The 72,089-nt window shown below is 42.3% G+C and overlaps 1 protein-coding gene across 2 annotated transcripts; it reads right to left on the reverse strand.

Annotated features, from left to right (window-relative positions):
• Positions 1-20,266: 20,266 nt before the first annotated feature.
• Positions 20,267-38,883, reverse strand: LOC109907753 (cip1-interacting zinc finger protein). 2 transcript variants are annotated; one of them, XM_020505932.2, is made up of 15 exons: positions 38,190-38,883; positions 29,005-29,111; positions 28,710-28,864; positions 28,400-28,511; positions 26,325-26,403; positions 26,074-26,162; positions 25,602-25,684; positions 25,281-25,490; positions 24,517-24,647; positions 24,264-24,360; positions 24,025-24,138; positions 23,591-23,707; positions 23,420-23,498; positions 23,174-23,295; positions 20,267-23,042 (listed from the first exon to the last, which is right to left on the reverse strand). In XM_020505932.2, exons 1-15 carry the CDS (start codon positions 38,225-38,227, stop codon positions 22,965-22,967), a joined length of 1,611 nt encoding a protein of 536 aa, XP_020361521.1. In that variant the 5' UTR covers positions 38,228-38,883; the 3' UTR covers positions 20,267-22,964. The 2 variants fall into 2 exon arrangements, with proteins under 2 accessions (XP_020361521.1, XP_020361522.1); XM_020505933.2 differs by having other exon boundaries at positions 25,281-25,474; positions 25,598-25,684.
• Positions 38,884-72,089: the final 33,206 nt, after the last annotated feature.

Genomic DNA, 72,089 nt, shown 5'->3' on the forward strand with positions numbered 1-72,089 from the left:
ATCTCTGAATCCACTTGTTTAACAAGCAACACCTCATTTTCTCCTAATTCTCTCATTCTGAATATTAACCACGTACTGTAGAGGGAAAACATTATTTCATAGATAGTAAAGAACTAACACGTTATAACTTGAGGAACGGCAAGGAGTCGTATACCAGTTAATAATATAGCGAATTGGATAGCTCATCTGATGTTGTAACGTTACCTAGCTAACATTAGCTGTCTCACTTTATTAGTCAGCTAATTTTCACACCATAAACTAAATTATTTGATCAGTTAAGTTGGCTAATGTTGCTCAACATTTCTCTGGCTAGCTAACGGAGAATTCGATCCAGCTAGCAAGATACTTAACAATACTAACAACACTTGTTCCACCACACTTTCTCCCTCACCTCAAACTTTCCAAATGCCAGTTGTTTGTCGGTTACAGCTCATGAAGTACGCTCCATCACCTTCTCACCCACATCTCCGTGTTCAGACTTCTCACCTCTTCGTAATAGTTCAGGGGACATGCTGCTGTAACTGGCAAACTGCCTTTCCACTCTCTGCTGTCTTTCCAGAGCGCGTGCTGATGCTGTAACTAGCTAATTAGTTATCTTCTCTCTTCAGTCGTGTGCTGCATTCTGCTATGTGAACAATTGGCTAAGCCTTGGATACAGTGAGCATTGCTCCAAACGTGCATTACTCGTCCGCTTACAGCCAGTAGTGACCCACCGCCCCAATTTTTCTTGTCAGATCTACATGAAGCACGTAGCTCACCTATTTTGGATTCAAAACGGCAAATTTCGCCGAAAGGTGACCAGTTTGCATCCCTGAATCTATTGTTTATCCTGCGTCCATCTCTGGTCATGGGCTTTCCTTTACGGAGCTGAAGCGACATACTTTCCTTGGCCTGATGCACCTCTGTGACAAATTGCAACAAAAAACTGTAATTTGTATCTTTGGCGAAGCGATTGTCAGCAAAGAATAGCCTTGCATTAAAATATCTGCTTGATAATGTCTCCTGACCCCTCCTGTCTCAGCCTCCAGTATTTATGCTGCAGTAGTTTGTGTGTCGGGGGGCTAGGGTCAGTTTGTTATATCTGGAGTACCTCTCCTGTCCTATTCGGTGTCCTGTGTGAATCTAAGTGTGCGTTCTCTAATTCTCTCTTTCTCTCTCTCTCTCTCTCAGAGGACCTGAGCCCTAGGACCATGCCCCAGGACTACCTGACATGATGACTCCTTGCTGTCCCCCACCTGGCCGTGCTGCTGCTCCAGTTTCAACTGTTCTGCCTTATTATTATTCGACCATGCTGGTCATTTATGAACATTTGAACATCTTGGCCATGTTCTGTTATAGTCTCCACCCGGCACAGCCAGAAGAGGACTGGCCACCCCACATATGCTCTCTCTAATTCTCTCTTTCTTTCTCTCTCTCGGAGGACCTGAGCCCTAGGACCATGCCCCAGGACTACCTGACATGATGACTCCTTGCTGTCCGCAATCTACCTGACCGTGCTGCTGCTCCAGTTTCAACTTCCACCTGACCGTGCTGCTGCTCCAGTTTCAACTGTTCTGCCTTATTATTATACGACCATGCTGGTCATTTATGAACATTTGAACATCTTGGCCATGTTCTGTTATAATCTCCACCCGGCACAGCCAGAAGAGGACTGGCCACCCCACATAGCCTGGTTCCTCTCTAGGATTCTTCCTAGGTTTTGGCCTTTCTAGGGAGTTTTTCCTAGCCACCGTGCTTCTACACCTGCATTGCTTGCTGTTTGGGGTTTTAGGCTGGGTTTCTGTACAGCACTTTGAGATATCAGCTGATGTACGAAGGGCTATATAAATAAATTTGATTTGATTTAATAATAGCTTTTTCAGTCTGTGTTGCTCATCTAGTGTGTTTTCTCCAGTGGAAAGCCATGGCCTCAAGTTTTGGGATTCTGTCAAATCTGACTGGGCTGTTTCCTTTGGCAAGGGCAATGCAAAATATCTCGTAAAACCAAACGATAGCATCTCCTGTCCGATGTCTGCTGGTTGTAAGCATGTGAGTAGGGAAATACCAGTAATCTGCTCATTGTTGGCCTGTTCGGAATCCTCAGGTGACTGATCAGCTTCAGTGTCGTTTTCACATCTGTGTTTCACTGTTCTGAGGTCTCATTTTCATCCATGCTCTCCTGTGTCAGTCCTTTCACCAATGTCCATCAGGTCAGTTGCATCGTGTGAGATCGTCAATAGTTAGGTCATGAGTTGAGACCTCATCTCTCAGTGATATTTTTTTAGACTCCGTGTGGACCTCTTTCAGTTTTATGGAGGTAAGTAAATTCAAGATCACCTGTACTCTACACACAGAGAAGCGTACAAAGCTCTCCCTCACCCTCCATTTGGTAAATCCGACCACAATTCTATCCTCCTGACTCCTGCTTACAAGCAAAAATTAAAGCAGGAAGCACCCGTGACTCGGTCTACAAAAAAATGGTCTGATGAAGCAGGTGCTAAACTACAGACTGTTTTGCTATCACAGACTGGAACATGTTCTGGGATTCATCCGATGGCATTGAGGAGTACACCACATCAGTCACTGGCTTTATCAATAAGTGCATCGAGGATGTCGTCCACACAGAGACTGTACGTACATACCCCAACCAGAAGCCATGTTATTACAGGCAACATTCGCACTGAAACAAAGGGTAGAGCTGCCGCAAATTAGTTATCTCGGAAGCTTATACGAAATCCTGCTATGCCCTCCGACGAACCATCAAATAGGCAAGCGTCAATATAGGGCTAAGATTGAATCGTACTATACCGGCTCCGACGCTCGTCTTATGTGGCAGGGCTTACAAACTATTACAGGCTACAAAGGGAAGCACAGCCGGGAACTGCCCAGTGACACGAGCCTACCAGACAAGCTAAATCACTTCTATGCTCGCTTCGAGGCAAGCAACACTGAGGCATGCATGAGAGCATCAGCTCTTCTGGACGACTGTGTGATCAAGCTCTCCGTAGCCGACGTGAGTAAGACCTTAAAAACAGGTCAACATTCACAAGGCTGCGGAGCCAGACGGATAACCAGTACGTGTGCTCCGGGCATTGTGCTGACCAACTGGCAGGTGTCTTCACTGACATTTTCAACATGTCCCTGATTGAGTCTGTAACATGTTTCAAGCAGACCACCATAGTCCCTGTGCCCAAGAACATGAAGGCAACCTGCCTAAACGACTACAGACATGTAGCACTCACATCCATAGCCATGAAGTGCATTGAAAGGCTGGTAATGGCTCACATCAACACCATTATCCCAGAAACCCTAGACCCACTCCAATTTGCCTACCGCCCAAACAGATCCACAGATGATGCCATTCTACACAGATGATGCCACTCTATTGCACTCCACACTGCCCTTTCCCACCTGGACAAAAGGAACACCTATGTGAGAATGCTATTCATTGACTACAGCTCAGCGTTCAACACCATAGTACCTTCAAAGCTCATCACTAATCTAAGGATCCTAGGACTAAACACCTCCCTCTGCAACTGGATCCTGGACTTCCTGACGGGCCGCCCCGAGGTGGTGAGGACAGGTAGCAACAAATCTGCCACTCTGATCCTCAACACTGGAGCCCCTCAGGGGTGCGTGCTCAGTCCTCTCCTGTACTCCCTGTTCACCCACAACTGCATGGCCAGGCACGACTCCATAATTTAGTTTGCAAACGACACAACAGTGGTAGGCCTGATCACCGGCAACGACGAGACAGCCTATAGGGAGGAGGTCAGAGACCTGGCCGAGTGGTGCCAGAGTAACAACCTATCCCTCAACGTAACCAAGACTAAGGAGATGAATGTAGACTACAGGAAAAGGAGGACCGAGCACGCCCCCATTCTCATCGACAGGGCTGTAGTGGAGCAGGTTGAGAGCTTCAAGTACCCTGGTGACCACATCACCAACAAACTATAATGGTCCAAACACACCAGGACAGTTTTGAAGAGGGCACGACATAACCTATTCCCCCTCAGGAGACTAAAAAGATTTTTTTGTTAAGGCTAGGCATAATACTGCCCCCTTTGGATGAATTGCGTGCCCATAGTAAACAAACAAAAACCGGTCCAAAATTGCTAATATATGCATATAATAATAATTATTGGATAGAAAACACTCTAAAGCTTCTAAAACCGTTTGAATTATGTCTGTAAGTATAGCAGAACTCACAGGGCAGGCAATCTCCCAAACTAGTTTTGGAAGCCTGAAACTTGGGGCAACTTTGACGTCATCGCCCCCACCCTTCCCAACCAGCTATGGATCTGGAGACACTTTCTATGTCTTCCACTAGATGTCCTCATTCAGTAGAGCGTTTAAATTGTGCAAATCCCGAAAGCTTTGACCCTTTGGGAGGCGAAAGAGTGGGTGTCATGAGAAAATACATGTGCGTTAGGGTGCGAATTGGTCACAGACCTTCCTCTGTTCCAGCTTGCCTGAGAAGAAGTATGATTGTCCGGTTGAATTGAGAATTGTTTTGTACGTTTATAACATCCTAAAGCTTGATTCTGCACTTAGTTTGACCAGTTTAGTCGACATATAATATGTAATTTTGAAGTTTTGATGCGCAACTGTTCGGGACCAGAAGTCATTTTGGATGCATTTCAGCTGAAGGTGGAAGCAGATGCTACTATAAGGACACACGAACTGAAACAAAACGATGTATTGGGTAAGTATGACTCCTTCCACTACATTCTGATCGAAGACCATCAAAAGGTAAGGGAATATTTATGTTGTAATTTTGTATTTCTGTTAACTCCAACATAGCGGAGAAATATTGCTTACGTCTGAGCGCCGTCTCAGGTTATTGCATAGTCAACTAATTCTGTAACGTTAAAAACAAAATCTGACATAGCGGTTGCATTCAGAACCAGTGTATCTTTCTAACTATATGTAAAACATGTATCTTTAGTCAAAGTTTATGATGAGTATTTCTGTTATCTGGCGTAGCTTTCCAAAATTTCTCCGGACATTTTTGAGAATTTTATGAACATGGCGTCAATGTAAACAGTGATTTATGGATATAAAATGCATATTATTGAACAAAACATAAATGTACTGTGTAACATGTCATATGACTGTCATCTGATGAAGATTTTCAAAAGGTTAGTGAATTATTTATTTTTTGATCCTGCTTTTATAATTTTATATTTTCTGGGACAAAATGGCTTCCTCTTGTCTTTTTTTCGGTGGTGGTTTAATATAAATATGTGCTGTATTTTCGCCGTAAAAGATAAAAAAAATCTGACATGCTGGGTAGATGAACAAGGTGTTTATCTTTAATTTGAGGTATTGGACTTGTTTAATGTGTGGAGGTTAAATATTTCTAAGAATATTTTTGCATTGCCTGCACCACGGTTTCAGCTGAACGGGGGGGGGGGGGGGCAGACCCTGAGAGGGACGCCTCGCTTTAACTGGTTTTAATCATATATGCATAGTCACTTTAACTATACATTCATGTACATACTAGCTCAATTGGCCTGACCAGCCAGTGCCCCCTACACATTGGCTAACCCGGCTATCTACATTGTGTCGCACCACTACCACCCGCAAACCCATCTTTTATGCTACTGATCCTCTGTTAATCATATATGCATAGTCACTTTAACCATATCCACATGTACATACTATCTCAATCAGCCCGACTAACCGGTGCCTGTGTATAGCCTCACTACTGTTATAGCCTCGCTGCTGTATATAGCCTCGCTAGTTATTTTTCACTCTTTTTACTGTTGTATTTATTTATTTTCTTACCTATTGTTCACCTAATACCTTTTTTGGTTAGAGCCTGTAAGTAAGCATTTCACTGTACACCTGTTGTATTCGGCGCACGTGACAAATAAACTTAGATTTGATTTAATAGTTAATATAGCGATTAAACATTTCGGTACATATAAGTGTCTTATATCGGCTGAAAGCTTAAATTCTTGTTAATCTAACTGTACTGTCCAATTTACAGTAGCTATTACAGCGAAAACATGCCATGCGATTGTTTGAGGACGGCGCCCCACATCAAAATATTTTTTCCACCGACACGGGTTTCATACATTCAAATATAAAATGTTCACTTACTTTTTGAAAATCTTCCTCTGATTTGTCATACAAATGGTCCCAGAGATAATATGTAGTGTTGTTTTGTTAGATAAAATCATTTTTTATATCGCAATAAGTCTGTATAGTTGGCGCCATCGACTTGAGTAATCCACTCGTTCAACTTGCAGAGAAAGGAATCCGAAAATCTACCCCTAAACTTGTTTCAACAAGTCAAAATATGTTTGTATTTACTCCTCAGACACCCTAAAATGTAATCAAACTATATTATATATTTCGGAAAGAAGTATGTTCAATAGGAAACCGATTTTAGTAGGTGCACAAAAACTCTTCTTATTCGTTTTTGAAGTTACAAGCCTGAAATGTTTAACTGTGGGACTGCTGGCACTCCAGGGAGCTATTTTACAATATGAGCTTTCTCTTGCATTTCTAAGAGGATGGTTTCTCCCCAAAAAAATCCAGTTGGTTTTTCTCCTACCATATCTATTGTGTTATTTTCTCCTACATTACTTTAACATTTAAACAAACTTCAAAAAAGTGTTCTTTCAAATTGTACCAATAATATGCATATCCTGGCTTCAGGGCCTGAGCTACAGGCAGTTTGCTTTTGGGCATGTTATTCAGGTGGAAATGGAGAAAAAGGGGACTGATCCCTAAAGTTACACAGCTTGGAAAATTCCATTGCTTTAGAAGCTTCTGATAGGCTAATTGACATAATTTGAATCTATTGGAGGTGTACCTGTGGATGTATTTCAAGGCCTACCTTCAAACTCAGTGCCTCTTTGCTTGAAAACATGGGAAAATCAAAAGAAATCAGCCAAGACCTCAGAAAACAATTGTAGACATCCACAAGTCTGGTTCATCCTTGGGAGCAATTTCCAAACGCTTGAAGGTACCATGTTCATCTGTATAAACAATAGCACACAAGTATAAACACCATGGGACCACGCAGCCATCATTCCGCTCAGGAAGGAGACACGTTCTGTCTCCTAGAGATTAACGTAATGTGGTGCGAAAAGTGCAAATCAATCCCAGAACAACAGCAAAGGACCTTGTGAAGATGCTGGAGGAAACAGGTACAAAAGTATCTATATCCACAGTAAAACGAGTCCCTACATAACCTGAAAGGCCGCTCAGCAAGGAAGAAGCCACTGTTCCAAAACAGCCATTAAAAAAGCCAGACTACAGTTTAAAACTCCACATGGTGACAAAGATCGTACTTTTTGGAGAAATGTCATCTGGTCTGATGTAACAGAAATATAACTGTTTGGCCGTAATGACCATCGTTATGTTTGGAGGAAAAAGGTTGACGCTTGCCAGCTGAAGAACACCATCCCAACCGTGAAGCACGGAGGTGGCAGCATCATGTTGTGGGGTGCTTTGCTGCAAGAGTGACTGGTGCACTACACAAAATAGATGGCATCATGAGGCTGGAAAATTAGATGGATATATTGAAGCAAAATCTCAAGACATCAGTCAGGAAGTTCAAGCTTGGTCGCAAATGGGTCTTTCAAATGGACAATGACCCCAAGCATACTTCCAAAGTTGTGGCAAAATGGCTTAAGGACAACAACATCAAGGTATTGGAGTGGCCATCACAAAGCCCTGACCTCAATCCTGTCGAAAATTTGTGGGCAGAACTGAAAAAGAGTGTGTGAGCAAGGAGGCCTACAAACCTGACTCAGTTACACCAGGTCTGTCAAGAGGAATGGGCCAAAATTCACCCAACTTATTGTGGGAAGCTTGTGGAATGTTTGACCCAAGTTAAACAATTTTAAAGGCATAGCTACCAAATACTAATTGAGTGTATGTAAACTTCTGTCCCACTGGGTATGTGATGAAATAAATAAAAGCTGAAATAAATCATTCTCTCTCCTATTATTCTGACATTTCACATTCCTAAATGTCAGAAATTGTGAAAAACTGAGTTTAACCTCTCTATGGTATGTGGGCGTCCCACCATGCCAACATCCAGTGAGTTTGCAGAGTGCCAAATTCAAATACAGAAATACTCATTATAAAAATTCAGAAAAGATAACTATTTTACATAAGTTTAAAGATTCACTTTGTGTTAATCCAACCATTGGTGTCAGATTTAAAAAATGCTTTACGGCGAAAGCATACCTTACAATTATTTGAGAACATAGCCCAGCAGACAAATCATTACAAAAAGTAACCAGCCAAGTAGAAGTCACAAGTCAGATATAGAGATAAAATTAATCACTTACCTTTGATGATCTTCATATGGTTGCACTCAGAAGACATTAATTTATTCAATAAATGTTCCTTTTGTTCGATAGTCTCTCTTTATATCCGAAAACCTCCATTTTGTTTGAGTTTCTCTCGCAAACCTAACCAATAGAACTAACAACCACATTTAGTGGAAGGATGAATTTACTTAAGTCATTTTTTATCTCAATGAAAACATGTCATTTTTACCAGTAAATGTGGGCCTGTTTTCTTTGGCAACTGTGGTATAAGCAAGATAAATGCCTTCGCTCTGTACTTTATCTTGAACTAATAAACTCAGACAGTACCAAGTCATCCATTATTTCCAGATAATGTACAAAGCGTCTCTGTTTATCCCTTACATGTTTGTAGAGTGTGTGTATGTAAATGTATCCGTCTCTCTGGGTCTATCCACCCTTTCCTTGCTGTGTTCGGTCCTTTCCTTTCTGCTTCCTCTGTCTGGTGCACTCTGCTGCAGCTACCTTATGACGTACTTCATCGTTTCTCCATCTGTAGCCTTGGATGTGAAAGTGTTTCTCATGACAGAACATTTGAATAAAATAAAAAAGAGCAAAATAAGTCGTTACAACACCATGTGGTCAATCTGAATGTGCTTACATATGTTGAGTCTTGACAGGGTTTGGAACGTGTACCTAGTTTGGCTACAATACAAATATCTGTGTCTGATTTATGTGCCAGACCACTCTCACAATGTGTATTGGTCAGTTGACAATGAAGTTTACATTTTAAATGGTTAAGGTTAGGGTTATGGTTTAGGGTGGCGACGTCCAAAGGATTCCAAATAGCACTGACCATAAACATATAGGAGCTACGGATGCATGGACTGACCATCCTTTATTTAAAAATTAGAGTTTAAACCATGTTGAGGCTATACAGTGTTTGTTTTCAGTCAAACAGGCCTATGTTTGGTTCTCATGGGGAAGAACTGTTCAACTATACTCAAAAAGCATTTATAACTTATTTTCTTCAAGAATCAAATCAAATGTTTTGTCCTTGAAAGCGGCAGTTCTACCCTTTAGCCCTATTGCCTGTAATCCATGGCTTCTGGTTGGGGTATGTACGTACAGTCACTGTGGGGACGATGTCATCGATGCACTTATTGAGCCAGTGACTGATGTGGGGTACTCCTCAATCCCATCGTAAGAATCCCGGAACCATATTCCAGTCTGTGCTTGCAAAACAGTCCTGTTGCTTAGCATCAGCATTATCTGACCACTTTTTTATTGGCCGAGTCACTGGTGCTTCCTAATTTTAGTTTTTGCTTGTAAGCAGGAAGGAGGATAGGATAGTATTGTGGTCAGATTTGCGAAATGGAGGGCGAGGGAGAGCTTTGTACACGTCTGTGTGTGTGGAGTAAAGGTGTTCTAGAGTTGTTAGTTTTTTTCTCTTCTGGTTGCACATTTAACATGCTGATAGAAATGAGGTAAAATTGATTTAAGTTTCCCTGCATTAAAGTCCCCGGCCACTAGGAGCGCCACCTCTGGATGAGCGTTTTCCTGTTTGCTTATGGCCATATACAGCTCATTGAGTGAGGTCTTAGTGCTAGCATTGGTTTGTGGTCATAAATAGACGAAAACTCTCTTGGTAAATAGTGTGATCTACAGCTTATCATGAGATACTCTGCCTCAGGTGAGCAAAACATCGAGACTTCATTAGATTTCGTGAGAGAGGCTGAGAGACTGCTGGTAGGGAGACAAAACAATAAGAATTGTATTGTAAAGTACATCACTTTTACATGGGGTTCAAGTGAGGAATGGGCTCAATTGGAAACACTCATCATTCAACCTATAGAATGTTGTTTTACATCATATTTTGTAGATTTGTTTCTCAATTAAAGTAGACCGCAGCTGATTGTCCCATTGGATGTATCGGGTCAACCATGAATAGTTTTGCAAAACGATTTATTGTTTTGTGGTCGACAACTAGTTAGATAATTCTGTGTTTAGCTGCCATAAAACACTTGCTAGCTCAATTACCTACTATCACATAGGCTAGACGCTAACTGTTAGCTAGCTGACGTTAACAGAGAAATTTGAAAACATCCTTGACCAGTCAAACGAATTAGCAACTGCAATACACTACTAGAAATACAATAGCTACAATTACCTATTTTAAACTTTTTGGTATCTTCCCCCGGCTGGCTTCGATTGTCAACCAACTGACTGACTCACAACGACTGTTGGAAAGTCAGGAGCAGAGGCTGGCTCGAGCGGCAAGGAAGACGGCTCGAGCAGGCCATCGCTGCTGGATTTTGTGTTTTGGGTTCCTTTAGAGGTAACGCTAGCTCCCTATTAAGGATACCTCAGCAAGCATTGATGTTGGCATTTGAAGATACAAGCTGAAGATACAAGATGAAGATATGAAGATACAAGCTATTTGCTATGTTAAATCACAGATTTGTAAAACAAAAAGACAGGAAATAGTAGCCTATTAGTGAGGTCTCAATCTTGAATTAAACCTTGTCTATGTTCTGGTTCAGCAAAACTGTGGCATGCAACCTTGGGTTATGATAAAGAAACACTATGACACAAGTTACACAGTTGGTGATACAATTCATAACTTACCCAGTTTAGACAGAAGAAAATAAAAGTGTGTCTTCTCAAAATGCTCAGGCAGCCCATTGCTACTGTTTAAAGTTCCATGCAGGAAAATGTTTGTCTCACAAATATGAGGTGTGCAAAAATAAATGTGACATTAAGCAGACGCTTTTATCCAAAGAGTGCATGCATTCATTTTCCATTTGTGGCCATGGGAATCAAACCCACAATCATGACGTTTTGATGAGCGCCGTGTTTTTTTCCCATGGACTGTCATGTCGTTATTTATTTAGCTATTTTAATAAGCTATTAGACATTTGAAACAGTTTTATAGTTTCATGTGCCTTAATAATAAACTTGTATGCCATCTGTAAATATGAATAAAATGTTTCAATTACGGGCCTAGTTGTTTTAGCCAAAGAAAAAGTCTACAACCTTCCCACTTGCCATGATTGGCTGAGATGAGTTTGGTCTGCCATATAGCATGCTTCTGTCTATTTGAGCTGGTCAGTATGTCTAGGTAATCCTGTCTAACGCAGCTCTAAAAAAAAGTATTGTGTATTAAAACTACATAAGTGTTATTCTCCACTTTCTGGAGGACTGAGTTTTGAAATCAGTAGAATTCGAATATGATAGTTTAAATATGTAATCCAGAAGCTAAGGGCAATCATGGCATCCGACAGGGGACATCCAACCATGAATGATGGTAAGATAGTCTGGCTAAGATACCTTTATCAGACATTACACGTTTGCTGTAATGAATGAAAAACTTTGCATCTTATCTTTGGTGTCATAAACAATCCTTGCTTCCTGCCTGTGTCTGGTTAAGAGAGGAGGGGGAGGGCCCCCTCCGGAGGAACATCTGTCAGAATGCCCAGAATATGATCTTTAAGTTAAGCTCGAGATGGAGCCAGTCACATGTGTGAACCGATCCAATGAATCATGTTTATGTAGGTTTAGATAGCAGTATATAAGGCTCTATGTAAGTAACGCCATTTCAAAGCTCACTTCAGACCAGTCCTTAAGCATCTAAGTTTGACTGTGACCACTCCAGCTTGCTGACAATAAAGAGTGATTCATTTAATATTGACATTGAGTGTCCTGTGTAAGTAACAGAGCCATATAAAGTTGAAGTCAGAAGTTTACATACACCCAGAAAATATACAGTTGAAGTCTACATACACCTTATCCAAATACATTTCAACTCAAGTTTTTCACAATTCATGACATTTAATCCTAGTAAAAATTGGGTCAGATAGGATCACCACTTTATTTTAGGAATGTGAAATGTCAGAATAATAGTAGTGATTTATTTCAGCTTTTATTTGTTTCATCACATTCCTATTGGGTCAGAAGTTTACATACACTCAATTAGTATTTGGCAGCAGTGCCTTTAAATGGTTTAACTTGGTTCAAACGTTTCGGGTAGCCTTCCACAAGCTACCCACAATAAGTTGGGTGAATTTTGTCCCATTCCTCCTGACAGAGCTGGTGTAACTGAGTCAGGTTTGTAGGCCTCCTTGATCGCACACGCTTTTTCAGTTCTGCCCGCAAATGTTCTACAGGATTGAGGTCAGGGCTTTGTGATTGCCACTCCAATACCTTGACTTTGTTGTCCTTAAGACATTTTGCTACAACTTTGGAAGTATGCTTGGGGTCATTGTCCATTTGGAAGAACCATTTGCGACCAAGCTTGAACTGATGTCTTGAGATGTTGCTTCAAAAAATCAACAACATTTTCCAGCCTCATGATGCCATCTATTTTGTGAAGTGCACCAGTCCCTCCTGCAGCAAAGCACCCCCACAACATGATGCTGCCACCCCTGTGCTTCATGGTTGGGATGGTGTTCTTCGGCTTGCAAGCGTCCAAAAAGTACGATCTTTGTCCCCATGTGCAGTTGCAAACCGTCTGGCATTTTTATGGCGGTTTTGGTGCAGTGGCTTCTTCCTTGCCGAGCAGCCTTTCAGGTTATGTCGATATAGGACTCGTTTTACTGTGGATATATATACTTTTTTACCTGTTTCCCCAGCATCTTCACAAGGTCCTTTGCTGTTGTTCCGGAATTGATTTGCACTTTTCGCATCAGTCTGTTAATCTCTAGGAGACAGAACATGTCTCCTTCCTAAGTGGTTTGACGGCTACGTAGTCCCATGGTGCGTACTATTGTTTGTACAGATGAACATGATACCTTCAGGCGTTTGGAAATTGCTCCCAAGGATGAACCAGGCTTGTGGAGGTCTACAATTGTTTTTCCCGAGGTGTTGGCAGATTTATTTGGATTTTCCCATGTCAAGCAAAGAGGCACTGAGTTTGAAGGTAGGCCTTGAAATACATCCACAGCTACACCTCCAATTTACTCAAATTATGTCAATTAGCCTATCAGAAGCTTCTAAAGCCATGACATCATTTTCTGGAATTTTCCAAGCTGTTTAAAGGCACAGTCAACTTGGTGTTTGTAAACTTCTGAGCCAATGGAATTGTGATACAGTGAAATAATCTGTCTGTAAACAATTGTTGGAAAAATTACTTGTGTCATGCACAAAGTAGATGTCCTAACTGACTTGCCAAAACTATAGTTTGTTAACAAGAAATTTGTGAAGTGGTTGAAAAACAAGTTTTAATGTCTCCAACCTAAGTATGTAAACTTCTGACTTCAACTGTATGTTAGCTAGCTAACATTGAACCTGGTTGGTTAGCTACCTGCAGATTCATGCAGGGTAGTAATGTCATGAGTTGAAATGACATTTTATTGGTCACATACACATGGTTAGCAGATGTTAATGTGAGAGTAATGCAATGCTTGTGCTTCTAGTTCCAACAGTGCAGTAAATAATAAACAAAAAATCTAACAATTCCACAACTACCTAATACACACACATCTAAAGGGATGGAATGAATATATGTACATATACATTTATGGATGAGCGATGACCGAGCTGCATAGGCAAGACGCAATAGATGGTATAAAATACAGTATATACATGAGGTGAGTAATGTAAGATATTTAAACATGATTAAAGTGGCATTATTTAAAGTGGCCAATGATTCTGGTCTGTATGTAGGCAGCAGCCTCTCTGTGTTAGTGATTGCTGTTTAACAGTCTGATGGCCTTGAGATAGAAGCTGTCTCTCGGTCCCAGCTTTGATGCACCTGTACTGACCTCGCCTTCTGGATGGTAGTGGGGTGAACAGGCAGTAGCTCCAGTGGTTGTTGTCCTTGATGATCTTTTTGGCCTTCCTGTGACATCGGATGCTGTAGGTGTCCTGGAGGGCAGGTAGTTTGCCCCCGGGTGATGCGTTGTGCAGACCGCACCACCCTCTGGAGAGCACTTGCCATACCAGGCGGTGATACAGCCCGACAGGATGCTTTCAATTGTGCATCTGTAAAGGTTTGTGAGGGTTTTAGGTGACAAGCCAAATATCTTTACCTTCTTCACCACACTGTGTGTGGGTGGACCATTTCAGTTTGTCCGTGATGTGTATGCCAAGGATCTTTTAAACGTTCCACCTTCTCCACTGCTGTCCCATCAATGTGGATAGGGGGGTGTTCCCTCTGTTGTTTCCTCTAGTCCACGATCATCTCCTTTCTTTTGTTGACGTTGAGCGAGAGATCATTTTCCTGACACCACACTCCGAGTGCCCTCAAATCCTCCCTTCGAAGTCCGCCTACCTCTTCTGCGGCTACGTTGTTTTGGGTCGGCCTCTGGGATTAGATCCAATGTCCTGGTAGGTGGTCCGAACAAGGGATCCACATCGAGAAAGTGATATTCCTGGTCGCAATGTTGGTAAATTGACGTCACTCTGATATCCAATAGTTCTTCCTGGCTGTATGTAATAAGACTTAAGATTTTCTGTGCTAACAATGTAAGAAATAATACTTTTTAAAAAACGAAACACTGCATAGTTTCCTAAGGACTCGAATGCGAGGCGACCATCTCTGTCGGCGCATCTTGTTGTGATTATGGTTCATTGTTTACCTAGCTAATGTAATCTAACGTTACGTGTATGACATTATTAGTATCTCAGAGCTATTTGCTTAGCTAGCTATAGCCTAATGTAAGCTAGCTAACACTGAACCTGATTGGTTCGCTACCTGCAGAATCATGCAGGTTAGTAGCATCATGAGTTGTGATTTATGGTTCATTGTTTACCTAGTCTAGCTAGCTACATGTCTTAACAAAATACTCCACTATGCAAGTAACCACTCCCTGGTGCATTGGTAAATTCAGTCTGACCATCTACTCCAATTTCAAAGCACTCTCGTCTGTGTGCCAGAGAGTGCGGAATAACTGAAGATTTTCGAATGCTCAACACCAGTTAAATATGGCCATGTCAGTAAACTCACTCATCGGCCAGAGCGTCCGCTGTGCGCTCAGAACACTAAACGCTCTGAATTTACAATCTGACAGCACAATTGCAGTCACCAATGCTCTGGATAACATAGCAGCCTAACCAGCTCTGCTATAGGGCAAGTAAATGTTCAGTGAGCTGTTCTCTCTCTCACATAGATGTCTGGAAGTAGTTAGCAAGTTAGTTTGGGTGCCTGACAGCTGTTAATACATTCGGATAAACCCTTAAAGAGATGGTTTGGGCTAAAGTTTAAGAGGCTGTGAACAATGCTGAATGGGTGTAGACAAAGAAGGGTTCTCCAATAGCAGTACCAAAACTTTCAAAGACCATTTTCTCAAAAGTGAAGAACTCTCTGAGGATCTGAAAAATATAATTGTTGCCCTACATAAAGATGGCCTATAAGAAGATTGCCAAGACCCTGAAACTGAGCTGCAGCACGGTGGCCAAGACCATACAACGGTTTAACTGGACAGTTTCCACTCAGAACAGGCCTCGCCATGGTCGACCAAAGAAGTTGAGTGCACGTGCTCAGCGTCATATCCAGAGGTTGTCTTTGGGAAATAGACGTATGAGTGCTGCCAGCATTGCTTCAGAGGTTGAAGGGATGTGGGGTCAGCCTGTCAGTGCTCAGACCATACGCCGTACACTGCATCAAATTGGTCTGCATGGCTGTCGTCCCAGAAGGAAGCCTCTTCTAAAGATGATGCACAAGAAAGCCCGCAAACAGTTTGCTGAAGAGAAGCAGACTAAGGACATGGATTACTGGAACCATGTCCTGTGGTCTGATGAGACCAATATACACTTATTTGGTTCAGATGGTGTCAAGCGTGTGTGGCGACAACCAGGTGAGGAGTACAAAGACAAGTGTGTCTTGCCTACAGTCAAGCATGGTGGTGGGAGTGTCATGGTCTGGGGCTGCATGAGTGCTGCCAGCACTGGGGAGTTACAGTTCATTGAGGGAACCATGAATGCCAACATGTACTGTGACATACTGAAGCAGAGCATGATCCCCTCCCTTCGGAGACTGGGCCACAGGGCAGTATTCCAACATGATAACAACCCCAAACACACCTCCAAGATGTCCACTGCCTTGCTAAAGAAGCTGAGGGTAAAGGTGATGGACTGGCCAAGCATGTCTCCAGACCTAAACCCTATTGAGCATCTGTGGGTCATCCTCAAATGGAAGGTGGAGGAGTACAAGGTCTAACATCTACCAGCTCTGTGATGTCATCATGGAGGAGTGGAAGAGGACTCCAGTGGCAACCTGTGAAGCTCTGGTGAACTCCATGCACAAGAGGGTTAAGGTAGTGCTGGAAAACGATGGTGGCCACACAAAATATTGACACTTTGGGCCCAATTTGGACATTTTCACTTAGGGGTGTACTCACTTTTGTTGCCAGCGGTTTAGACATTAAAGGCTGTGTGTTGAGTTATTTTGAGGGGACAGCAAATTTACACTGTTATACAAGCTGTACACTCACTACTTTATGTTGTAGCAAAGTGTCATTTCTTCAGTGTTGTCACATGAAAAGATTATACTCATATTTACAAAAATGTGAGGGGTGTACTCACTTTTGTGATATACTGTATAAACTGAATGTCCGAACTGTTATATAAATAATCTAATATCGAGCATTACTAGCAGGCCAACGCTCTGGTTAAACCGGATGTCCTCAGATAACTCTGGGCCCAGTGTCCTCAGTCAAGTTTAGAGCCTACGTGCAATAACATGATTATCCGAAGGGGACACAGCTGCTATCACGCAAATATACTCCCCTGTAAACTACAAAAAACATCCTGCAACACTAACGAGCTTAGAGTGCCAAACTATCTCACTGACATTGACCCTTGCATGCACTCCTGCAAAGACAGGAAACACCTGAGCCTAAAGCAGACATTACCAATATCCACGCTTCCTTGACACACATACATTTCATGAGCACTGTACACTCACACTCTACCCCCCCCCTACTGGTCGGGTGCCAAGAGCAGAGGACTTTGCTGTGCACCAATGGGGCTCCTGCTCTGGCTAGAGCAGGCCCGCCTCCAACTCTTCAGGACCAGTCAGAAGACCAACACGACGAGACTCCACCTAAATTATTCTGTGTATACATTCTGCTGTAAACTCTGGCTGGGCAGCCTAATTATTCTGACTCCTCACAGAGTCATATTGCTTAGGTCCGTGCACGATGTAGGACAAGATATCTTTGACCAATAAACTGCCGTTTTGCTACACCTGATTCCACTCTGTCCAGCGTCCATGATTTGGTCTCCCTCTCCTGTATGTGATCACCAACAGAACTCAGAATCAAATAGGCTTCGCAAAAATAACATGGTCTCTGTGGCATAATGTTTATTTTGTTCGATTTCATGCATTTAAGTCTGTTGCATTTAAGTTTGTTGCATTACAATCTGTCATTTAAAATGGACTTTTATTTGGATTTCATGTAATGGACATACACAAAATAGTCCAAGTTGCTGAAATGAAAAAAAATTACTTGTTTAAAAAAAATCCTAAAAATAAAAGGAAAAGTGCTGTGTGCATATGTATTCACCCCCTTTGCTATGAAGCCCCTAAATAAGATATGGTGCAACCAATTACCTTCAGGAAGTCACATAATTAGTTAAAGTCCACCTGTGTGCAATCTAAGTGTCACATGATCAGTCACATGATCTCAGTAAATACACCTGTTCTGAAAGGCCCCAGAGTCTTCAACACCACTAAGCAAGGGGCACCACCAAGCAAGCGACGCCATGAAGACCAAGGAGCTTTCCAAATAGGTCAGGGACAAAGTTGTAGAGAAGTACAGATCAGGGTTGGGTTATAAAAAAATATCCAAAACTTTGAACATCCCACGGAGCACCATTAAATCCATTATAAAAAAAAATGGAAAGAAAATGGCACCGTAACACACCTGCCAAGAGAGGGCCGCCCACCAAAACTAACAGTCCAGGCAAGGAGGGCATTAATCAGAGGCAACAAAGAGACCAAAGATAACCCTGAAGGAGCTGCAAAGCTCCACAGCGGAGATTGGAGTATCTGTCCATAGGACCACTTAAGCTGTACACTCCACAGAGCTGGGATTTACGGAAGAGTGGCCAGAAAAAAAGCCATCGCTTAAAGACAAAATAAGCAAACACATTTGGTGTACTCCAAAAGGCATGTGGGAGACTCCCCAAACATATGGAAGAAGTAACCCGATTTCAGATGTGTACACGATAATTAAATCGTTCTTCTTGCAAATCAGGTAACTTTTTAAAACAAACTTTTTTTTGAGTCATCAGATGAGACTAAAATGTAGCTTTTTGTGCATCAAGGAAAACGCTATGTCTGGCGCAAACCCAACACCTCTCATCACCCTGAGAAAATCATCCATGCTTTTCAACGGCAGGGACTGAGAAACTGGTCAGAATTGAATGAATGATGGATGGGGCTAAATACAGGGAAATTATTGAGGGAAACCTGTTTCAGTCTTCCAGAGATTTGAGACTGGAATGGAGGTTCACCTTACAGCAGGACAATGACCCTAAGCATACTGCTAAAGCAACACTCCAATGGTTTAAAGGGAAAACATTTAAATGTCTTGGGATGGCCTAGTCAAAGCCCAGACCTCAATCCAACTGAGAATCTGTGGTATGATTTAAAGATTGCTGTACACCAGCGGAACACATCCAACTTGAAGAAGCTGGAGCAGTTTTGCCTTGAAGAATGGGCAAAAATCCCAGTGGCTAGATGTGCCACGCTTATAGAGACTTGCTGCAAAACGTGCCAAGGAGGGTGAATACTTTCGCAAGCCACTGTATGACCCCACCAGGGCCTAGGTCGGTGCACTTCTTACCTGGTCTGCCATGTCCCTGCTCAATGTCAGTCTGGTACTGCTGATGCCAGTGCAGACTCCTCAAATTTTAACTGACCAATATCTTTACCGTTGCCTTGGGTTCAGACACCTGCTCCAAGTATGGAGTGATACCTCAGCCCCATAATGCTTAACGCTGGGTTATACAGCTCACTCTGTAAGCAGTAGTTACCACATGTATAGACCCTTTTCCAGTAGACGAGACACTGACGTCATGCACTCTTGGCGGCAATAAGAAAGCCATCGCCATTTGCGCCCATTCAACATAGCCTAGATTTGATGTTTTGATTTTTGCTTGAACAGTCAATAAGATTATATTTGGTTGTTATCTTTGCAGCAGTTGTTAGCTAGAATGATAACTCATTGATATAGGCTGTAGCAAAAGCTAGCCAAAAGAGCCATTTTACTGGTTGAAGTTCAAATTAAACTGTACTAGTCACACACACATATTTAGCAGATGTTACCGCGGGTGTAGCGAAATTCTTGTTCCTAGCAAAAAATGCAGTAGTATCTAACAATCCACACAAAGCTAAAAGTAAAAGGGAATTAAAGAAGTATATAAATATTAGGAAGAGCAATGTCAGAGTGGCATTGACTAAAATACAGTAGAATAGAATATCCGAAACTTTGTCCAAATTGAAGGGGATATACACGGCTATGACAATAACCGACGATAATTATCTTGGGAGATAATATGGAAGATTGTAAGGAATTCTAGGTCAGGTGAACAAAAGAACTTGAGATCCTGTATATTATGATAACACCATGAGTGGTTAATCATGAAACATGCACCCCCGCCCCTTCTTCTTCCCAGGGAGATGTTCATTTCTGTCGGCGCGACACATGAAGACACCCTGGGGCTGTACCGATTCCGACAAGATCATACATAAGAGATGAGTAAAGCAGTATGTAAACATTACTAAAGTGGCCAGTGATTTAATGTCTATGTATATAGGGCAGCAGCCTCTACGGTGCAGGGTTGTGTAACTGGGTGGTAGCCGGCTAGTGATGGCTATTTAACCTTTTCACACATACCAACAAACAGGTGTGATCATTATTCAGTGGTCCCTGTAGCGTATGCTCAAACTGGTGTGATTAAAACACTTATTTAGAACGTCCAGTTTTGATTGACGCAACAGTTGGCATTTGAGCTAGCCACATTGTTTTTTCAGAAACATTTTGAACAAACAGTCCTAAAAAGTTATATCCTGAATGTGACCAGTTTATTTTTGGATCCAATGTTCAGACATTCACAAAAGTAGCGACAGCATACACAATCATCCAAACTGGAAAATGTAGGCTAAATTAGTCCTAGCGCTAACTAAGGAAAGATTGAAGTAACACAAGCGGTCATATTTAGCTAACCCTCAGCTGACAGAAACCCCAATATGAATTAGCTAATAGCAATTAATATTTATAATTCATCACATTGCGGATGAGCTCAACATTGATCGAAACAATTGAGTAAAACACTTTCTTGAAATCGTCTGTGTGGACCATTTAATTTCAGATAATGATGTGTACGCCCAGGATTTTGAAGCGTTCCACCTTCTCCACTGCGGTCCCGTCGATAGTGGCGTGCATCCACATCGAAGTCCACAATCAGCTTCCTAGTTTTATTGACTTTAAGGAGAGAGGTTATTTTCCTGGCACCACAACCGCCAGGGCCCTCACCTCCCGGTAGGCTGTCTCGTCATTGTTGGAAATCAGGCCTACTACTGTTGAGTCGTCTGCAAACTTGATGATTGAGTTGGTGTCGTGCGTGGCCACACAGTCAGCCCCCTCCCTTGTGGGGCCCATGTGTTGAGGATCAGCAAAGTGGAAATGTTGTTTCCTACCTTTACTACCTGGGGGCGGTTCAGACCCAGGGCCCCGAGCGTAATGATGAGCTTGGAGGGTACTATGGTGTTAAAGGCTGAGCAAAAGTCAATGAACAGCAAATACTACAATAGTAGTGATAGAACTTCGGTAGCATTTCCTCAACTTTGGTTTGTTAAAATCCCCAGCTACAATAAATGCGGCCTCAGGATATGTGGTTTCCAGTTTGCATTAAGTCCAGTGTAGTTCCTTGAGGGCCGTCGTGGTATCGGCTTGAAGGGGAATATACATGGCTGTGACTATAACCGAAGATAATTCTCTTGGAGATAATTCAGTCGGAATTTGATTGTGAGGTATTCTAGGTGAGGTGAACAAAATTACTTGAGTGTCTATGTCATCACAATCACACCATGAGTAGTTAATCATGAAACATACACAACCGCCCTTCTTCCCAGAGAGTTCTTCATTACTATCTGCATGATGTATGATGATGTATGGATGGGGACAGTATATCCCAAGAGAGCCATGATTCTGTGAAACAGAGTATGTTACAGTCCCTGATGTCACTCTGGAAAACAATCCTCACCCTAAACGGTTCTAGTTTATTGTTCAGAAACTGAACATTAGCGAGTAATATACTCGGAAGTAGTGGATGGTGTGCACGCCTCCTGAGACTGACTAGAAGTCCACCCCGAATACCTCTTCTCTGCCGGTGGAGAAGGATCCAACTCGGGAAAGTCTTATTCGTAATGCTGGTGAGTTACTGCTGCTCTGATATCAAACAACTATCTGGGCTAATAATGTAAGAAATAACACACAAAAAAAGATTGCAAAGTGTTATATTAAGTAGGACATTCATTCATACGAGTCTTAAAATCCAAATATCTCCTTGTTCTGCCACCAACTTGCGCCGATCGCCCTTGTGTATAAATGTTTGCAAACACAGAAAGGTCTCTATACTGATTTGCCGAAGTGTGTCCTCTAGCATGGTAATGCAAGTCACAAGATGAAATGCATGCATCAGATGATATATTTAGTTAATTACCTAGCTTAAAATAACTTAATCCACCCTCTCTCAAACCAGCATCAATAATGTTGATCACCTCAACGCATAAGCTACAGCAAACTGCAAATCCTAGAATAAGAATAGATGGAAACAGGTGTTTCCTGTTTCAGGTGGGGCTAAGCTTGCAATACTGTGAATGCTATCACTTAATAAAATAGTAACACAAACTGTTGATTCCATTCAAACTAAACTAGGCCTACTTTACTGTAACCAAAAAGGATTTGTCTGTGAAATCTTATCTTTGGCAACGTCAAACTCGCACACACACCAAATGTGTAGATATCCCATCATTATCATTATCAATCATCATTAACGACTTGTCAGGCTTAGTTTGTGTTAATTTCCTGCGTTCTGTTGGGTGGGTTGTCCTTGTGGATTTCATTTGAGGCCATTCTTTTCAATGTGGTCCTGGACTTTCCTGGCTTCATCCCAGCTGACTCCTTTAGTTCCACTTTCTCTCTGTTGACTAGTTCTCTGTCCTCGTCCAGTTTGAGTATATGTGGCATCAACAGCGTGGAGCTCCCCTGCTCCAAATGCTCTCTTTCCAAGAGGCTGCATCGTAGTGGCTCGCTTGCAGTTTGAGGTATGCTCATGTTTGTTTCCTGTTGCCCTGCATGCAAAGCAAGAGCCTCTCCACCTCTGCAGGAGCATTTTTCTCCAGTCACATCATGCCCATACTCCTGGAGTCTCGGTTGGGACCTTTGGCAGCTTTGGCATGGAGACGGCTTTACCATATGTTCTTCAATCCACAGCTTGAGCCAGAAGGAGGCTGGGTGGCACAGCAGCACGGCCTATGGACAGCGACGGAGGTATTTGGCAATACGGAGTCTGAGTTCAGCTGTTCTGAGACCTGCTGAGTGGCAGTGGAGATATTGTCCTGCTCTGCCTTGTCCTGAGTAGAGACAACAGGATGCATCTTGATTGTGGTAAAGGAGGTACCACAGGGATGTGTGTTGTCCCTAGCCATGTTGCAGTCATTTGTACAGTCATTTTTCACTTGGATAACCACTTTGTATTCTCTCAAGTCATGGGAGTCCCCCACTGTTCGGCTGCATGTCCTCGTGTCCTCCGCTCTTGATTCTTCAAGGCTTCGTACTTCTAATACAGAGACATAAGAGGCAGATGTGAGGAATGAAAAGAGAGCAAGCACTGTGGAGGCGATGTCAGTAATTGCTTCCGTTTGACAACAAGACAATAAGTATGAATGCCATTGGGTCTATGGCGCATACCTGTAAGTTCTGGAAGTGTATGAGGGACTTGCAGTGAAAGTGCCTGGCCGTGGACTCGAAATAGAAGAACTTATGGCACAGTCTGCAGAGGAAACCAGTCACTGGGACAACAAAGCTTGAACCTGGAGAAAAAAATGGAGAGGCGGGAAATAAATAATGCTTCGTCTCACTTTCTGTCCTACAGTTTCATTTTTTTCAATCCTTTCTGAGTGACTGTGTGTGTCATCAAAGCAACAGCATAATCACCGTATTGTGTTTCAGAATCAAACGCTTCGTAGTCCCCCACATGCTCTTGCGGGACTGCTCTTTGACCAGGCTGCGAACCCTGCAAAAACAGAGTGAGAAATTAAACACTTGGAAAGAAATGTACATGACGCATGGCAGTTATGTTCCTTGGGAAATTTTGTCCATTAATACCCTGCTATCCTCATCCTCGTGGGTCTCCTCCTCAAAGTCATCTTCTCCCTCGAAACATCCCACTGCATCCACAGTGATGAGTTCTTCAATGACCTCTGGCTCTCCTTCCTCCTGGAGCTGGGGTCAAAAGGAGGACATGAGGTGAATCAACATTAAGCTAAACAATGCCCCCTGTTGGATATTGTGCTTCATGAACGGTGCATTGCTCAGTGAGGGACAAATCCCAACTGTCTAATTTTCACTTAGTAATGCATTGACATTTTGACTAAAGTGGCAGTTAGGATTTGCCCCTGAAGTGGCTAGTAGCCAAGCAAGACTAGTCAATAGTCATAGATGATAAACAAGGACAAATGCCCCAAACCAAAAATTAAAAAGTCCATATTTCATAAACACACATTATTATGCACTACTGTTGTTTATTCACATGCACACACCTCCTCCACATTCCGCTTGTGTTCTCGGGACTTCATATGCTCCACAAACTTCCGTGGCGTCCTGAACTGGCGAGTGCAGACAGTGCAGAAGGGACGTGAGGACTGCTTTGATAGCTTAGAAACCAGAGAGAAGAAAATGTTTATAATGTTATGGCTCTACCCGCTTCCATTCTCCACAAAGCCCATTTCACCTTTTTACTCTTCCCAACCTTAGTGCTTCTCTCTGATGTCACCTTTACCTTGTGGTCCTTGGTCCTCCGGTGCTCGAGGAGGTCGCCGGTAAAGTGTGTTTGGCATGTTGCACACCAGCGCTGCACCCCTGCTGGCTTTTTGCCCCTGGAATGTAGCCAAACATAATTTGAAATCCACTCTATTGCATTTGCCAGGCTGCCTGACTACTGCCAGTCCCCGTGTCTCAGTCTCACCAACACTGACAGCGGATTGTGATGATAGAGAAGTGTAGTGAGTAATATGGTAGAGTTTGCCCCTTACCTGGCTTTGTGTGTACCCTGTAGAGAGTCGCCGACCCGTGGTAATAGATTGACCAGACAGGCATTGCTCACTTGCTGAATCTCCATCATACGCTGTTGATGTTCCAATCCGTTCATATGGTTCTGGAAATTCTGCAGGCAGGTGAGGGGCAGACAGACAAAATGAATGAGTTGTAAAATACCATTCATTTCACAGGATGAGCATCAATACTTACATACAGTATTAATAACTATGACAAAAAAATACTCAGAGTATTCAGTCCCCTTGACTTTCTCCACATTTCACAGCCTTATTCTAAAATGTATTGAATTGCTCTAACAAGCATGACATTGACAGTCCATTCCCCAAGCAGCTATTTGGTTTTTATAGTGATGGGTTCTGACTTCTAAACTTGAAATATGAGCCAAGGGCTTTGAATGTTACTGAGTAAGGGAAAGGCAATCACATGGTTGCGGCCACTGATAAGGGTGGAGAGCTGTGGATTAGTGAGGAATGGGGGCCAAGGTCAGGTCACATTAAGGGAGAAGGAACAGTTTATTACCCACATCACTTAACTTCCTGCCTATCAATAAAGATGACATGTTTAGAGGGAAGGAGGAGACTTGTGCTGGTGGGAACACGTCTTTGTCTGTTCAGCTGTCTGACTCATTGCGTAACTAAAACCTGGTTTAAGCTTTTCATGGTTGTCCGTCAGGTTCTAAATAACAGGGTAAAAACTAACAATAGTACTTGTGCTAGCTTTACGTGTGTGGCTTTATCCTCACCTGCTGGTTGTGGTAGGGGTTGCTGCAGATGTAGCAGTAGTGGCTGTCAGTCGCAGCTCCTCTGTCACTGTCCTCACCCTGTCCCCCTACACCACAGGGGGTCCCTGTGGCTGTTGCTGCAGCCAACTCCTCTAGGCCTGTGCTGAACGCCCGGCTCTCGCTGCTCTGCTGGATGGTGACTTTCAGGGATGTGCCTACCCCCAGAACATGCTTTAGCCCAACACACAGGACAGCATCCAGTGTCAGCACCGATAACACTCGCAGATGGAACATTTTTGAAAATCAGGATTACTAAATTAAATTCCTTTAGTGCCCACCTACTTCAGCTGTTATACTTTCTTTGCAACATTCCTCCGCCACTTGAATGGAAGTGCTTCCTCCTCTGTACTCGAGAGCAGAGATGTCTATGGAAAAGCAAAATATATTGTGTGCTAAAACAACAATGGATGAATTAAAACAAAAGCTGGACCTGCAGCATACATATAAAAATAAACAATGTATAAGGGTAATGGTTTAGCTGTAAGCAGAGCTATATTCACTACAAATCAAATGGAAGCAAACAGCCGAAGGGACTATGCTGAACTTGTCCAATTACAAACACTTGTTTTCATTGCAAATTGTTTCTGTTGCAAAGAATTTGGCTACAGTGTGCACTAATAAATACACCCCTGATTACCTATTTCATATCTCCTGGTATGTCAGTTGCAAATATCGATACCATTGATTTGATTCCTATTTCATTACAACAGCAAAGTGTCAGAATCAAGACTGCCATAAAATCTCTAAAACACACCTACAGGCTGAGGTACATCTGTTGACATTTCATTATCAGACTTCTGGACTGCCTCTTGTCCAATTTTTATATTCACAGGCTCTTCTGACCTGTGAATAAGACCAGTCCAGAAAATAAAAAGATTAACAATAACAAAAAACAGGCAGAATAACTAGTCTGTGTTCAGTAAGTAGACAAGTGACAGACTTTTGTTTTCCATGGCAAAATTTTGTGCGGTGAGCCCTACTGAACAACTCCAGTTAGATACTTACCCATTCATCTTCTGCTTCTTCATCTCAGGCTCCTGTTGCTTTGCAAAGAATTGTCCAACTGATTCCGCTTCCTGCATCTCTGTAAAACAAGTATAACACATACCCAGATCAGCACAAAATTGAAATAGGCATATCAAGACACTTAAAATTGATGGGTTCTGACTTATAAACTTGAACATTTACATTATAGCAGAACATGTTATTGTTATACATCATGTATCTTATGATAAGGAGAAGGGCCACAGTCTGGCTTCAGTTGTTGTAAATTGAAATATTTGCTACACCAGAAGTGAATGATTATATGTAAAAATTAATGAATATGGTGGAATCAATTATGGTTGAATATGAGCCAGGGGCTTGGAATGTTACTAAGTAAGGGAAAAGGCAATCACATGGTTGCGGTCATTGATAAGGGTGGAGAGCTGTGGATTAGTGAGGAATGGGGGCCAAGGTCAGGTCAGATTAAGGTCAGGTCACTCTAGCGTGGGTCAGGTCAGGCTAGCGTCCCACCTCGCCAACAGCCAATGAAATTGCAGGGCGCCCAATTCAAAACAGAAATCCCATAATTAAAATTCCTCAAACATACACATTTTACACCATTTTAAAGATACATTTCTTATAAATCCAGTCACAGTGTCCGATTTCAAATTGGCTTTATGGCGAAAGCACACCAAATGATTATGTTAGGTCAGCACCTAGTCACAGAAAACCATACAGCCATTTTCCAGCCAAGGAGAGGGCTCACAAAAGTCAGAAATAGCAATTAAATTAATCACTAACCTTTGATGATCTTCATCAGATGGCATTCAAAGGACTTCATGTTACACAATAAATGTGTGTTTTCTTCAATAAAGTTCATCTTTATGTCCAAAAACCTAATTTGAAATTGGTGTGTTTTGTTCAGAAATGCATTGTCTCAAAACAAACATCCGGTGAAAGTGCAGAGCCACATCAAATTACAGAAATACTCATAATAAACGTTGATAAAAGATACAAGTGTTATGCATGGAAAGATAGATAAACTTCTCCTTAATGCAACCGCTGTGTCAGTCTTTATGGCCTTTGTTGTTTATAGCACCTAGCCACAGAAAAACATACAGCAATTTTCCAACCAAGGAGATGTCACAAAACTCAGAAATAGCGTTATAAATATTCACTTAACTTTGATGATCTTGATCGGAATGCACTCCCGGGAATCCCAGTTCCACAATAAATGTTCGTTTTGTTTGATAAAGTCCATCATTTATGTCCAAATACCTCCTTTTTGTTCGCACGTTTAGTTCACAAATCCAGGGAGAAAGTTCAGACGAAAAGTCCAAAAAGTTATATTACAGTTCATAGAAACATGTTAAACGATGTATAGAATCAATCTTTAGGATGTTTTTAATCATAAATCTTCAATGTTTCAACTGGACAATTCCTTTGTCTTTAGAAATGAAAACGCAGCTACCTCTCACTGCCACGCACATGATTTAGCTCATGGCACTCTGCCAGACACCTGACTCAAACAGCTCTCATTCTCTCCCCCTTCACAGTAGAAGCCTGGAACAAGGTTCTAAAGACTGTTGACATCTAGTGGAAGCCCTGGGCAGTGCAATATGACCCCATAGACACTGTATATTCGATAGGCAATGACTTGGAAAAACTACAAACCTCAGATTTCCCACTTCCGGGTTGGATTTTTTCTCAGGTTGCCTGTCATATGGCTTCTGTTATACTCACAGACATCATTCAAACAGTTTTAGAAACGTCAGAGTGTTCTCTATCCAAATCTACTAATTATATGCATATTCTAGCTTTTGGGCCTGAGTAGCAAGCAGTTTACTCTGGGCACCTTATTATCCAAGCTACTCAATACTGTCCCCCAGCCATAAGAAGTTAACAGTATTTCATGTGGTACTTTACTTTTGATGACCCAGACCACCATTTTCTTTGTTCACACACGGAAGATTGACTGTCAAACATGGATTTTTATTGTGGCTGTGTGGCTGAGGGTCAACAGAAATAAGTTGCCAGGTTAACTAAGAGGGTTTCTAGAGTCAGGTGTATAAGTGAGATAAGACCATGGGACTCACCTGTATTGGGAGTCCTATCATCCCTCTCCCCTAGCCCCTCTGCACTGCTGGAGCTCAGCTGGTCCCCAGCACTTCCTGTCTGTTCCTTCTTCCTCTTCCTAACACAAATGTCCTGTTTGGACACAAATACAACAAAACACCACACATCATTAAATCAATAGTTCACACTCACAGATCATTTTAGGATGTGCAGTTGCGCCATGTTAATTTAAGTAAAGAAGATAATAGTATTGTAGATATAGCCTATACTGAAGCGGTCCTGCCCAGAAAGGTTCTCCGATTCAGAGTGGTAGAAAAAAAGATGATGAACCTTGTTTAAAAAGTGTGTAAGGGAATGATTGGGTCCTGATGCGAATAATCCCACTTGGGGAATAGGAGCCGGTCCAAGGAGAGATTGCCTTGTCCCCTCAGACAAAAATGAAGTAAAGGGTAGCCCACTACCCATGGCCAAGCCTCGCATGTTACCTATAGATAGAGGAGGAAGACATTGTATGTACTTGGAGGATAATTCCTTTTCCCTATAACATCCACAGCATTTTGACTCTTCTATATGCTACTAAAACATTAACCACCTTCCTGTGCGAGAAGATAAGACAGAGACTTACCTCGCATCGGTTGTTGCATGAGCAGTGCCCCTTGCAGCATGGGGTTGGTGGCAAGGAGAGAGGCCCGGGGAACTGGGCAGAGGTAGATCATACTAGGTGGTGGTGGTCTGATTGATCAAAATTAGAAAGTTAGACAAAAATCTGGATAAGGTGTTTGACTTTATTACTAGGTTCAGTGTAGCTGAGGAATGCTCATCTCCGTTCTCTTATATCAAAAGAGTGGACTATCGATAACCGGTTACTAGCAAATCGTGTGACAACATTGAGTCACCAGTCAGAGCCTAATATTGGAATCAAGGAGCCTAACGTTAATCCTTAGTACAAGGACCTTACATGTTCTGTTTAAAGGGCGAATTGGCTCTGGATGCCAAAACAGCCATATACTCCATCTAAACGTGAATTGGTTGTCAATTGCGGTATAGAAGCATAAATCCCTCTACTTTCAGATAATGTCACAAATGCAAAATACACAGTTACTGTACACCGTTTTACCACACAGTTGCAGCCGACACTATTTTTCAGTGACATGTTTGTGCGTCGGTCTTCTGTACACACAAGTGTCTGGAGACGCAGATAGGGGCGACAGTCATTTCATTAGCACAGGTAGTCAAATCAAATTGCATTGGTCACATACACATGGTTAGCAGATGTTAAATGCTTGTGCTTCTAGTTCCGAAAGTGCAGTAATATCTATCAAGTAATCTAACAATTCCCCAATAACTACCCAATACACACAAATCGAAAGGGATGGAATAAGAATACGTACATATAAATTTATGGATGAGCGATGGCCGAGCGGCATAGGCAAGATAGAAGAGATGGTATAAGATACAGTATTTACATAGGAGATTAATAATGTAAGATAAGTAAACATTATTAAAAAGTGATCCATTTATTAAAAAGAGGCCAATGATTTGAGTCTATGTAGGCAGCAGCCTCTCTGAGTTAGTGATTGCTGTTTGGCAGTCTGATGGCTTTGAGATAGAAGCTGTCTCTCGGTCCCAGCTTTGATGCACCTGTACTGACCTCGCCTTCTGGATGGTAGAGGGGTGAACAGGCAGTGGCTCGGGTGGTTGTTGTCCTTGATTATCTTTTTGACCTTCCTGTGACATCTGGTGCTGTAGGTGTCATGGAGGGCAGAGTTTGCCCCCGGTGATGCATTGTGCAGAACCAGGTGGTGATACAGCCCGAAAGGATGCTCTCAATTATGCATCTGTAAAAGTTGGTGAGGGTTTTAGGTGACAAGCCAAATATCTTCAGCCCACTGCTGTTGTGTCATCTGCAAACTTGATTGAGTTGGAGACGTGCATGGCCACAGTCATGGGTGAACAGGGAGTACAGGAGGGGGCTGAGCACGCACCCTTGTGGGTCCCCAGTGTTGAAGGTCAGCGAAGGTGAGATGTTTCCTACCTTCACCAACTGGGGGCAGCCCGTCAGAAAGTCGAGGACCCAATTACACAGGGCTGGGTCGAGACCCAGGGCCTCCAGCTTAATGATGAGCTTGGATGGTACTATGGTGTTGAATGCTGAGCTGTTGTCAAATGAACAGCATTCTTACATAGGTATTCCTATGGTCCAGATGGGATAGGGCAGTGTGATGGCAATTGCATCGTCTGTGGACCTTCTGGGGCGGTATGCAAACTGAAGTGGGCCTATGGTGGCAGGTAAGTTGAAGGTGATAGGATCCTTAACTAGTCTCTGGGATTAGATCCAATGTCTTGGGTAGTGGTCTGAACAAAGGATCTGCATCAAGAAAGGCATATTCCTGGTCGTAATGTTGGTAAGTTGACGTCGCTCTTATAGCCAATAGTTCTTCCCGGCTGTATGTAAATAACTTAAGATTTTATGGGCTAACTATACAAGAAATAATACAATAAAAAAACTAAAATACTGCATAGTTTAAGGACTCGACACAAAGAAACCATCTGTCGGCGCCATCTTACAAAATTGTATTTAAGGTTTAAAAAATAAACAAGAAAAAGAAAAAAGGATTAAAGCATATAGAAAAATTAAAACACTTTTTTTTATGCGCTGTAACATGGAAATATGGCTGTGTGGGAACCCTATAATAAAGGTTGTTCATCAATTTAACCTTTTTTATTTTTATTATTTCTGATATGAAAGATTATGTCCTTATGCTTCCAAAGCAGTACCGCAAGCATCGTAGCTCTTAAGGCAACACACCGAGGTAAAGTAGGTTTTAAATTAGACATTCAACAGACATTGGCAGTTAGAAATGTTCAACCTTTAAATAGGCTATTTCTCACTGATTGACCATGAAGGATCTTTCACGAGCAAATGTTTTTGTTAGGCACCAGACAGAAAATGTAATCAATATATGATATAATCAAATCATATAAAAAAGCATTTAAATGAATGTGTCGCAATAAATTTTGCCTACTTTTACAACCTATGATTTGCATAAAAGATCTAGTGTTGATTTTATAGGTCAAATCACAAAAAAAACATTTTCTCTCTTGTTCGCATTAATTTTCTCTATGTCATAGAAACATAAGTGCAAAATATTCTAAAAACATTTGGGAAAGATACTCAGACATGTCCTTTAATTGGAGAAACAGGAAGGTTTGACATCACGAAGAGGACAACAGAATGCAGAGAATACTTAAACATTTCATGATTTAAAAAAAAAAATGTTTTTTTTTTATATATATATATATATATATATATATACACACACACATAGATCAGTCAAACCTGCCTTACGCTAATTGCTGGACTTTCACAGGGAAAAAATATAAATAAATGTGGCTAGTTTATCAAGTCTTCTGCCTTGAAGTAATAAATACCAAAGTTTTAAAAAGTGTTGTAGGCTACCCTATCCTAGAATTAGGGTCATGGCTGAGGTTACTGTCTGTTCAGGGTCAAGGCTAAAATAGGTATTACCTAACTTTTCTTTTAAAAGACATAGGGTTAGATTTTTTCCTCTGCAAAAACAGTATGGGTTTATAAGCTCTTGCTCCTCCCCATGACCAGCTGCGGCAGTGAGGCTCATTATAATTGCTGGAATGCAGTCAACGGAATGGTATCAAACACAAAGGCATGGTTTCCATGTTTTTGATACCATTCCATTGACTCCATTCCAGCCATTATTATGAACCGTCCTCCCCACAGCAGCTGTCATTGAGCTATGGGTACAACATACCTCAATCGCGACACTCGCTGAGCTCATAATCTGAGGTAGCAACTGCGTCAGATTGACAATTCAATGAGCAAGACCGATCCATTTGGTTAGCAACCTGCGCAGCATGCACTCACTTCAATGCCTGCGAAGGAACCGATTTCGATGCATATCAAATTACCCACCAGCCATTTAGAAACCAAAAATTGTCAAACATTTTTGTATTTCTTAATTTAAAAAAAAAATTATTCTGGCAGTTTCAAATTGGCCACATCTTGAAATATGGACCCGCGTTTTGTTTAGGTTTTACACCTTTTTTTCCATATTTGATGGTTAGGCGCCAGCCATCTCTGGCACTGTGGGTCACCAAACTTGTACACAGGCAAACAGTGATATCACTCACAAAGTAGCTGTAACCTTGTTAACTCTTTAGAACCCATAGCGGTCATCGACGGCCTTTTAATTAATATAGCGGCCGCGAACGGCCTTGTTTTTCTAACAATAATATCTGTAATCAATATTGCGAAATTAACTTGCTAACAACCTGTCGTCATATTCGCGTGGCTGTTGTAATCTACCAGAAACAGGGTATGCTGTAATTTGACTTCCAAAGTTTAAAAAAAAACTTAATTACTCAAAATGCCAAAGCAGACACGACTTTTCACTGTGATAGAGGCTGTGTTGGTTGGCGATACGGATTCGGAGACGTCCTTGCACTTTGAAAAGCGATGATGTCGAGGTGAGTGAAATAAGTCAACAGCAGATATACAGTAAGTTTATTTATTTTTGATGCAATGAAACTTGGGGAATAGCTCTCAGATTAGCAAATCCTGTCATGATAACTTGGTTGGTACAGGCGAGCACATTAGCGGTGGAGCTCGAATGATTGCTCTCGGTCTCATGGAAAAATACTTTACAAAGATTTTACTGAGTTACAGTTCATATGAGAAATCAGTCAATTTAAATAAACAAATGAGAAATTAGGCCCTAATCTATGGATTTCACGACTGGAAAACAGATATTCATCTGCTGGTCAGATGTCTTTTTTTTTAAATATTTTAAATGGCTCTATGTAGTAATGTGCGCCTCCATAGTCTGTTCTGGACTTCGGGACTGTGAAGAGGCATCTTGTTTTTTATATACCTTTATTTAACTAGGCAAGTCAGTTAAGAACACATTCTTATTTTCAATGACGGCCTAGGAACGGTGGGTTAACTGCCTCGTTCAGGGGCTGAACGACAGATTTTCACCTTGTCAGCTTGGGGGATTCAATCTTGCAACCTTACAGTTAACTAGTCCAACGCAATAACGACCTGCCTCTCTCTCGTTGCACTCCACAAGGAGACTGACTGCCTGTTATGCGAATGCAGTAAGCCACGGTAAGTTGCTAGCTAGCATTAAACTTATCTTATAAAAGACAATCATAATCACTAGTTAACTACACATGGTTGATGATATTACTAGATATTATCTAGTGTGTCCTGCGTTGCATATAATCTGACTGAAGAACTTTGAAGAATCTCATATTTAGATTTTTTTTTAATACACTTTTTTGGTTACTACATAATTCCATGTGTTATTTCAAAGATATGTCTTCACTATTGTTCTACAATGTATAACATATAAAATAAAGCCTTGAATGAGGGGGTGTCTGTCCAAACTTTTGACTGGTACAAACATATACATAAAGGAATACAAGTATCAAGCATACAAGTAGTATGCGGTGTGGGGGCTATGCTTTGGCAAAGTGGGTGGGGTTATATCCTTCCTGTTTGGCCCTGTCCGGGGGTGTGCTCGGATGGGGCCACAGTGTCTCCTGACCCCTCCTGTCTCAGCCTCCAGTATTTATGCTGCAGTAGTTTGTGTGTCGGGGGGCTAGGGTCAGTTTGTTATATCTGGAGTACTTCTCCTGTCCTATTCGGTGTCCTGTGTGGATTTAAGTGTGCTCTCTCTTAATTCTCTCTTTCTCTCTCTCGGAGGACCTGAGCCCTAGGACCATGCCCCAGGACTACCTGACATGATGACTCCTTGCTGTCCCCAGTCCACCTGGCCGTGCTGCTGCTCCAGTTTTAACTGTTCTGCCTTATTCGACCATGCTGGTCATTTATGAACATCTTGGCCATGTTCTGTTATAATCTCCACCCGGCACAGCCAGAAGAGGACTGGCCACCCCACATAGCCTGGTTCCTCTCTAGGTTTCTTCCTAGGTTTTGGCCTTTCTAGGGAGTTTTTCCTAGCCACCGTGCTTCTACACCTGCATTGCTTGCTGTTTGGGGTTTTAGGCTGGGTTTCTGTACAGCACTTTGAGATATCAGCTGATGTACGAAGGGCTATATAAATACATTTGATTTGAAGTATCTAAGTATCTGACTGAGCAGTGGTAGGCAGAAGCAGGCGCGTAAACATTCATTGAAACAGCACTTTCGTGCGTTTTGCCAGCAGCTCTTCGTTGTGCGCTGTTTATGACTTCAAGCCTATCAACTCCCGAGATGAGGCTGGTGTAACCGAAGTGAAATGGCTAGCTAGTTAGCACGCGCTAATAGCGTTTCAAACATCACTCGCTCTGAGCCTTCTAGTAGTTGTTCCCCTTGCTCTGCATGGGTAACTCTGCTTCGATGGTGGCTGTTGTCATTGTGTTGCTGGTTCGAGCCCAGGGAGGAGCGAGGAGAGAGCTATACTGTTACACTGGCAATACTAAAGTGCCTATAAGAACATCCAATAGTCAAAGGTTAATGAAATACAAATTGTATAGAGGGAAATAGTCCAATAATTCCTGTAATAACTACAACCTAAAAAATCTTACCTGGGAATATTGAAGACTCATGTTAAAAGAAACCACCAGCTTTCATATGTTCTCATGTTCTGAGCAAGGAACTGAAACGTTAGCTTTCTTACATAGGACATATTGCACTTTTACTTTCTTCTCCAACACTTTGTTTTTGCATTATTTAAACCAAATTGAACATGTTTCATTATTTACTTGAGGCTAAATTGATTTTATTGATGTATTAAGTTAAAATGAGTTCATTCTGTATTGTTGTAATTGTCATTATTACAAATAAATCTAACAAAAATTTGGCCGATTAAATCGGTATCGGCTTTTTTGGTCCTCCAATAATCGCTATCGAAAAATCATAAATCGGTTGACCTCTCAACCATACAGTTTTTTAATTCCTCATCAATCCAATGGGATTTAACAGTTTACAGTCATTTTCTTAATGGGTGCGGGCTTATTAGAACTGGAGTAAGCAATTTCATAAGTGTGTCAAGTGCAGCATCTGGTTGCTCCTCATTACAATCCACAGACCAGCAAATATTCTTTACATCATCAACATACGAGTCACTACTAAACTTACTCTATGACCTCTTATACACTATATTAGGCCCAACCTTTGGAACTTTGGTTTTCCTAGATTTGTATTTATTTTTTATTTTACCTTTATTTAACTAGGCAAGATCAGTTAAGAACAAATTCTTATTTTCAATGAAGGCCTAGGAAAAGTGGGTTAACTGCCTGTTCAGGGGCAGAACGACAGATTTGTACCTTGTCAGCTCGGGGGTTTGAACTTGCAACCTTCCGGTTACTAGTCCAACACTCTAACCAATAGGCTACCCTGCCGCCCCGATATGGCTATTATATTGTGATCACTACATCCTATGGATTTGGATACTGCTTTATACCAAATATCTGCAGCATTAGTAGAGATGTGATCAATACATGCTAATGATTTAATTCCTGTGCTGTTTCTAACTACCCTGGTAGGTTGACTGACAACCTGATCCAGGTTGCAGGCACTGGTTACAGTTTGAAGTATTTTCCTAAATGGGCAACTTTATGATAGCCAGTCAATATTTAAATCACCCAGAAAATATACAGTTGAAGTCTACATACACCTTAGCCAAATACATTTAAACTCAGTCTCACAATTCCTGACATTTAATCCTAGTAAAAATTCTCTGTCTTGGGTCAGTTAGGATCACCACTTTATTTTAAGAACGTGAAATGTCAGACTAATAGTAAAGAGAATGATTGTCAGCTTTTATTTCTTTCATCACATTCCCAGTGGGTCATACATTTACTTACATACACTCAATTAGTATTTGGTAACATTGCCTTTAAATTGTTTAACTTTGGGCAAACATTTCAGGTAGCCTTCCACAAGCTTTCCACAATAAGTTGGGTGAATTTTGGCCCATTCCTCCTGAAAAAGCGTGTGTAACTAAGTAAGGTTTGCAGGCCTCCTTGCTCACACGTTTTTTTCAGTTCTGCCCACACATTTTCTGTAGGGTTGAGATCAGTCTTTGTGACGGCCACTCCAATACCTTGACTTTGTTGTCCTTAAGCCATTTTGCCACAACTTTGGAAGTATGCTTGGGGTCATTGTCAAGTTGGAAGACCCATTTACAACCAAGCTTTAACTTCCTGACTGATGTCTTGAGATGTTGCTTCAATATATCCACAAAATGTTCCTGCCTCATGATGAAGGTCACTGGTCCCTCTTGTAGCAAAGCACCCCCACAACATGATGCTGCCACCCCAGTGCTTCACGGTTGGGATGGTGTTCTTCGGCTTGCAATCCTCCCCCTTTTCCTCCAAACATAACAATGCTGGGCGGCCATTCAGGTTAGGTCGATATAGGACTCGTTTTACTGTGGATATAGATACTTTTGTACCCGTTTCCTCCAGCATCTTCACAAGGTCATTTGCTGTTGTTCTGGGATTGATTTGCACTTTTTCACCTTTTTTTTTTCCTGAGGTCTTGGCCGATTTCCCCATGATGTCAGGCAAAGAGGCACTGAGTTTAAAGGTAGGCCTTGAAATACATCCACAGCTACACCTCAAATTGACTCAAATAATGTCAATTAGCCCATCAGAAGCTTCTAAAGCCATGACATCATTTTCTGGAATTTTCCAAGCTGTTTAAAAGGCACAGTCCACTTAGTTTATGTAAACTTCTGACCCACTGGAATTGTGATACAGTGAATTATAAGTGAAATAATCTGTCTGTAAACAATTGTTGGAAAAATTACTTGTGTCATGCACAAAGTAGATGTCCTAACCGACTTGCCAAAACTATAGTTTGTTGACAAGAAATTTGTGGAGTGGTTGAAAAACGAGTTTTAATGACTCCAACCTAAGTGTATGTAAACTTCCGACTTCAACTGTACGTCTCTGTTGATCACATACATTATCAAGCATTTCACACATTATTCAGATACTGACTGTTAGCACTTGGTGGTCTATAGCAGCTTCCCACAAGAATGGGCTTTAGGTGAGGCAGGTGAACCTGTAGCCATATTACTTCAACAGTATTTAACATTAGATCGTCTCTAAGCTTTACAGGAATGTCGTTCTGAATATAGACACCAACTTCTGTTTCCAGAAGGTGTCAAAGTCATCAATAAAAGTGACTCCAGCGAGATACAGTAGTCTTTTAGCCAGATGTGTAATGCCAGCAGTCTGCTGAATCTTTCACACCTGCGTCCCAAAGATGGCACTGGATCTGAAATTTGCCGTTCTATGGAGTCTTAATTCTAAAATCAGTTAAGTTAGTATCTCTCTGCCTTCCTCCTGTTAGTCTCTCTCTCACCCTCTCCCATCTGTTAGTCTCCCTCCCGTTAGTCTCTCTCCCCCTCCGTCGCAGGCCTAACAACACCTGTGCCAATATATCCTCCAAACACTGGTTTCTCTGGCGTTATCACTTAAATAATGCATTGCTACCAGCAAAGCTGGAATTGTGACGCAGAACAATGGGCTGGGAATAGAACTTTCAGAAGGCGAGTCGGTGCCATGATGCTCAATAGAACTAATAGGAGCTGGCAGGGTGAAAAATGCCCTGAAATAAGGTGTTTTTTTCATGTTTTTGATATTTACTTCAAAACTAGAGCAAGCAGTTGGGACATATAGCAAATATTAGGACACGGGGCTCCGTGGAGGATGTAATTAACACATTTTTATCAAAAATAAAAACGTTAAATGTAATGTGTCCAGATTATCTAGGTTCAGTGGGTTTTGATAGAGAGCACCCATGCAGGAATGTCTTACCGGTTCATTTGGTGCTGGTGTGGAAGTTGGGATGGCATGAGTTGGGTTGTTTGTAGCTGCTGGCGTTGTTGGAGATGTTGTGGAAGCTGCTAAATACGTTGCTGCTGTTGGAGGCGTTGTTGATGACCGAACATATTGCTAACTAAATAACGTTACATAACTAGCTACTAACCTTTACGAAGAAGCCAGTTAACATCAAATATGGTTGGCTACATATGTGCTTGTCTAATTAACGGTACAGCTGACATACTAATTTAGATAGCTAACGTTATCTAGACTAACTTTACCAAGCTAGTTAGTTAGCTAGCCAGTTTACCTGTACTATGACGCATAGCTACGTTAGCTGGCTGAAAGTATGAAATTATCAAGAAATGCGCTGTAGTTGTGCATTTACAATACCTACTTCCGTGGCACATATATTTTAGATGGTTTCAAAAACAGTAGTTACTGTTATCCCTTTCAAAACTTATTTGCTGGCTATGCACACTAGCTCCAGTTCAGAAATACTATACTATATCAGCGTCTCGTCAGCAACACTAAAAAAAAGTACTTCCGTGTCAGGGGAATGTCGGAAATGTTCAAATTAAAAGTCCCGCATGTAAGAATCCCCTAGAGTCGATTGATACACTGGTGCATCAAATCTAAATTAAATAACAAAAAATCCCCATCAAAATTCGTCAGTTTGTGTTTTGCATTGAATGCGTCTCAATTACCACCTCCTCCAGTGTCGCACTTCCGCATCTGCGGTGAAAGCACAGGAGAAGGTCTTTGGTGAAAGGTGACAGAAACTAGAGAAACAGATAGAATAATGAGACAGATAAGCATCCGGTTGGCGTTTCGACTGAGAGAAAGCCCACTAAACACGTAGTGGGAGAAGATGGAACTGGATGGATTTGGGTCGAAATTCTGCAAAAAATATTCTGTTATGAACAGAGTGGACTACGTTTAGTAGACATTACTCTTTGCAAAAGTAAAATATATATATATGTCTGTTTAGGAGTGCAAATGCCAATTGAGTTATTGCATACGTGAACTTCACTGAGTAGGCGTTCTCAAACGGAAATATGTATATATTTACTAGAACCCGCCAGTAAGTTATCGCTAGCGCGTGCTTGGCTCTACCCCCCTCCTTGCTTGTTCTGCCCACTATGACTCGTGTTCCCATTGGAAACGACAAGCTGTGATCTATCTTCGTTTCGTGATAAAAATCTTTGCTAGAGCAGTGCTCTTCTTTGATGTTAATTGGCAGGGTATACTCATAAGGTGTATTGCTGCCACCTACTGCATGGAGTACTAAATACTAATACTAATTACCAGAAACACTAACCAAATTCACGCTACTACCCTGAATGTTTTTTAAATAAAAAATAATAATAAACTGTCCTATTCAGATCCCTACACAGGCTCAGGAACCTGGGAAGGGGGAACATCTTCATTCAGTACTCCCTGTAACATTTCGGCTGTAAAGACCTGTTGATCCAGAAATCTATTTGCTGCATTCACAATGATGTCTAGCTTCTTTGATTTTTTGTTTGTTTGACTAGTGCAATTGATCACTTGCGCTATAAACACAACAAAGCCCACCTTCTTCACTATTAGTGTCGGGCTCCTTCTCCTGCATGTAATTCGCTGCAGACTGTGGGACACCCACTACCATCTCCTCTCTACGCACTCTTCTCTACGCACAGACCTGCTGGATGGCCCTGATCCTAGCTACTGCGGCCTCCTTCATTTGTACAGGGCACTCCGGGAACTTGGGAACATGATTCCCATCACATTTACAACAATATGCTTCACCGGACTCTTCAATTACTACATAGTTATTCCTTCGAAAAACACTTGCCACATGTCCAAATGTTTTACAATTACAACACTGCACATACGATCTCACCACATATCTCACATGCCCAAGTTTTGCATTTCATCAAACAATAGGCTTTGCTCCCTCTTTCTGTCATAGCTTTCCACATCATGCGTCGACTGTACTCAAAGTAGCACCCATATTGTTTGTGTTCCAGCACAGCTGTTGAGGTTTTGCTTGCCTGAGATAGAGTATCTCATGATAAGCTGTAGACCACACTATCTACCTAGAAAGTTTATATCTGTATTTGTTGTAGCTGTCTACAGACCACCACAGAACGATGCTGGCACTAAGACCACACTCAATGAGCTGTATACCGCCATAAGCAAACAGGAAAACACCAGAGGTGGCGCTCCTAGTGGCCAGGGACTTTAATGCAGGGAAACTTAAATCAGTGTTATGTCATTTCTATCAGCAAGCGTCAACATACACAAGGCTGCGGGGCCAGACGGATTACCAGGACATGTGCTCCGGGCATGTGCTGACGTGTAACCAGAGGGAAATAAACTATTGACCACCTTTACTCCACACACAGAGACGCGTACAAAGCTCTCCCTCGCCCTCCATTTGGTAAATCCGACCACAACTCCATCCTCCTGATTCCTGCTTACAAGCAAAAATTCAAGCAGGCAGCACCAGTGACTCGGTCTATAAAAAAATGGTCAGATGAAGCAGATGCTAAACTACAGGACTGTTTTGCTATCACAGACTGGAACATGTTCTGGGATTCTTCCGATGACATTGAGGAATACATCACACCAGTCACTGGCTTTATCAATAAGTGCATTGAGGATGTCGTCACTACAGTGACTGTACGTACATACCCCAACCAGAAGCCATGCATTACAGGCAACATTCACACTGAGCAAAAGGGTAGAGCTGCCGCTTTCAAGGAGTGGGACTATAACCCGGAAGCTTCAAAGAAATCCCACTTCGCCCTGCGATGAACCATCAAACAGGCAAAGCGTCGATACAGGGCTAAGATTTAATCATACTTCACCGGCTCCGACGCTCGTCGGATGTGGCAGGGCTTGCAAACTATTACAGACTACAAAGGGAAGCACAGCCAAGAGCTGCCCAGTGACAGGAGCCTAGCAGACGAGCTAAATCACTTCTATGCTCGCTTCGAGGCAAGCAACACTGAGGCATGCATGAGAGCATCAGCTGTTCCGGACAACTGTGGGATCACGCTCTCCATAGCCGACGTGAGTAAGACGTTTAAACAGGACCAATACACAAGGCTGCGGGGCCAGACGGATTACCAGGACGTGTGCTCCAGGCATGTGCTGACCAACTGGCAGGTGTCTTCACTGACATTTTCAACATGTCCCTGATTGAGTCTGTAATACCAACATGCTTCTAGAAGACCACCATAGTCCCTGTGCCCAAGAATACAAAGGCTACCTGCCTAAATGTGAACTGGTTATTCTCTTGTTTATTTTTGTTATAGTGTTCAGTTTGAATAAAACAAGCATGAACACTTACCACGCTGCTCTTTGGTTCGATGATTCCTCTTCTTCAGACGACGAATACTGTGACAGAACTACCCACCACAAACGGAGCAAGCAGCGTGGTAACGAGGAGCAGAGAGTTCAGGACTCCTGGACTTGGGAGGAGATATTGGACGGACAGGGACCCTGGAGACAGGCTGGGGAATATCGCCGCCCGAAGGAAGAACTAGAGGGAGCTAAAGCTGAGAGGCGGCAATATGAGGCAAGGCAGCGCAGCAGGCACGAGAGGCAGCCCCAATCTTCCCGGGGGGGCACACAGGGAGATTGGCGGAGTCAGGCGATAGACCTGAGCCAACTCCCAGTGCTTACCGGAAGCAGCGTGGTACTGGTCAGGCACCATGTTATGTGGTGAAGCAAACGTGCGCGCTCATAGCCTGAGCACCATATGCCAGCCCCCCGCAAGTGCCATGCGAGAGTGGGCAACCAGCAGGGCGGATTGTGCCAGCTCAGCACGTTTGGTCTCCTGAGCGCCGTTTCGGCCCAGGGTATCCTGCTCTGCGTACTGTGTCGCCGGGGAGGGTTCAGTTCGTCCTATTCCTGCGCTCCGCCCGTGCCGGGCGAAAGTGGGCATTGAACCTAATGGAGAGGTGCGAGTGTTAAGCACCAGAGCTCCAGTGCTCCCCCACAGCCCGGTTCATCCGGTGCCTCCTCTACGCACCAGGCCTCCTGTAGTTCTCCCCCTCGGCGTCTCCTCCCTCCAGATTCCGGACCCTCCAGAGACGCCCTGACCTCAGAGCTTTTTATGTCTCTATTTTGGTTTGGTCAGGGTGTGATTTGGGTGGGCATTCTATGTTCTCTTTTCTATGTTTTTGTATTTCTTTGTTTTGGCCGGGTATGGTTCTCAATCAGAATGGGAACCATACTCTGATTGGGAACCATACTTAGGTAGCTTTTTCCCACGTGGTTTTTGTGGGTAGTTAATTTCTGTTTAGTGTTTTCACCTTACAGGACTGTTTCGGTTATTCTCTTGTTTATTTTTGTTATAGTGTTCAGTTTTAATAAAACAAGCATGAACACTTACCACGCTGTGCTTTGGTCCGATGATTCCTCTTTTTCAGACGACGAATACCGTAACAGCGGACCCATTATGGATGCAGGCAATGAGGCAGTGATTGCTGAGATCTTGGTTGAAAACAGCAGAGGTGTATTTGGAGGGCAAGTTGATTAGGATGATATCTATGAGGCTGCCCGTATTTATAGATTTGGGCTTGTACCTGGTGGGTTCATTGATAATTTGTGTGAGATTGAGGGCATCAAGCTTAGATTGTAGGATGGCCGGGGTGTTAAGCATGTCCCAGTTTAGGTCACCTAGCAGCACGAGCTCTGAAGATAGATGGGGGGCAATCAGTTCACATATGGTGTCTAGGGCACAGCTGGGGGCAGAGGGGGGCCTATAGCAAGCGGCAATGGTGAGAGACTTGTTTCTGGAAAGGTGGATTTTTAAAAGTAGAAGCTCGAAATGTTTGGGTACAGACCTGGATAGTAAGACAGAACTCTGCCGGCTAACTCCACCCCCTTTGGCAGTTCTATCTTGTCGGAAATTGTTGTAGTTAGGGATGGACATTTCAAGGTTTTTGGTAGTCTTCCTTAGCCAGGATTCAGACACGGCTAGGACATCCGGGTTGGCAGAGTGTGCTAGGGCAGTGAATAAAACAAACTTAGGGAGGAGGCTTCTAATGTTAACATGCATGAAAACAAGGCTTTTAAGGTTACAGAGGTAAACAAATGATAGCGCCTGGGGAATGGGAGTGGAACTAGGCACTGCAGGGCCTGGATTAACCTCCACATCACCAGAGGAACAGAGGAGGAGTAGGATAAGGGTACGGCTAAAGGCAAAGGAATTGGAAGCCTAAAAATAGACTAATAACAACAAGATAACTAATGTAAAATATACTGTGTCCATAAAATCTATATAAACTCTGCAAAAAAAGAAACGTTCCTTTTTCAGGACCCTGTCTTTCAAAGATACTACTTTGCACGTTAGCCAACCCTTCCACTGACCCTGACCTTAACCTTTTCTAATAATCTCTCCTTCTTCAGTCTTCTTCTTCTTTTTCTTCTTCTGTGGACTTTATAATGCAGTTGGCAACTAACTTTTAAGGTGCATTACCACCCACAACTGGACTGGAGTGTGGACCTCAGTTCATCTTTCAATCACCCACGTGGGTACAGTATATGCTCCTAAAAACCAATGAGGAGATGGGAGAGGTGGGACTTGCAGAGTGTCACACGTCAATAAGAGAAGTTCTTATTTAGCGCCTGGCTATGCAGACACTCGCAAGCAGTTTGGATAAAATTATTGAATAATTATTTTGCAACATGTGGTCAGCATGTTACATGAAACTAACTAAATGTCCCCTTTCATCTGTGGATTAATTGTTGGAGTAGAGAACACATAATTTTGTGTGTCTCAAAATGTATCAAAATTCTACAAAGATCCAGAAAAAAATACCTTGTGCATTTCAGACAAAATAACAACCCAATGTTTATATCCCAGGACAAATTAACTAGTAACAGCAAGCTAGCTAAATGGCCATGAATGTATCATGTGTTTTGACCTGTCCCCAAATTAATATAGTTGCTTCAGAGTTCGACATTGATATTTCAACCTGCGTGTCCTAATCGCGTCTGGTGTGGATGGACAAAATCAACATGCGCGCACGATGGCACACACGTGTGCCTGGTCTCGTCTGCATATAACTCCTAACCTTAACCCCTAACCTTAACCTCTAACTCCTGGCTTAGATAACATTAGCCACCTAGCAAATGTTAGTGTTATCCACCTAGCCACCTAGCTAACATTAGCAACAATAAATTGGAATTCGTAACAGATCATACGTTTAGCAAATTCCTAAGATATTGTAGGAATAGCAATTCCTAAAAAAAATGAATTGCAATTCGTAACATATCATATGTATTGTAATGGATAATGGACATACACAAATTAATACAGTGCATTCAGAAAGTATTCAGAATCCCTTATCGAAAAATGAATTAGTGTTTTTTCCTCATCAATCTACACACAATACACCATAATGACAAATCAAACAAAAAATGGATAAAAAAAAAAGAATAGCAATATCACATTTACATAAGTATTCAGACCATTTACTCAGTACTTTGTTGAAGCGCCTTTGGTAGCGATTACAGCCTCAAGTTTTCTTTGGTATGACGCTACAAGCTTAGCACACCTGTATTTGGGGAGTTTCTCCCATTCTTCTCTGTAGATCCTCTCAAGCTCTGTCAGGTTGGATGGGGAGCATCACTGCACAGCTATTTTCAGGTCTCTCCAGAGATGTTTGATTGGGTTCAAGTTCGGGCTCTGGCTGGGCCACTCAAGGACATTAAGAGACTTGTCCTAAAGCCACTCCTGCATTGTCTTGGGTTCTTAGGGTCGTTTTCCTGTTGGAAGGTGAACCTTTGTCCCAGTCTGAGGTCGTGAGTTCTCTGGAACAGGTTTCATCAAGGATCTCTCTGTACTTTGCACTGTTCATCTTGACTGGACTCCCAGTCCCTGCTGCTGAAAAACAACCCCACAGCATAATGCCAACACCATGCTTCATCGTAGGGATGGTGTCAGGTTTCCTCCAGACGTGACACTTGGAATTCAGGCCAAATAGTTAAATCTTCGTTTCATCAGACCACATAACCTTGTTTCTCATGTTCAGAGTCCTTTAGGTGCCTTTTGGCAAACTCCAAGCAGGCTGTTATTTGCTTTTTACTGCAGAGTGGCTTCCGTCTGGCCACTCTAACAAAAAGGTCTGTTGCTAACAAAAAGGCCTGAGTGCTGCAGAGATGGTTGTCCTTCTGGAAGGTTCTCCCATCTCCACATAGGATCTCTGGAGCTCTGTCAGAGAGACCATTGGGGTCTTGTCGCAAGTCACGACTTCACAGGAGAGCTGTTTGAAGGTGTGGTGGAAGAATCTAAATTAATTAGGTAACATAGATAATTAAGATGTCTTATCTGCATAATATGCTTATATGATATGCTTGTTATTATAATGTATCCCTTCGGACTCTGGTGTTGGCAGTTGCACTTCCTCCCTCAGCCCAGCTGCAACTGCCAACACCAACACCAGAGCTCAGTCACCTGGGGAAGAAGTCAGGCTTGTCTTTCAAATGTCCCTGGTGCTATGCAGAATATCAGAATGAGAAGAGGAAAGGAGGGAACATTGTCTTCATATGTGAATGTGTCTTTACCTATTCTCAAACCATGTGAAGAGATGGCATGATTAATGGGGAACCAATTACTTGTCTCCACAATGTCTGTGCACCAGTTAATCCCTCCTTTGGCCTTGGGGAAGATAAGGTATGAGACAAGATGTGTGGGGTAGTGTCTGGAGCCATTGTATGTCATCTCTGATGTTGCACTTATCCTGGAAAACAGTGGTTCCTTCTTTAAAAGTTGGGAGCTTACAACGAAAGACTTACCCAGCGTCACGGTTTCATTGCTCGATACCACCGCAAGGGGGAGTTAGAGCATTCATTATGCATTTGGGTCACAAGGATTTTATATGAACAATCATATTGAGTGATTCTAATGACGAATTTGAAGCGAGCCACCAGTTCCTGGTGACTTTCTTCAGCAAAGATGGCTGACAAAACATTATGGTGGAAGGAAATGTAAATAGTTATAACGTCATAATGAGTCAAGCAAAAAATATACAATTGAGAGGAATTTGTTAGGAATATGTTAGAGACAAACGTTTGTGCATATTTTTTTGTTATAAAGTTAATTTACAAAAATCGCTATTTAGCAAGTTAGCTGACTAGCTAACATTCGCCAGCTAGCTAGCTAGTGTTACGACATGAGAATGCATTTGTAATTCATGTTGTTTAATGTTTTAGGGACTCCTGAGAGAACCAGCAAACCAGGCTGTCGTCTTGTGAAACATTGGATGTAAAGAATCAAGCTAGCTAAAGCATTTACTTCAAATTGAATGTACATTTGTGTAAGCTTGCCTTGCCATGCAATCTTGCCATGCAATCTGTATTGCATTTGTCATGCAATACAGATGAAGTAACATAACTACAGTTGAAGTCGGAAGTTTACATACACTTAGGTTGGAGTCATTAAAACTAGTTTTTCAACCACTCCACAGACAGATTATTTCACTTATAACTAACTCACTGTATCACAATTCCAGTGGGTCAGAAGTTTACATACACTAAGTTGACTGTGCCTTTAAACAGCTTGGAAAATTCCAGAAAATGATGTCATGGCTTTAGAAACTTCTGATGGGCTAATTGACATAATTTGAGTCAATTGGTGGTGTACCTGTGGATGTATTTCAAGGTCTACCTTCAAACTCAGTGCCTCTTTGCTTGACATCATGGGAAAATCTAAAGAAATCAGCCAAGACCTCAGAAAGAAAATTCAGACCTCCATAAGTTTGGTTCATCCTTGGGAGCAATTTTCAAATGCCTGAAGGTACCACGTTCATCTGTACAAACAATAGTATGCAAGTATAAACACCATGGGACCACGCAGCCATCATACCGCTCAGGAAGGAGACGCATTTTGTCTCCTAGAGATAAACATACTTTGGTGCGAAAAGCGCAAATCAATACCAGAACAACAGCAAAGGACCCTGTGAAGATGCTGGAGGAAACATGTACAAAAGTATCTATATCCACAGTAAAAAAATTGTCCTACATCGACATAACCTGAAAGGCCGCTCAGCAAGGAAGAAGCCACTGCTCCATAACCACCAGACTACGGTTTGCAACTGCACATGGGGACAAAGATTGCACTTTTTGGAGAAATGTCCTCTGGTCTGATGAAACAAAAATAGAACTGTTTGGCCCTAATGACCATTGTTATGTTTGGAGGAAAAAGGGGGAGGCTTTCAAGTTGAAGAACACCATCCCAACTGTGAAGACGGGGGTGGCATCATCATGTTGTGAGGGTGCTTTGCTGCAGGAGGGACTGCTGCACTTCACAAAATAGATGGCATCATGAGGTAGGAAAATGATGTGGATATATTGAAGTAACATCTCAAGACATCAGTCAAGAAGTTAAAGCTTGGTCGCAAACGGGTTTTCCAAATTGACAATGACCCCAAGCATACTGCCATAATTGTGGCAAAATGGCTTAAGGACAACAAAGTCTAATTATTGGAGTGGCCATCACAAAGCCCTGACCTTAATAGTATAGAACATTTGTGGGTAGAACTGAAAAAGCAAGGAGGCCTACAAACCTTGCTCAGTTACACCAGCTCTGTCAGGAGGAATGGGCCAAAATTCACCTATCTTATTGTAGAGTGGGAAGCTTGTGGAAGGCTACCCAAAACATTTGACCCAAGTTAACCTGTTGCAACTCTAGGGGGCAGTATTTTCATTTTTGGAAAAAAAACGTTCCCGTTTTAAACAGGATATTTTGTCAGGACAAGATGCTAGAATATGCATATAATTGACAGCTTTGGATAGAAAACACTCTAATGTTTCCAAAGCTGTAAAGATATTGTCTGTGAGTATAACAGAACTGATGTTGCAGGCGAAAGCCTGAGAAAAATCCAATCCGGAAGTTCCCCATATTTTGAAAGCATCGCGTTCCAATGAGTCCCTATTGAGCTGTGGATGTGCTATCAACCAGCTTACGCTTTTTACGTATTCCCCAAGGTGTCTACAGCATTATGACGTAGTTTTACGCATCTATGTTGAAGAATAGCCGTAGGCGGCTATATTGCGTAAGTGGTCACCTGATGACACCCAGGGTGACTCTCGCGTAAAATACAGAGGTACTACCAAGGGGTCTTGTGAGTGAAAACATCCGAAGCTCATCAAATGTAAACAATTGAATTTGATTGCTTTTCTGATTTCCGTGACCAAGTTACCTGCTGCTAGCTGGACAAAATGCTATGCTAGGCTATCGATAAACTTACACAAATACTTGTTTAGCTTTGGCTGTAGAGCATATTTTGAAAATCTGAGATGACAGGGTGATTAACAAAAGGCTAAGCTGTGTCTCAATATATTTCATTTGTGATTTTCATGAATAGGAATTTAGGAATAGGAATATTTTCTAGGGATATTTATGTCCGTTGCGTTATCCTAATTAGTTTCAGGTGATGATTACGCTCCCGCATGCGGGATAGGGAGTCAGTAGAGGTTTTAAACTATTTATAGGCACAGCTTCCAAATACTAATTGAGTGAATGTAAACTTATGACCCACTGGGAATGTGATGAAAGAAATAAAAGCTGAAATAAATCATTTTCTCTACTATTATCCTGACATTTTACATTCTTAAAATAAAGTGGTGACCCTAACTTTCCTAAGACATGGAATTTTTGCGATGAAGTGTTTAAAAAAATGATAATACCCCTTGATATTATTGGAGAAAATATAATGTTTACTATCTGAAGCAACAGCAACAGTAAATACCAGTGTAGATCATTTGGACAAACTAAGTCTCTGAAGATAAGTGCTAGATTGCAAAGTAAACACCAGGACTGGAGAGCATTTAACCACAATTCATTAGAGTCCTCTCCTAACTTCACTGCAAGAGGTTTGTTGTTTTGCTCCATGTAACCATAGTTAAAGCTCTTTATTCTCCTGTCTATTTCATTTGATGTTGTGTACTTGTCTATCATGTGCAGTATTAGCAGTTTAATTTCATATTTCAGTTTAACTCCCTCCAAGATATCATGCATAATATTGACAGAGAAGTTTTCTTAAGGAGTTTAGAATGCAAGAACGTTTAACACCCATCACACTGGGATATGTCTCCTTTTTTTGGCAGTGTTCTGTCATGACTTCCGCCGAAGTTGGCTCCCCTGCCTGTTCGGACGGTGCTCGGCAGTCGTCGTCACCGTCCTACTAGCCACTACCGATCCCTTTTTCAATTGTCTGTTGGTTTTGTCTTATTAGTTTCACCTGTGTGTATTTTAGTTTTGATTTGTGCGGGATTGTTTTTGTTACTCTGTTGTATGGTGGTTTTTCTGTGGTTATTCTCCGGACTATTTTGGTCCTGTGTTTGGGCTGGTCAATTGTATGCGCCCTGTGTGTTGGCGTGACCGTTTTTGTGTGCCGGAGAATAAATTGACAATCTACTGAACCCTGCTCTCTGCGCCTGATTCCACCCACCACTCCTAGTAAATCGTGACAGAATCCCGCACACGAACAATGGAATCAGCAGGAACAGCCGCGTCTCCTCTCCCATCGATGGAGGAGAGGGTCCTCCATCACACCAGCGTGCTTCACAGGATTGGTTCGGCCATGGACCAAATGATGGAGAGGATGGATCGATGGGAGAGGCGTGGCCTTCCCACCTCATCTCCAGCACCCCCTCCTTCAGCACCTCCTGTTCCTGCAACCACATCTGGCTCCGGGGCTCTTCGGCTGACGCTCCCACGGGAGTATGACGGAACGGCGGCTGGGTGCCAGGGTTTTCTTATCCAACTGGAACTATACCTGGCTACCGTGCGGCCTGCTCCCTCCGGAGAGGAGAGCGTGAGCGCCCTCTTCTCCTGCTTGACTGGGCACTCGTGTGGGCCAACGCAGTGTGGAATGGTCCGGACTCGGCGAGGGATAATTACCCAGAGTTCACCCGCCGATTCCGAGCAGTGTTTGACCATCCACCAGAGGGTCGGGCGGCGGTGAATGGCTGTTCCACCTGCGTCAGGAGACGAGGAGCGTACAGGACTTTGCTCTGGAGTTCATGACCTTGGCCGCAGGTGCAGGGTGGAACGACAGGGCCTTGATAGATCATTTCCGATGCAGTCTCAGGGAGGACGTCCGCAGGGAGCTGGCATGTCGGGACACCACCTTCACCCTGGATGAACTCATTGCCTTGGCTATCCGTCTCGACAACCTGCTGGCTGCCCGCGGGAGTTCGGATCAGGTCCTGTCGTTTCCACTTTCCAGCCCTCCTGCCCCTATTCCTATGGAATTAGGAGGGGCGGCTTCGAGGGGGACCGGAGGAGGAGTGTCCTCCTGCACCAGTTGTGGTCGCCGAGGGCAAACGGCCGACCGGTGCTGGATGAACTCGTCTGGGAGTCGGGAGGGCAGGCGGAGCACTACTCGATCACCCCAGGTGAGTAAGCACCAGACTCACCCAGAGCTTCCTGTCAGTCATATGTATGTGTTGACTTCTTTCCCTGTTTCTTTCCCCTCTCTACAGCATAAGGCGCTAGTCGATTCAGGCGCAGCTGGGAATTTCATGGATCGTGGGCTCGCGTTAAGGCTAGGGATTCCCCTGGTGTCGTTAGACCTACCTTTCCCCGTGCACTCCTTAGATAGCCGACCATTAGGGTCAGGAGTAGTTAGGGAGGCTACGGTGCCGCTGGACATGGTAACGCAGGGGGATCATAAGGAGCAGATTAGTCTGTTCCTTATAGATTCACCTGCGTTTCCAGTGCTGTTGGGAATTCCCTGGCTAGCTCAACACAACCCGGTGATTTCCTGGTGACAGGGGGCTCTTAAGGGGTGGTCAGAGGAGTGTTCAGGTAGGTGTATAGGAGTTGCCGTTGATGCGACTATGGTGGAGAGTCCAGACCAGGTTTCCACCGTGCGCATTCCCTCTGAATATGCCGATTTGGCTATGGTCTTCAGTAAAAAGAGGGCGACCCAATTACCACCCCATCGTCGAGAGGACTGCTCGATAAACCTTCTGGAGAACTCCTCCAGTCGGGACTCCAGCCCCTGAATCTTCCTAGGAGTCACGTGTATCCATTGTCCCAGGAGGAGAGGTAGGCTATGGAAACATATGTTGCTGAATCGCTGGGACAGGGGTACATTCGGCCCTCCGCATCACCCGTCTCCTAAAGCTTATTTTTTGTGAAGAAGAAGGATGGAGGTCTGCGTCCGTGCATTGATTATAGAGGTCTAAATTCCATCACAGTGGGGTTTAGTTACCCACTACCTCTCATCGCTACGGTGGTGGAATCATTTTACGGGGCGCGCTTCTTCAAAAAACTGGACCCGAGGAGCGCGTATAATCTGGTGCGTATCCGGGGAGGAGATGAGTGGAAAACCGCATTTAGTACTACATCTGGTCATTATGAGTCATGCCATATGGGTTGAAGAATGCTCCAGCCGTCTTCCAATCCTTCGTAGATGAGATTCTCCGTGACCTGCTCGGGCAGGGAGTGGTAGTGTACATCGATGACATCTTGATCTATTCTGCCACACGCGCGGCGCATGTGTCTCTGGTGCGTAAGGTACTTGGGCGACTGCTGGAGCATGACCTGTATTGCAAGGCGGAGAAATGTGAGTTTTTCAAACAGTCCGTTTCCTTCCTGGGGTATCGTATTTCCACCTCCGGGGTGGTGATGGAGGATGACCGAGTTACAGCCGTGCGTAATTGGCCGACTCCGACCACGGTGAAAGAAGTGCAGCGGTTTTTAGGGTTTGCCAATTACTAACGGAGGTTTATCTGGGGTTTTGGTCAGGTGGCTGCTCCCATCACCTCACTGCTGAAGGGAGGACCGGTGCGCTTGCGTTGGTCAGCAGAGGCGGGCAGAGCTTTCAGTTGTTTGAAAGAGCTGTTCACCAATGCGCCCGTGTTGGCGCATCCGGACCCCTCTTTAGCGTTCATAGTGGAGGTGGATGCGTCCGAGGCGGGGGTCGGGGCTGTGCTGTCCCAGCGCTCGGGCATGCCACCCAAGCTCCGCCTGTGTGCTTTCTTTTCGAGCAAGCTCAGTCCAGTGGAGCGAAACTATGACGTGGCGGACCGGGAGTTGTTAGCTGTAGTCAAGGCTCTGAAGGTGTGGAGACATTGGCTTGAGGGGGCGAAACACCCTTTTCTCATCTGGACTGACCATCGTAATCTCGAGTAGCGAGGAGACTAAATCCACGTCAGGCTAGATGGGCCATGTTTTTTTACCAGGTTTCGGTTTACCATCTCATACCGGCCAGGCTCCCAAAACACCAAAGCCGACGCGCTGTCCCGCCTCTATGATACCGAGGAGCGGTCCGTTGAGCCAACTCCCATCATTCCACCGTCATGTCTCGTGGTACCGGTGGTATGGGAGGTGGACGCTGAGATAGAGGAGGACTCACGGTTAGAGCCGCCCCCCCCCCCTAACTGTCCAGTGGGGACTCAGTACGTGCCGAGGGGGGTCCGGGATAAGCTGATCCGGTGGGCTCATACTCTCCCCTCCTCGGGTCATCCTGGCATCGAGAGGACAGTGCGGAGTCTTAGAGGGAGATACTGGTGGCCCACGCTGGCTAAAGACATGAGATTTTATGTCTCCTCCTGCTCAGTGTGTGCTCAGAGCAAGGCTCCTGCATGGCATCAGAGCCAGACCGAGGCTCCTGAGGTGGAGGAATGGGTACAGCGCTCCAAGGACACCTGGAAAGCCGTTCAGGATTCACTAAGGTTAGCGGTGACCAGCACCGCAGTGAGGCCCCCGTGCTTGCACCGGGGGACAGGGTCTGGCTCTCGACCCGAAACCTGCCCCTCCGCCTGCCCTGTCGGAAGCTGGGGCCGCAGTGTGTGGGGCCGTTCAAAGTCCTGAGGAGAATAAACGAGGTGTGCTACAGGTTACAACTTCCTAGGTATTACCGTATTAACCCCTCGTTTCATGTGTCTCTCCTCAGGCCGGTGGTGGCTGGTCCCCTGCAAGAAGATGAGGTGCCTGAGGTCCCTCCGCCCCCTCTGGACATCGAGGGGTCCCCGCCGTACACGGTTCGGGGCATTCTGGATTCTAGAAGCCGGGTGGGGGGCCTACAGTACCTCGTGGACTGGGAGGGGTACGGTCCGGAGGAGAGATGCTGGGTTCCGGTGGGGGACATTTTGGACCCTTCTCTCCTGAGAGATTTCCACCGCCTCCACCCGGATCCACCCGGATCGCCCGGCACCTCGTCCTCCGGGTCGTCCTCCGGGTCGTCAGGGGGGGGGGGGTACTGTCACGACTTCCGCCGAAGTTGGCCACCACTCCTAGTAAATCGTGACATGTTCTGCATGAAGTGCTCAAGTTCACATAACTCTCTTGGGTGAATCTTCATCAAATTCAGTCTGAAAGTCCTCTTTGTCAGCAAGACAAAAGCGGCAACAATATCTGGCACTGAATGATTAATCAAAACCAAATTAACAGTGAAGACCAAGGTTATCACCTGTAACTTGGACAATAGTTCCATACACTGGTTGATCATACAAGGGGACCATAATTCCATCCCTCTCAAGTACTTTAATATCCCTCACAATTGGATTAAGTATTTTAGAAAAGCCATATGTTTTAACGTCTTGGGCATGAAATAAAGCAACCAAATGAAAATTAAGCAGAAATTAGTTTAACTTTGGAGAAAAATTCCGTAAGGTGAAATAGATTGCTCCTAATTTATGTATTCCCCGTTTTGATCCAAGAGGATTTGGAGTTTAAAAATCATCATAGAAAAGCTGTATCTCAATTGCATGCTTCTGTTTTGAAAACAGAGCATGGCTTGTGAACAGATCTCCATCACATGTCATAAAGTTTTCTTGAACTGGAATCAGTCTGCATCATCTCCTTTATATTAGGGTGTTTGTAAATAAACTGTAATGTTTTCAAAATTGGGATGTAAACAAATTTTTCAGTAACAACAATTTAATCTTAGCCTTCAGTAGTCCGAATGCGTTGTGTATCAAATCGTGTACCAAGAACATATTCAACTGGGTCTACCCTTCCCCACTTTCCTGTAAAATACTGCCTTCTCTTACTTTCAGAATTTAATACACCAAAAGGATTTTAAATGTTTTCAAAACACTGATCAATTTTACACTCAATGTCCATTTTAATAGGCTCCTATATAGACAGACACTTCTTCACAGATTCTTTAGCTTTAATATGAATATCATCAACTATCTCTTCCATGGAAATTACCAAAGAGTTAATGGTTGTTTCACCTACACCTGACACTTTAAATTCAGCTATGGTTGCAGCGCAGCTGTCTACAAGACTCATATTGACAAGGACTGAGTCAGAAGGCGAACTTGTTGATGGCAAGTGTCATGGCAGAATCAGAATTCTTTAGGTAACATTTATAAATAAGATGTTTTATTAATTTTATAGCATGCTTATGTGGGTAAAGTTACTTGGGCCCAGAGAGGGGAGAGGTCTGGTTAGTCTTATCTGTGAATGTGTCATGTGTAAACGTATCTTTTAAACCATGTGAAGGGATGATTGAGGGGGAATCCAATTATCTCTTGGCTCCACAATGTCTGTGCCAGTCACTGTCTCTCTGTGATCTTGTCCAGGAGGGGGTGTATTTGATATATGCCATTGGGTGAGGTAATGGTGTTGGTCCTGAAGTTGTACCAAGAGTGAGATAGGAACATAGTTTAGGAGACCAAAGCTGAACGATAATTTATAGCCAATGCTGTCTGGCTATGTGTGTCTTTGCTATAAAGGATCTCAGTTGCAATGTGTAAGCACTCTCAGAGAATTCATTTATAGACACTGAATTGATCTGAGAGTCACAGGGTTGTGATGGAGCTCATACAATTAAATATGGACTTTATGATAACTCTGTCTTGTGTGTGGTTTGCTCTCTCAAGATTTGGTAATACAGGAAATTTCCACTACACAAGTCATCAAAATGACGTACTGCTCCATATTCAGCTGTAGAGGGGCCTTCACCATGATCATAACAAGGTTCATGTGCTTTATAAAGATGTTTTCTGACCCCAGAAAAGTGCCATAAACTTGTGAACAACCAGCCTGACCGCATTTAAGATGAAGTGTCTTTCCTGGACAAAGTCCGTGGACCAAAGTCCGTGTTTTGTCAAGGAATTAGCATTTGCCTGGTGGCTTTTGCAAGCAAAACACAACATTTTTGATTAATGATAAGAAAAAGTTTGTGTGAAGTGAAAAAGGTTATTTCCTATGCTGCATTTGAACCCTTTGCAACTTCAAAACTTTTAGTAACTCAATGCAGCATCTGAGCCCTCAACTCTGCAACCCTAGGATTAACCTTATTGGTATCAACATCAGTTTCATAAATTGTGGTTTGCAAGAAGTTGTAAACATTTACCAAATCCTGGTTGTACGAGGTACCAAAGACAAAATGAGCTTTGAAAAGCTCATCAAAACATGCAAGAGAGTCTGGTGACTTTCAAGATATTGTTTGAGTGTTTGTCAATCACAATGATTTGAGTGTTTGTCAATCACAATGAAGTACTTGTGAATCCCACTCCTCTGGGTCCCCACAGCAAGCAGATAGGGTTGAAGGCTTTCCATGACGCTCTCCAGATGCCACTGGATGCTGGTCCCAGTCCGTGACACAAGAACTTCATTAGAGTGCTATTAAAATGAATCACGGTTCGCAAACAGTTTGTGAAAATGAAAATTACAGCTACACATGATCTTACCATGATTTGTCCATAATCTTAAAAGTAGTTATTAGGATTAGGTATGGGGACAGAACACTCACCTTGATAAACTTCACAATGTGGTCACTGGCGTGTCTGGCTGAGATTTTTCCTGGTCTCTTGCGGCCATGAGGTGACGGTGGCAGAAGGTGGACAAGGACCAAAATGGAGGACATGAAAGTACACATTTTCACTGAAAGTTACATCATTCCATTTTGCTTTCAAAAACAATTGCTCCCTTCCATTAGTGTAATCATTATATTCCAGCATACCATTTTCCACTTCTGTTGTGGATTCATTGAACCAGGTCATTTTGAACCAACCAGGACAGTGGCCTGTCTGTGTGAGGCCACTTCTTAGAGCCTTGCACTTCTGCATGGTTTTCTGTCGTCCCTCTGATACTTCCCTTTGAACAAATTTCAGTCTCCATGCTAGATATCCAATCCCATCTTTTGCATTGTAATAATGCTCCTAAACTAAAGTATAATTCAGTTTGAGAGAGCAGGTTAAAATATCTTCATATTCATTTTTATCCTTAAAACTACAGATGCACCCATAGATGAAGATTTGCTCATTCAACAGGTCTGACCCTCGCAGTGCAGAACTTAACTGGGAGTTTATACCACCAGAGTTGAGCTTAGGTGTCACTACTTCTACCGAAGGTAACTCCTCGGCGTCGCCGGTCTACTAGCCGCTACCGATCCCTTTTTCTTTTTCTGGTTGTTTTGTCTGTGTTCCTTTTCACACCTGGTTTTTAATTGCTTTGATTTCTGTGAGTATATAGGGCACCTGTTACCTGCCGTAATTCGTGCAGGATTAGACTTGTGTGCATTGCGCTCGATTGTATTTGATGTTTGTTGTTTTTTCGCTATTACGCACGTGTATGTAAAGTGTCGGAACTGTGTTTGTTCCTCCGTGCGTTTGCACGAGTTTCTGATTATTCGAGAGCGTAGTTTTGGGATTTTTGTCTGTGCCGTTTTTGTATTGCTGGACTATATTATTAAACACGCTTCTCAGACATCCCTGCTCTCTCCTGCGCCTGACTCCTACACCTCTCACCAAGACGCATGTTATCACATTAGGAGAGATGGCAGAGATGGTGGGCATACAGACATGATAACAGATCTATAGTTGAAATAAAAACTTCACCCAACAGTAAAACAACAATTTAAATATTGACATTCTGGAAAAATTGTAAGGTGTAAGAGTCCCAGGAAGTTAGAAAGGTTAGGCTTCGTTTTTAATGTACTTACATAACCAAACTTGCTCCTAGCATCGGCCAGGTATGGGAACAAGGCAATGATGCCCTTTGCGTAGTCCCCTTTAACACGCCTTGAAGGACTTGTCCTAGACACACTCACACTTTACTGTTTGAGATCCAAAGAAAAGTATTAATGTGTAAATCACAACTTCTGTTAAAAATTATGTTAGGTGGTAAGGTATGTAATAAGTATATGACATATACCCCATGTTCACTTGTCATTTATGCAACCAATATCTTGACCATACAGTATCTTCTGCTATCTGTTAGGCATTTTGTCTGAGCTTACTCATTCATTATCCTCTCTCCTCCAGGTTTGTTCCTCAGAATGAAGAAACAATCACAGACTACAAAAAGAAAACCAACAAACAACTATCGCCCCGTAGCACTCATTTTCGTCATCATGAAGTGCTTTGAGAGACTAATCAAGGATCATATCACCTGCAACGTACCTGACACCCTAGACCCACTCCATTTGATTTGTTTGTGTGATTTAGAATATATAAATATATATATTTTGAAAATTCATCCTTACCGCCACTTTTGTTACATCTGTCAATCATTTCCACAGCGCCCTGATGCCGGTGCAGCATCTAGTGGACAGTGTGCAAGCCTGCGAGGAGAGGACAAGATAAGAATATTACAGGTATTCTCAATCGCTTTGGCTCAATTCTCAAATGAAAATAGTTGTTTTCAAAACAATAAGTTCACATCTCTGAACAGTTTGTTTCTTGTTCACACCAGATTTGAATTTCTTATTCATTTAAGCAAATTGCGGGTGTTTTGGCACGTGTGCAAAAGAGTAAGTACAATTTTCTACAATTTGCACAATAACTACATGCACATGGCTTGCTGATCAAAATGGATGAGTTGATTCTCAGTGAAATTATCATACTCCTCACAACTTCTAAACATTATTTCATTATTTCATTGTGGATGCAAAAGTATCCATTCAATTCTCAAAATCTGTCAGACATAAATGTATATTCCATAAATATATCTGGCAAATTGGCAAATTACCTGCCAGGTGACATAGTAATGAAATAGGAATCACAATCTTAGAAATGAACCAATCAAGTTTGGAAGCATATACATACAATGGGAAGAACAAGTATTTGATACACTGCCGATTTTGCAGGTTTTCCCTGCTTACAAAGCATGTAGAGGTCTGTCATTTTTATCATAGGTACACTTCAACTGTGAGACACGGAATCTAAAAAAAATCCAGAATCAAAAATCTGATATATAAATATATCTGGCAAATTGGCAAATTACCTGCCAGGTGACATAGTAATGAAATAGGAATCACAATCTTAGAAATGAACCAATCAAGTTTGGAAGCATATACATACAATGGGAAGAACAAGTATTTGATACACTGCCGATTTTGCAGGTTTTCCCTGCTTACAAAGCATGTAGAGGTCTGTCATTTTTATCATAGGTACACTTCAACTGTGAGACACGGAATCTAAAAAAAAATCCAGAATCAAAAATCACATTGTATAATTTTTAAGTAATTAATTTGCATTTTATTGCATGACATAAGTATTTGATACATCAGAAAAGCAGAACTTAATATTTGGTACAGAAACCTATGTTTGCAATTACAGAGATCATACGTTTCCTGTAGTTCTTGACCAGGTTTGCACACACTGCAGCAGGGATTTTGGCCCACTCCTCCATACAGAACTTCTCCAGATCCTTCAGGTTTTGGGGCTGTAGCTGGGCAATACGGACTTTCAGCTCCCTCCAAAGATTTTCTATTGGGTTCAGGTCTGGAGACTGGCTAGGCCACTCCAGGACCTTGAGATGCTTCTTACGGAGCCACTCCTTAGTTGCCCTGGCTGTGTGTTTCGGGTCGTTGTCATGCTGGAAGACCCACCCCTTGACCCATCTTCAATGCTCTTACTGAGGGAGGGAGGTTGTTGGCCAAGATCTCGCGATACATGGCCCCATCCATCCTCCCCTCAATACGGTGCAGTCGTCCTGTCCCCTTTGCAGAAAAGCATCCCCAAAGAAGGATGTTTCCACCTCCATTCTTCACGGTTGGGATGGTGTTCTTGGGGTTGTACTCATCCTTCTTCTTCCTCCAAACACGGCGAGTGGAGTTTAGTCCAAAAAGCTATATTTTTGTCTCATCAGACCACATGACCTTCTCCCATTCCTCCTTTGGATCATCCAGATGATCATTGGCAAACTTCAGACGGGCCTGGACATGCGCTGGCTTGAGCAGGGGGACCTTGCGTGCGCTGCAGGATTTTAATCCATGACGGCGTAGTGTGTTACTAATGGTTTTCTTTGAGACTGTGGTCCCAGCTCTCTTCAGGTGATTGACCAGGTCCTGCCATGTAGTTCTGGGCTGATCCCTCACCTTCCTCATGATCATTGATGCCCCACGAGGTGAGATCTTGCATGGAGCCCCAGACTGAGGGAGATTGACCATCATCTTGAACTTCTTACATTTTCTAATAATTGCGCCAACAGTTGTTGCCTTCTCACCAAGCTGCTTGCCTATTGCCATGTAGCCCATCCCAGCCCTGTGCAGGTTTACAATTTTATCCCTGATGTCCTTACACAGCTCCCTGGTCTTGGCCATTGTGGAGAGGTTGGAGTCTTTTTGATTGAGTGTGTGGCCAGGTGTCTTTTATACAGGTAACGAGTTCAAACAGGTGCAGTTAATACAGGTAATGAGTGGAGAACAGGAGGGCTTCTTAAAGAAAAACGAACAGGTCTGTGAGAGTCGGAATTCTTACTGGTTGGTAGGTGATCACATACTTATGTCATGCAATAAAATGCAAATTAATTACTTAAAAATCATACAATGTGATTTTCTGGATTCCGTCTCTCACAGTTGAAGTGTACCTATGATAAAAATGACAGACCTCTACATGCTTTGTAGAGGTCAAAATCGGCAGTATACCAAATACTTGTTCTCCCCACTGTATATGGAGCTTACCCACATCACAATCACTACCATTTTTTAACATGGAGGAGCATCACAACCCTGAACAGCAGCTACATGCTCGTGGAATAGAAATAAGATGTGTAAAAATGTGTGGTTGTGGTGTTAGGGGCAGACATAATAGAGGAAGAGGTAGAAGGTAAAGAATAAGAGTCCCTGATGAAATCAGAGCCACAATTGTGGCCCATGTCATAAACCATGGTCTTACAATGGAAGAGGCTGGTCAGAGAGTACAGCCTAATGTAAACAGGTCCACAGTGTAATCAATTGTGCAAACATTCCGTAGGGAAAACAGCTAAATATGTACTCGTCCTTTTCTTTTGTTACAGCATTTAATTCACAACAATACAGCAACTATTGTAAAGGTAAATGCAAGTCTGAAAATCGTAATGTACCGTAAGATATGTATGAGGAATATACATTAATACAGCACAATTTGAATACAATATACTATTTGTAATATTATCTATTTGTGAATTCTACATGTCATACATAGGACTGCACAACGACCTCATGCTGGTGACAGAGCAGCAGTATTCAGCCATCAGCAAGAACAAGACATTTGCCACATGGTCATAGCCAACAATTCCATCATGTTATTAAGAGAGATCCAAAGTACAATCATAAATGACAGCAATATCTTCGCAAATATCAGATCTGTCAGCATTTCCACTATAGACAGAGTTTTGAAAAAAATCTAATGACTATGAAACAACTGTACAAGGTGGCATTTGAGAGGAATTGGAGAATGGAGGAGAATGGAGGAGCTGTGGTATCAGTATGTCCAGATAACCACTGGTGTGCACATGGTATATTGTAAAGGGAGTTTTACTGTACTTGTATGTATATACTTCTCGAACCCATAAGAACAGAAAACATTTCTACTTTGCTAAACTGTCTGATTCTAGAATAGGCTATGTAAAACAAACTTTATATTTTGTTTATTTGTTACTAGAGAAAATAAAGGAGCAGGAAGGACATGAAATGACCCACATTCTTGTTTTTGTGGACGAGGCTGGGTTCAATCTGGCCAAAGGCAGGAGACGTGGCCGCAATCTCATGGGACACCAAGCCACAATTGGCACACCAGGCCAACGTGGGGGCAATATTACAATGTGTGTTGCCGTTTCTGAGAATGGTGTGAGCACACATTTTCCACACATTGGGCCCTGTAACACACAACTTCTCCTGGCCTTCCTAAAACAACTTTACAGAGACCTAATACCAGAACATGAAAGAGGTTTAGTTAGACCAGATTTGCCAAATTATGTAATTGTGTGGGATAATGTCAGCTTCCACCAAACCAAGATTGTTAGGGAATGGTTTGCTGCATTTAAAAGGATAACAATGGAGTTCCTTCCACCATACTCCCCATTCCTGAATCCGATATAATATTTTTTTTCAGCATGGAGGTGGAAAGTATATGACTATCGGGCACAAGATCTGATGTCTTTGTTAGATGCCATGAATGTTGCTTGTGAGGACTATCACAGGCGATCATTGCAGGGGATGGTTGCGCAACGCAAGGAGATTTTTCCCCCGGTGCATCGCAAGGGAAAAAGTCAGATGTGACCAACAAGAGTGACAGGATGTCCACCAAGAAGATGGCGACTTGTAGTGTTACGTACTGTGCGTAGGTATAGTTTATTGTTTTCTCTAGAACTACCGCAGGTTTTTAAATTGTTGTTGCGGGGGAAGGGGTTTGTTGCATGGATGTCATTTTGTGGCAAATTGTCTGTTCATAACTTTACAAGTACGAAATGTGTAAAAATGGACATGCAAAATGTGAATTTTCTGTTTACATGTAACATATTGCTACAAAAATAAATTTACTGTATAGATACAATTGTGCATGTCCCTTTTCTCTGTACTACAGTATTGTACAGTATTGACTTTTCCCAGTAAACTTTTACCTACTGTTGAAATCGGTATCTAAAAAGCTCAGTGTGATACACAATAGCATTCAGCTAGACAAAACTGACATTCCTGCATAGTACAGTAAGCAGTCAGTGTCAACAAAAAAGTAGAACAAAACTGAAATTTGTACTGTATATAACAAACATTTCCAGGGTTGACTGCCTTGGTGAAAAAACATCTAAACATTTTGAGAAGTACGGCTCACACGATGACACTTTATTTATTTTGGTAGCATTGGCCAATTTACTGACACAATAACTAGGGTTTGAAGCATGAATTAAATGTTTTGGGTGAGTTGCTACATTTTGCAGACATGCAATAGAGTTGTGATGTCCCATAAAACAGTTGTGATAATGGCACTTACAGTTTAGAGAATGTTAAGACTGTTTTAGAAAATGAGCCATTCGATTTAGAAAAACTGTAAGAATGAACACCAATGACGGTAAAGAAACCCTGTATAAAGACTGTTAACATCTAGTGGAAGCCATAGGTACTGCAATCTGGGACGACTTTTTATATATAGACCCATAGAATTGCATTGGAAAGGCCTGTGACTGACAAAAAAGAACATTTCCTGATGGATTTTCCTCTGGTTTTCGCCTGCCATATCAATTATGTTATACTCACAGACATTATTTTAACAGTTTTAGAAACTTCAAAGTGTTTTCTATCTAATTATATGCATATCCTAGCTTCTGGGCCTAAGTAACAGGCAGTTAACTTTGGGCACGTCAGTCAGGCAGAAATTCAGTATACTGCCCCCTAGCCCTAAGAAGTTTTAAGACTGATACATTTGTTTTGAGAGCACTGAAGTTATAGCCACTGTATTTTTGTTTTATACATATGCTGAATTGACACCACTATCTAGAAACTGTCAGTACTTTTAAAGGATTATAATAAAGTTTATCTTTTGTTGCCCATCTGTTGTTCATGGCTGCTGCTTAAAAAAAATTGAAATATCTGCACCATATGTCTGCATTGAAATGTACAGATCACCTTGAAATCTGAAGCCTGTATCTGTGGCAATGAATGAGATTTGATAATGAGATTCAGAATCACCGAACCATGACGTTCTGTTTCTTTCCACTGCGTAACATGCTGTGGCTGTGGTTTTTTCGCACCGATTATTTCTCCATGTTTACCCCAGAGATATGCTACCTGTGATGAGTGACATGTAAATATCCAGTCACACAACGCTCCAAATTAATTTGCATTTATTGAAGCCTTTTGCAATTATCATTTCCTAATTATTTCTTCAGAACTAGTGTTTTACATGTCTAGATGGGTTCTAGACAGATACAAATCTACAGGATCACATTTTTTGGGGGGGGGTATTTGGTTGTTGAACTGTTTTTACTGCCTCACCCCATTCATCAGTTGTTGATGATGATGATGATGATAATTATACAAAATGTATCAAATGGTACAGATGGTTGTGTTAATGGCAGGAACATTTGAATTCACAACAACAATAAAAAAAGTTATTGTCATGTTCCGTGAACTGTAAATCCTATTGAATGGGCTTTTTTTCTCTCCCTAATTGAGTGTGCTGACAGGACTAATGTACCATTGCCCTGAGGACCCCATAGGCTTCCTGGAAAACGTCCTGTAGAAGATGAGCAAGCTCGGAGGGCCTGGATGTATGTCCCGGGGCACCTTTATGTCCCCTGAGTGAAAACCACTACCCCAATAAGCATGGGACATGGGAAGCAAGCTAGCTGCAAGTTGGGTAGTTGACCTGTTTGATAACAAAATAAATGTAATTTCTATCACATAGTAATTGATTTCCATTCTCTCAGTCTGAGAGGTACAAATACCACTTATAGTAAATACAAGGTGTGTCAAACAATAGAAAAGTATCGTATTTTAATCGTATTTTAATTTGATTATTTTTTGTTTTTTATTTCACCAGTATTTAACCAGGTAGGCCAGTTGAGAACAAGTTCTCATTTACAACTGCGACCTGGCCAAGATAAAGCAAAGCAGTGCGACACAAACAACACAGTTACACATGGGATAAACAAACGTACAGTCAAATAACACAATAGAAAAATCTATATACAGTGTGTGCAAATGTATTAAGGTTAGGGAGGTAAGGCAATAAATAGGCCATAGTGGCGAAATAATTACAATTTAGCAAATAAACACTGGAGTTATAGATGTGCAAAAGACAAATGTGCAAGTAGACATACTGGGGTGCAAAGGAACAAAGGAGAACCCGATCGGTTGAAGAGCATGCATTTAGTTTTCCTTGCAATTCAGAGCAGTGGGAGGCCATGGAAGGAGTGTTGTATGGCATTGGCGCTCATCTAGACATTTGTTAACACAGTGTCCAAAGAAGGGCCAGAAGTATAGAGAATGGTGTCGTCTGCGTAGAGGTGGATCAGAGAATCACCATCAGTAAGAGCGACATCATTGATGTATACAGAGAAAAGAGTTGGCCCAAGAATTGAACCCTGTGGCACCCCCATAGAGACTCTGCCAGAGGTCTGGAAACAGGCCCTCCCTTTTGACACACTGAACTCTATCTGAGAAGTAGTTGGTGAACCAGGCGAGGCAGTCATTTGAGAAACCAAGGCTGTTGAGTCTGCCGATAAGAATGTGGTGATTGACAGAGTCGAAAGCCTTGGCAAGGTCTATGAAGACAGCTGCACAGTACTGTCTTTTATCGATGGCGGTTATGATATCATTTAGGATGACCAGCTCGGAAACCAGATTGCATAGGGGCGGCAGGGTAGCCTAGTGGTTAGAGCGTTGGACTAGTAACCCGGAAGGTTGCAAGTTCAAACCCCCGAGCCGACATGGTACAAATCTGTCGTTCTGCCCCTGAACAGGCAGTTAACCCACTGTTCCTAGGCCGTTATTGAAAATAAGAATTTGTTCTTAACTGACTTGCCTGGTTAAATAAAGGTAAAATAAAAATAAATAAATAGCGGAGAAGGTACAGTGGTATTCGAAATGGGCGGTGATCTGTTTGTTAACTTGGCTTTCGAGACTTTAGAAAGGTAGGGTAGGATATAGGTCTGTAACAGTTTGGTTCTAGAGTGTCTCCCCCAGCTTTCCAATTATTAGGGATCTGAGATGACACGAAAGAGAGGTTGTAACAGGCTAGTAATAGGGGTTGCACAACTGTGGCGGATAATTTTAGAATGAGAGAAAAAGCTAGCCTTTGCTGTTCTAACTGCCTGGTTCCCTAAAAAGTTGCATATCGCGAGGGCTATTCGATGCTAATGCAGTACTCCACAGGATGTTTTTGTGCAGGTCAAGGGAAGTCAGGTCTGGAGTGAACCAAGGGCTATATCTGTTCTTAGTTCTTGAATGGGATATGCTTATTTAAGATGGTGAGGAAAGTACTTTTAAAGAATATCCAGGCATCCACTACTTACGGAATGGGGTCAATATCCTTCCAGGATACCCGGGCCAGGTCAATTAGAAAGGAAGCATTTGACAGTGATGAGGGGTGGTCGTTTGACCGAGGACCCGTTAAGGACGCAGGCAATGAGGCAGTGATCGCTGAGATCCTGGTTGAAGACAGCAGAGTTGTATTTAGAGGGCAGGTTGGTCAGGATGATATCAATGATTGTTTAAGCATATCCCAGTTTAGGTCACCTAACAGTATAAACTCTGAAGATAAATGGGGAGCAAATAATTCACATATGGTGTCCAGTGCACAGCTGGGGACTGATGGGGGTCTATAACAGCGGGAACAGTGAGAGACTTATTTCTGGAAAGGTGGATTTTTAAAAGTAGAAGCTCAAACTGTTTGGGCACAGACCTGGATAGTGTGACAGAACTCTGCAGACTCTCTCTCTGCAGTATATTACAATTCCACCCCCTTTGGCAGTTCAATCTTGGTGGAAAATGTTGTGGTCGGGGATGGAAATTTCAGACTTTTTGGTGGCCTTCCTAAGCCAGGATTCAGACATGGCTAGAACCTCAGGGTTGATGGAGTTTGCTAAAGCAGTGGGGGGAAAAAACTAACTTAAGAAGGAGGCTTCTGATGTTAACATGCGTGAAACCAAGGCTTTTACGGTTACAGAAGTCAATAAATGATAGCGCCTGGGGAATAGGAGTGGAACTGGGGGCTACAGGGCCAGGGGGTAAACCTCTATATCACCAGAGGAACAGAGGAGGAGTAGGATAAGGGTATGGCTAAAGGCTATAAGAACTGGTCGTCTAGTGCGTTGGGGACAGAGAATAAAAGCAGCAGCCAGACTACGGTTTGCAACTGCACATGGGGACAAAGATCGTACTTTTTGGAGAAATGTCCTCTGGTCTGATGAAACGAAAATAGAACTGTTTGGCCATAATGGCCATTGTTATAAAGGGGGAAGGGGGAGGGTAAAGGGGGAGTCTTGGAAGCCGAAGAACACCATCCCAACCGTGAAGCACAGGGGTGGCACATTATGTTGTTGGGGTGCTTTGCTGCAGGAGGGACTGGTGCACTTCACAAAATAGATGGCATCACGTGGCAGGAAAAGTAGGTGGATATATTGAAGCAACAGTTTAAGACATCAGTCAGGAGTTCAAGCTTGGTCGCAAATGGGTCTTCCAAATGGACAATGACCAAAGTTGTGACCAAATGACCAAAGCATACTGCCAAAGTTGTGGCAAAATGGCTTAAGGACAACAAAGTCAAGGTATTGGAGTGGTCATCACAAAGCCCTGACCTCAATCCTATAGAACATTTGTGGGCAGAACTGAAAAAGCATGTGCGAGCAAGGAAGCCTACAAACCTGACTCAATTACACCATCTCTGTCAGGAGGAATGGTAAAAAATTCACCAACTTATTTTGGGAAGCTTGTGGAAGGCTACCCGAAATGTTTGACCCAAGTTAATCAATTTAAAGGCAATGCTACCAAATACTCATTGAGTGTTTGTAAACTTCTGACCCACTGGGAATGTGATAAAAGAAATAAAAGCTGAAATAAGTCGTTCTCTCTACTATTATTCTGACATTTCACATTCTTAAAATAAAGTGGATAACATCTACACTCTCCAATTGTAGCCTAAGCCAGCACCATCTTCAAGTTAGCCTTTACGTCGGTAGCCCTGTAAACAATGTACTGTATGATCGCTGGATTATTCTTTTTAAATCTAATATTGCATGTAATGGAGTTCCCAATGACTATGGTTTTCAATCAAGCCAAGTAGCAACAAACAGTACAGCAGTACGGGGACAATGCAGTGTGGCATATCGAGAAGCTGATTAAACAGCATGATCATTACAGAGGTGCACCTTGTGCTGGGGACAATAATAAAAGGCCACTGTTACACAACACAATGCCAACAGTTCTGAGGGCATGTGCAATTACCATGCTGACTGCAGGAATGTCCACCAGAGCTTTAGCAAGATAATTAAATGTTCTTCTCTCTACCATAAGCCACCTTTCGATGTTGAATTTGGCAGTACGTCCACGTGTAACAACGCCAGCCCAGCACCTCCACTTCCGTCTTCTTTACCTGCGGGATCGTCTGAGACCAGCCACCCGGACAGCTGATGAAACTGTGGGTTTGCACAACTGAAGGATTTCTGCACAAACTGTTAGAAAACATCTCAGGGAAGCTCATCTGTGTGCTCGTCGTCCTCACCAGGGTCTTGACTTTACTGCAGTTCGGGTATCGTAACCGACTTTAGTGGGCAAATGCTTGCCTTCGATGGTGACTGGCAAGCTGGAGAAGTGTGCTCTTCACGGATGAATCAACTGTACCGGGTATATGGCAGACGCCGTGTATAGAGTCGTGTGGGCGAGTGGTTTGCTGATGTGTTCCACAAGGTGGTGGTGGGGTTATGGTATGGGCAGGCATAAGCTAAGGACAACGAACACAATTGCATTTTATCGATGGCAATTTGAAAGCACAGAGATACCGTGACGAGATCCTGAGGCCCATTTTTGTGACATTCATCTACCGCCATCACCTCATGTTTCAGCATGATAATGCAGAGCCCCATGTTGCAAGGATCTGTACACAATTTCTGGAAGCTGAAAATGTCCAATTATTTTACTCTGGTTAAAGTAGTAAGAAATAGATGTCATTGTGGTAAAAAAAAAACTGTGAGTGTGCTTCCTTTACTAAATAAAAATTTAGAATTATTTTGTCATATTTAATTTTTTTATTTTACACAAATTTCCCCTATGTGGACAGTGTGTTTTATTACGTTACAGATGTTTGCATTTTCAACGCATAAAATTGAGTGGAATTACACATCCTTTTTTCTTCAGATTGGTGATGTTAAATTAAACATTTACAGTCATCACAAATACATTAAATCGATTGCTTTAAACAAATGAATATGTTTGGTACTTTTGATTTTGTTATACGCGCCTGTCCATTGCAGGACATAGAACGCCGTTATCATTTTAAAACTGTGAATACGTTATGAAGGCACTTTATCAATCAAATCTAGCGGATCATTAAATCTCCCTATTGACAAAGATGTAACTGTTTTTTAATCTCAGTCAAAAACAATTCTCCTATCACCTTGTTGGGCATTGTAGCTTGGAGTCTGATTTGCAGACTGAAAAAAAGATGAATAGTAATGAGCTGGGTTTTAATTTCTTTGAATGTTTTTTTCACTGCCTGGAGATGCAAAACGGACTGTTAACATGAGTTGAGCCAACCGTTTAAGCTTGTATTTAGAAATGTACATATGATGCTCTGGGTGTAACCTCTGTGGATTTTCTAAACTAGAGGTGCTCCTGAGTAAAATGGACCCACTTTTACTTCGACACAATGTACAAAAAATTGTGTACGGTGCAATATGTATGTAAATTGCGTCCAGTTTATAAAGGCTTCATAACGCCTTCATAAACACAACATACATATGTTAATGCACTGCACTGTTTGGTTAGCAGGTTTTTTGTAGTGCAGTAAGCACACGTGATGAGTTCTCAAATCAAATGCCCATTTCTGGTACCACTGGACAGCAAAAAACAAGTAAGTTAACCTTAATTTATTGTAAGTTAAATGAGTTTGTTGTAGTTAAGTGTTGAGTTAGATTACATACAGTTGTTAATTAAAATAATTTCGGTGACTTCACAGCAATTGCTAGCTAGACGAAATGTAGCTAGCTAAGCTAAGTAAAAAATCCAGCCATATCTCATAGTCACGTCATGAGATTTATAAATGAAAGAGGAATATAATAATACAAATCAAATGGAGTTTCCCATCTCCCCATTTAGAGTATTTCTGGCACAGCACAGAAATGCCCTTATCCAGATAGTGAGACAAAGGCATTTCTCTTAAGGATCGTACCCTTTTTTCAATTTTTGCCTAAAATGACAAACTGCAATCTAATTGCCTGCAACTCAGGACCTGAAGCAAGGATATTGCATATTATTGATACCATTTGAAAGGAAACTTTGATTTAAAAAAAATCATATTTGAAATGCAAGAGAAAGGCCATACTTTCAGATAGGAGTCTAGGTGTAATTTAGATTTTGGTAACCAGATGGCAGCAGTGTTTGTGCAAAGTTTCAGACTGACCATGTGAATAATTACATTACTGCACAATATTTTATATCAAGTCTGCCAGGAGTTTTTCCAAATGTCCCAAATTGGTCAATTGATACATTTTCAAGTACATAACTATATAGAACATTACAAAAATACTATGGTAATAAAACATTTAAGTTTACACACTCTCAGGAATGTCATACATGATTGATCATTGGCTTATACACTAACTTTCACACATCTAGATGGCCCGGGCGGGTTGGTGTGAAGCCTGAGACAGCAGTGGGGTCAAACTGTATACCCCAGTTCCTACATTTGAACAGAAAAATTGATTTTATCAAACAAAACTATGCTACATTTTATCTCTGGGACCCTCAGGATGACAAATCAGAGCAAGATTACTGAATGTAAGTAGATTATTTACCTTCAGAGCTGAATGTATCAAACCAGTTGCAGTGTTAAAAAAGGTTTGTTGTTGGGCACTCTCCTCCTTCTATTGTTTGAGGAAAGTGCACAACAACAACAAAAACTTTTATCTTTATCTTTATCTGACTTTAAAGTAAGTATTCATTACACATCCATAAAGACTCTATATTGCATGACACTGTAGTCATGCAATATAGAGTCTTTATGGATGTGTTATGAATGACCAAAGGTGTCTCACTTCAAACTAAGTATTACAGGACACTACATGAAGTGTCAATAAACACTTTATTAACGTTCTGCTGATTTATGAAGGTTCTCTCATGATCCACAGGTTGGGTGTGAGGTATTTAAATTAGTTGATGGACCTGCAAAGCGTGAGTGTGTGTGTGTGTGTGTGTGTGTGTGTGTGTGTGTGTGTGTGTGTGTGTCAGAGCCAAGATGATTTGGAGTAGTCCAACCAGAGACTACTGCACCAGGTATTCCTCTTCTGTTCCCATGCTGGAGACCAGGGCTTAATTACAACCTGTTACGATGATGCCAGCATTCTGTGGCTAATCTTTAAGTGGGTGAATTTGTCAAAGACCTGACAGGGCCGGCACCGCACTGTATTTTTTTTGGGGGGGGGGGCTTGCCTATTTTGCATGTTATTTTGGCATTAATACATGTCACATATCGGTTTGCAAAAAATGTTTAAAAAAATATATACCATTGAGTTGATAAAGCTGCATAAAAACATTGTCTTTTTTTTGTTTTCTTGAGTAAGACAAAATGCAGGTGCATCCAGAGTGCATCAAACATGATTTAGAGCTTGTTTATGTAAAAAGAAAAATCTGTATGTTGCAACTTGCTGAAAACAGTCTACAGTGTTCATAACATCTCGTATAAACATAAGAAAAAACATTTTTTTCCAGAGTGCATCAAACATGATTTAGAGCTTTGTTTATGGAAAAGTGCTCATTTCTGCATTTCAATGTTGCAACTTGCTGAAAACAGTCTACAGTGTTCATAACATCTCGTATAAACATAAGAAAAAACATTTTTATCCAGAGTGCATCAAACATGATTTAGAGCTTTGTTTATGGAAAAGTGCTCATTTCTGCATTTCAATGTTGCAACTTGCTGAAAACTGTCCACGGTGTTCATTTAATCTCAAATAGACAGCACAACAAAAATTGGACATCCAGAGTGCATCAAACATGATTTAGAGCTTGTTTATGGAAAAATAGTTATTTCTGTATGTTGCAACTTGCTGAAAACTGTCCACCTTGTTTATATCGTCTTGATTAAACAGCACAACAAAAACTGGACATCCAGAGTGCATCAAAACATGATTTAGAGCTTGTTTATGGAAAAGTGCATATTTCTGTATGTTGCAACTTGCTGAAAACTGTGCACAATGTTAATTTCATCTCAAACAGACAGCACAGCAAAAATTGGACATCCAGAGTGCATCAAACATGATCTTGAGCTTGTTTATGGAAAAGTGCTGATTTCTGCATTTCAATTTTGCAACTTGCTGAAAACTGTCCACGGTGTTAATTTCAACTCGAATAGACAGCACAACAAAAATTGGACATCCAGAGTGCATCAAACATGATTCAGAGCTTGTTAATGGAAAAAAAGTTATTTCTGTATGTTGCAACTTGCTGAAAATGGTCCACCTTGTTCATATTGTCTCGATTAAAAAACCACAACAAAAATTGGACATCCAGAGTGCATCAAACATGATTTAGAGCTTGTTTATGGAAAACAAGTTATTTCTGTATGTTGCAACTTGCTGAAAACTGTGCATAATGTTCATTTCAACTTAATTAGATAGCACAGCAAAAATTGGACACCCAGAGTGCATCAAACATGATTTAGAGCTTCTTTATGGAAAAAAAGTTATTTCTGTATGTTGCAACTTGCTGAAAACTGTGCACAATGTTCATTTCATCTCAAATAGACAGCACAGCAAAAATTGGACATCCAGAGTGCATCAAACATGATTTTGAGCTTGTTTATGGAGAAAAAAAATTCTGTATGTTGCAACTTGCTGAAAACAGTCTACTGTGTTCATAACAGCAACTTGCTTATTTCTGCATTTCAATGTTGCAACTTGCTGAAAACTGTCCACGGTGTTCATTTCAACTCGAATAGACAGCACAGCAAAAATTGGACATCCAGGGGGCATCAAACATGATTTAGAGCTTGTTTATGGAAAAACAGTTA

This window comes from Oncorhynchus kisutch, linkage group LG17, assembly GCF_002021735.2.
Source record: "Oncorhynchus kisutch isolate 150728-3 linkage group LG17, Okis_V2, whole genome shotgun sequence".
In the NCBI taxonomy this organism is placed as follows: Eukaryota; Metazoa; Chordata; class Actinopteri; order Salmoniformes; family Salmonidae; genus Oncorhynchus; species Oncorhynchus kisutch.

Bases quoted from the DNA above. Each gene is read 5' to 3' on its own strand.
- LOC109907753 (XM_020505932.2), bottom strand. From the start codon at position 38,227: ATGCCATCCCAACTTCCACACCAGCACCAAATGAACCG. The intron at 25,491-25,601 runs GTAGGTGGGCAC...GTTGGGCTAAAG, and splicing joins AAGAAAGTATAACAGCTGAA to CATGTTCTGGGGGTAGGCAC. The intron at 23,043-23,173 runs GTATGCGCCATA...TCTCTGTATTAG, and splicing joins TACACTTCCAGAACTTACAG to AAGTACGAAGCCTTGAAGAA.